The following is a 72,089-nucleotide window of genomic DNA, read 5'->3' as shown; positions in this document are numbered from 1 at the left end:
CCAGTTGACCATTTTTGTCACACTATGAAATGATCAAATGTGAAGATTTATTATTCTTATTACTATAAATATATATATATAAAAAGAGAAATCACTTTTATTTGTGGATATTACAGGGATGAATTGATTTGGTTAATAAAGTCCGTAGTCATGTTTGCACATATCTCGTTTTGATTAGGAAATGGAGTCTCTGTTGATCTTTCTCTGTGTCGCATACTCTGATGGTGCAATATGAAAAAAGATTATGAAAATTATATTGATACTATTTGCTCTATACTGTACTGTAATGAAAAATAACTATGTTAGTATACTTACAGGGTGGGACAAACCCCAGCTATGTATTCAGGTGTAGTTTACCACTGCTAATTTGCCAGGGTGGTAAATGAAGTTAGTTAGAACAGGGAGGGTCAGAGATATAACGGTTTGCACTTCACGACACCCCCCAAAAATGTCCAGACAGAGCCCCTATTCTCAGTGCACTAGGTAGAGTCTTCAAGGCTCTCACTCTCCTCCTCAATAGATTTATTGTCGCTGCATTGCCGTGATGCTCCTCTACAGGGAAAAACTTGAGACAATCCCCCCTTCAAACCAAATCAAAATCTATGGGAAATGTCTATCTAAAGTGTGGATATAACTACACAGTTTTAGTTGTTGTTTACCCTGGCCCATTTTTCTTTGTATTTTAGTCCTGGAGGGAGAGTTTGATAAGAATGCTGTGAGGTCATTAATGGCAGTTTATATTATTTGTTTTAATTGTCTTCATTATGATATTCCTTTTAACAAAATGTCGCTTTTTATTTTTAACATGGTGTTCACCTTGGTGGCACTGAAATAAAGAGAAACTAACCCACAGTTCAAATTTTATTAATAAAAAGGCTGTTCCCCAAATGATCCTTCACAGTTTGACATGAATGACTGGCGATGGGTTGTTTAGAGGCACCGATAGAGGAGGACGCCCGCACAGGTTGTGGGTGGGGTGTGTCACTGGGTGAGTGAGTGAATAAGTGAGTGAGGAACTGAGTCAGTGAGTGAGTGGTGATAGGGGTGGATTGTTGGGTAATTCACCTGAAATGAATTTGAACGACAGTCATTGATTATCACTAATTCCTTTTTATGTAAAAGCACTCATGAGTCTCATAAAACTCAAACTCTCCAAATAAAAATATTGTTGTATCAATGACATTTCATGTTTTTTCAGTACTAAACCCCCTAAGGGCCCGGGGTTGGGTTTCTACTAAGCTAACGTATGTAATTGTTTTAAGATCATCAAGGTTCATTTATACCCCTTTAAGCATCCCCCCAAAATATGTAAAAAAGTATTTGATTATTATTTGATATTTGAAACATTGAATTTGGCCTTACTGCTATTAGCCCATAGAAACGCATTGAATAACATATTCAAACATGGCAAAATAGTCCCCAAAAATAAAAAGGAAGTATGTTCTGAAGTGTCTTTCCTATATCTGAGAGATTTAAGAAAGATCATAAAATTATTTTTAAAAATAATTACACATATTTAACTATTTTTTTTGTCACTGAAGTAATTCCAAACACAGCATACTTCCATATACAGTATACTTCCATATACAGTATACTTCCATGTACAGTATACTTCCATGATTTTTTAAATGGTCCCTGGCTACCTTCAGACAGGTCTTGTGGGGTTTGTGGGCGTTCCTAGAGCAAAACAACCGACTTGTACTTGTTCGTGAGAGTCCCATCGTTCAATGGTGGGCTCATATTAAGGCGTCCGCATGCTTCCCATCTGAAACAGTTTGTGTATATATTATATTATATATTGTTTCGTGATGTTTTTGGTCTTCAGTAAGGGTGTTTTTGGCTGTTCGTTCACAATCTTTTTTTTCCTGAGGCAACCCGAAGTTCAGTAGCTAAAGTTTACGCCCCTTTTGTCAGTGATTGGTCAACAGTAGTGAATCTTCAATTAAGTTTTTGTCATTCAAATCAAATCAAATTGTATTAGTCACATATGCCGCATACAACAGGTGTAGTAGACCTTAAAGTGAAATGCTTACTTACGAGCCCCTAACCAACAATGCAGTTAAAAAAAATACAGATAAGAATAAGAGATAAAAGTAACAAATAGTTAAAAAGCAGCAGTAAAACAACAATAGCGAAACTATATTCAGGAGGGTACCCGTACAGAATCAATGTGTGGGGGCACCAGTTAGTTGAGGTAGTATGTAGATGTAGGTAGAGTTATTAAAGTGACTATGCATAGATGACAACAGAGAGTATCAGTGGTGTAAAGGGAGGGGGGGACAGTGCAAATAGTCTGGGAATCTATTTGACTAGATGTTCAGGAGTCTTATGGCTTGGGGGTAGAAGCTGTTTAGAAGCCTCTTGGACCTAGACTTGGCGCTCTGGTACCACTTTCCGTACGGTAGTAGAGAGAACACTCTATGACTAGTGTGGCTGGAGTCTTTGACAATTTTTAGGTCCTTCTTCTGACACTGCCTGGTATAGAGGTCCTGGATGACAGGAAGCTTGGCCCCAGTGATGTACTGGGCCATTCGCACTACCCTCTGTAGTGCCTTGAGGTCGGAGGCCGAGCAGTTTCCATACCAGGCAGTGATGCAACCAGCGAGGATGCTCTCGATGGCACAGCTGTAGAACCTTTAGAGGATCTGAGGACCCATGCCAAATATCCCTGTCATGAGTGAACAGGGAGTACAGGAGGGGGCTGAGCACACACCCCTGAGGGGCCCCTGTGTTGAGGATCAGCGTGGTGGATGTGTTGCTACCTACCCTTACCACCTGGGGGTGGCCCGTCAGGAAGTCCAGGATACAGTTGCAGAGGGAGGTGCGTAGTCCCAGGATCCTTAGCTTATGGATGAGCTTTCAGGGCACTATGGTGTTGAATGCTGAGCTGTAGTCAATGAATAGCATTCTCACATACGTAGGTGTGCCTTTTTTCCAGGTGGGAAAGGGCAGTGTGGAGTGCAATAGAGATTGCATCATCTGTGGATCTGTTGGGGCGGCATGCAAATTAAAGTGAGTCTAGGGTTTCTGGGATGATGGTGTTAATGTGAACCATGACCAGCCTATCAAAGCACTTCATGGCTACAGACATGAGTGCTATGGGTCGGTAGTCATTTAGACAGGTTACCTTAGTGTTCTTGGGCACAGGGACTATACTGGTCTGCTTAAAACATGTTGGTATTACAGACTCGGACAGGGAGACGTTGAAAATGTCAGTGAAGACCTTGCCAGTTGGTCAGTGAAGACCTTGCCAGTTGGTCAGGGCATGCTCGCAGTACACGTCCTGGTAATCCGTCTGGTTCCTGCGGCCTTGTGAATGTTGACCTGTTCAAAGGTCTTACTCACATCGATCTTAGTCCTGTATTGACGCTTTGCCTATTTGATAGTTCGTCGGAGGGCATAGCGGAATTTCTTATAAGCTTCTGGGTTAGAGTCCCGCTCCTTGAAAGCGGCAGCTCTAGCCTTTAGCTCAGTGTGGATGCTGCCTGTAATCCATGGCTTCTGGTTGGGGTATGTACGTACTGTATGCTCACTGTGGGGACGAAATCATCAATGCACTTATTGATGAAGCCAATGACCTGATGTGGTGTACTCCTCAATGCCATCAGAGCAAAACAGTCCTGTAGCTTATATCTGCTTCATCTGACCACTTTTTTATTGATCTAGTCGCTGGTGCTTCCTGCTTCCCCTGCGCTGATGCCCAGTCTAAGCACGGCGTCTAGTCCAGCTTCAAGGCCAGAGTCTTCTTCTGCGTTGGTGCCCAGTCCAGGCACAACGTCCAGTCCCGCTCCATGGCGTGAGCCTTCCCCTGCACCAATGCCCAGTCCAGGCACGGCGTCCGGTCCAGCTTCATGGCCGGAGCCTTCTCCTGCGCCAGTGCTCAGTCCAGATACAGCGTCCAGTCCTGCTCCATGGCAGGAGCCTTCCCCTGCACTGATGTCCAGTCCAGATCTGGTGTCCAGTCCCGCTCCATGGCAGGAGCCTTCCTTGATACAGAGGTCCAGTCCAGGCAGGCACAGTGTTCAGCCCGGGTCCATGGCTGGATCCACGGGATGAGTGGGTTCTTCATCCCGCACCAGAGCCGCCACCAAATATGGTGGATCTGCAAGCTGAGCGGGTTCTTCGTCCCGCACCAGAGCCGCCACCGACACTAGACACCCCCCTAACCCTCCCTTTTGGTTTCATGTTTTGCGGCCGGAGTCCGCACCTTTGGAGGGGGGGGGGGTACTGTCACGTCCTGACCCTTATTTTCTATAGTAGAGTAGGTCAGGGTGTGACTGGGGGGTTTTCTAGTTAGTATTTTCTATGTGGGGTTCTAGTTGAGTTTTTCTATGTTGGTGTTTGGTATGATTCCCAATTAGAGGCAGCTGGTTATCGTTGTCTCTAATTGGGGATCATATTTAAGTAGCATTTTTTCCACCTGTTTTATGGGATATTGTTTTGAGTTAGTGTATGTTAGTTATGGTTCGTTGTTTGTTTTGTTCTTTCTTTGTTGTTTTGTGCGTTTTCAAATAAATATTATGTGGAAACCATATCGCGCTGCAGTTTGGTCCGTTAATTATTCCAGCGAACGTGACAGTAAATGAAATGTAATTCCCCGTTTATGCACTTTTCTTTCTATGTGTATTCTGACGTGAATTTAAGTAGCGTGATATTCACCCACTACTCGTTTGCAGTGGAGATTAACAAAATGAAGATGTGGCGGAGGTGTTTTTAAAGATATGGCGTATCCTGACCTTGATTTAATTCCCTCATAATTCCACCACGTTTACAAGCGAGGAATCCATTAATAAGGTTGAGTGAACCTGCCAGTTATAAATTCTTTTTTCTAATTGAAATAACAGCATTCTCCATTCACTGTAATTGATCAATTGATAAGAGCCATTGTTAAGAGCTCGTTAAACGAGTATTCTGTTTGGAAAAGGGGATTGTAAATACACATAGCAATTGTTTTAGATAAAAAGGTTCCTTATGATCCATAGAGATGAATGTTAAACCAGTCATATGGAAGCAAACTGAAAATCCTATCACTGTCAATAATACCCACATATATTTAGAACTGTCACTTTACTTTCCTTCAATTTGTTGCTTACAATTTGCATCATTACATTCCATCCGGTTTACCTTTCTTTCCTCTTTCATGTCCGTGTAGTTGTTCCTGAGGGTTGCTAGCATTAGTGGATCATATTAGGCTAACGTTGTGCAGTAATTTGGGACATGTAGTCTATTTGAATCATTATGGAACTCAGACCAGGTAGCAGTTTAAACCTGGAGCCTGGCTCACGGTTCACAACGACTGGACTGTTGTCATACAGTTCCATGAATAGTGAGGATTAAGGGTATATTTATAGGACTATTGTTCAACCCCTATTGTACACTTTTTTTCACCTTGCTGAATTAAATGGGTGTACTTGAATATGGCAACTTTCAGGATGAATCAAACTAATGTAATGATACGTTAATATTTTTAGTGTGTAAAGTTAATCCAAACCTGTTTTTTATGATTCAAACATACTTTCCTAACCCTAAATTTTGCCAAAATAATCTACAAAATCGGAGTATTTTTAAATCTACCAATTGTTGAAACGGAGACAAATATGCATATATTCTGTCACACCCTGATCTGTTTCACTTGTCTTGTGATTGTCTCCACCCCCTCCAGGTGTCGCTTATTATCCCCTGGTGTACACATCCCTGTTTTTCCTGTCTCTCTGTGCCAGTTCGTCTTGTATGTTTTCAAGTCAACCAGCGTTTTTCATGTACTCCTGATTCTATTCTCTTTTGCTAGTCCTCCTGGTTTTTGACCCTTGCCTGTTTTCTGGACACCGTACCCGCCTGCCTGACCATTATGCCTGCCCTGACCTCGAGCCTTCCTGCCACTCTGTACCTCCTGGACCCTGAACTGGTTTTGACCTTTTGCCTGTTCATGACCATTCTCTTGCCTTCCCTTTTTGGATTGTTTAATAAATATCAAGACTCAAACCATCTGCCTCCCGTGTCTGCATCTGGGTCTCACCTTGTGCCCTTGTACTTTCTTTCATTGAACCCTTTTTTCTGAATCCACTCTCTCGATGTATTCTAGTCTGTCGATAAAATTGTAATTAAAGGTACACCGTATTTAAAGGGATGGCTTAAGATAAATATACTGAAAATCCTATTGAATGTTTCATTAATTCATTCATGGGTTTTCAGTACATGTATCTTATGCCATCCCTTTAAATACGTTGAAAATTACTCTGAATTGACAGACCTATTTCCTAAAAATTACAGTAAGGTATGGAACATTCATTGTGTGACAAGAAATAACAAGCAGGTCTTTTACGCTCCAGCAGCTAGAATTTGTCCGTCCACAATTCAACTGTGGGAACATGGCAACTCTCAACACCAGACAACAGAAGGAGCTGGCCGCTGCTGTACAAGAGATTGTTTGTGAGGAGATTATCTCTCCCCTTGATTTAGAATTAAAACCGGTAAATTAATCATTGGCAGTGTTCACTGCTAAAGTGGATACCTATTCTACTAAAGTGGAAAGTCTGGTGAGGATAGCCATTGCGACAGAGCATGACCTGGAAACAGCACAAGCTAAGTCGGAAGGGATAATCAAACTCGTAAAAGAGAAATTAGAATCACTCAAATCATTCCCGTAAATTCAATGTGCGGATCACAGGACTTGAAACACTTGCACAGGAGGTTGGTGGCACCTTATTTGGGGAGAATGGCCCTGTGGTAATGGATGGAACGGAATGAGTGGAATGGTATTAAATACCTCAAACACATGGTTTCTTCAAGAAGGACATCAAATCCAACACAAAAGGGGACAAGACGACAGATGGAACCCCAAGGTTGGCTCATTATTCAGGTGGCTATCCATGCACAATCAGACAATGATGAGGACACCCCTCATGTTTAGGTACAAGGAACAATATTACTGTAATTACTGAGCATTGAACTTGTTATAATTATATTGCCTATAGTCCAGGACATATACACAGTAATAATGACATAATTAATCAAAAAAAATGTTTTTAAATACTCTACTCTAAAAAATCTAGTGTTTGGTGTGAAATTATTTTGTTAAATTTCAGTCTTCTGTGATGTATATAAAGTATGATATTGGGTTACAAACTCACATTTGAATACATTTCAACTCTATATCTGACACGGTACAGGTGTCTTCTTTTTTTAAGCCCCTAACCATGTGTGTGAGGTGTATACTTTTGTTTCAAAGTAGATTACTTTAAGACTAACAGGAAACACTGTGTGTGACCCTGATATAGCCCACTGGAGTAAAATGTTTCCTTGTGTGGCAACAGTGCATTGAAACCGTTTGGGCTATATATGGCAATACAGTGCCTTGCAAAAGTATTCATCCCCTTTGTCGTTTTTCCTATTTTGTTGTATTACAACATGTAATTTAAATGGACTTTTATTTGGATTTCATGTAATGGACATACACAAAATAGTCCAAATTGGTGAAGTGAAATTTAAAAAATAACTTGTTTAAAAAAAAAATAATAATAATAATAAGACCCTGAAAAGTGGTGCGTGCGTATGTATTCACCCCCTTTGCTATGAAGCCCCTAAATAAGATCTGGTGCAACCAATTACATTCAGAAGTCACATTATTAGCTAAATAAAGTCCACCTGCATGCAATCTAAGTGTCACATGATCTCAGTACATATACACCTGTTCTGAAAGGCCCCAGAGTCTGCAACACCACTAAGCAAGGGGCACCACCAAGTAAGCGACACCATGATGACCAAGGTGCTCTCCAAACATGTCAGGAACAAAGTTGTGGAGAAGTAGATCAGGGTTGGGTTCTAAAAAAAATCTGAAACTTTTAACATCCCACGGAGCACCATTAAATCCATTATAAAAAAATTGCAAGAATATGGCACCACAACAAACCTGCCAAGAGACGGCCGCCCACCAAAACTCACGGACCAGGCAAGGTTGGCATTAATCAGAGAGGCAACAAAGAGACCAAAGATAAGCCTGAAGGAGCTGCAAAGCTCCACAGCGGAGATTTGAGTATCTGTCCATAGGACCACTTTAAGCCGTACACTCCACAGAGCTGGGCTTTACGGAAGAGTGGCCAGAAAAAAAGCCATTGCTTGAAGAAAACAATAAGCAAACACGTTTGGTGTTCGCCAAAAGGCACGTGGGAGACTCCCCAAACATATGGAAGAAGTCACTCTGGTCAGATGAGACTCAAATTTAGCTTTCTGGCCATCATGAAAAACTATATGTCTGGCGGAAACCCAACACCTCTCATCACTCCGAGAACAACTTCCCCACAGTGAAGCATGGTGGTGGCATGGTGGTGGCAACATCATCATTTTTCATTAGCAGGGACTGGCAAACTGGTCAAAATTGAAGAAATGATGGATGGCTAAATACAGGGAAATTCTTGAGGGAAACCTGTTTCAGTCTTCAATCTTAACTGCACCACATATCACACTTTCACAAAATGCTTGAAGACATGGCTAAAGGTCAATCAGATTTGTGAACATGGTCCCTAGCTGTGTGTTGCCACTCCATGTTGTCTGTTGTCTGTAGCTTGTGAGGTGTGGAAACTCTTTGTTGCTTTTATGAATTTTGTCTTGCTGCTTTTTGTTTTATGCTGCTCTGTCTGTATGCTACGTCTTGCTTGTCCTATGTTGCTCTGTCTGTATGCTATGTCTTGCTTGTTCTATGTTGCTATTGTCTATATTGTAATTGTTTTTAATAACCTGCCCAGGGACTGCGGTTGAAAATTAGCCGGTTGGCTAAAACCGGCACTTTTACTGAAATGTTGATTAATGTGCACTGTCCCTGTAAAAATAAAAATAAACTCAACTGAACTCAACTCTTCCAGAGATTTGAAACTGGGATGGAGGTTCACCTTCCAGCAGGACAATGACCTTAAGCATACTGCTAAAGTAACACTTGAGTGGTTTAAGGGGAAACATTTAAATGTCTTACAATGCCTAGTCATTTTTCCAACAATTGTTTACAGACAGATTATTTCACGTACAATTCACTGTATCACAATTCCAGTGGGTCAGAAGTTTACATACACTAAGTTGATAGTGGCTTTAAACAGCTTGGAAAATTCCAGAAAATTATGTAATGGCTTTAGAAGCTTCTGATAGGCAAATTGATGTCATTTGAGTCAATTGGAGGTGTACCTGTGAATGTATTACAAGGCCTACCTTCAAACTCAGTGCATCTTTGCTTGACATCATGGGAAAATCAAAAGAAATCAGACAAGACCTCAGAAAAACAATTGTAGTTCACCACAAGTCTAGTTCATCCTTGGGAGCAATCTCCAAACGCCTGAAGGTACCACGTTCATCTGTACAAACAATAATACGCAAGCATAAACACCATGGGACCACGCAGCCATCATACCGCTCAAGAAGGAGACGCATTCTGTCTCCTAGAGAAGAACGTACTTTGGTGCGAAAAGTGTAAATCAATCCCAGAACAACAGCAAAGGATCTTGTGAAGATGCTGGAGGAAGCAGGTACAAAAGTATCTGTATCCACAGTAAAACGAGTCCTATTTCGACATAACCTGAAAGTCCGCTCAGCAAGGAAGAAACCACTGCTCCAAAACCGTCATAAAAAGCCAGACTACGGTTTGCAACTGCACATGGGGACAAAGATCGTACTTTTTGGAAAAATGTCCTCTGGTCTGATGAAACTAAAATAGAACTGTTTGGCCATAATGACAATCGTTATGTTTGGAGGAAAAAGGGGGTGGCTTGCAAGCCGAAGAACACCATCCCAACCGTGAAGCACGGGGGTGGCAGCATCATGTTGTGGGGGTGCTTTGCTGCAGGAGATACTGGTGCACTTCACAAAATAGATGTCATCATGAGAGAGGAACATTAAGTGGATGTATTGAAGCAACATCTTAAGACATCAGTCAGGAAGTTAAAGCTTGGTCGCAAATGGATCTTCCAAATGGACAATGACCCCAAGCATACTTCCAAAGTTGTGCCAAAATGGCTTAAGGACAACAAAGTCAAGGTATTGGAGTGGCCATCACAAAGCTCTGACCTCAGTCCTATAGAACTTTTGTGGGCAGAACTGAAAAAGCATGTGCGAGCAAGGAGGCCTAGAAACCGGACTCAGTTACACCAGCTATGTCAGGAGGAATGGGCCAAAATTCAACCAACTTACTGTGGGAAGCTTGTGGAAGGCTACCCTAAACGTTTGACCCAAGTTAAACAATTTAAAGGCAATGCTAACAAATACTAATTGAGTATATGTAAACTACTTCACAGGGAATGTGAGGGAAAGAAATAAAAGCTGAAATAAATAATTCTCTCTACTATTATTCTGACATTTCACATTCTTAAAATAAAGTGGTGATCCTAACTGACCTAAGACAGGGAATTTTATCCGGACCCATTTTACTTCCGATGCAGAGCCCCACCAGGCCTTCACGACTGGACTACCGACGTTATCTGCCCGAGGGAGTTATCCAACTGGCCCCTCCGTCGCGACGTTACCTGAACGCCCATCACCGGCCCGCTAATCGTTAGCTGTCTTATCGGCTGCTATCTGAATAGGTCTATCGGACAATTTTTCTTGAGTCACTATAACTTGATCTATTTTGCCAATTGGATTGATCCCCTCTACCACAAGGAACCCTACTAATCTACCGACGGAAATGCACAAGGTGGCTAAAAACAGACATCCATCCTATGCTAGCTTGCTACCGATGGCCCGGCTAGCTGTCTGAATCGCCGTGACCCCAACCAACCTCACTACTAACTGGACCCTTATGATCACTCGACTAAGCATGCCTCTCCTTAATGTCAATATGCATTGTCCATTGCTGTTCTGGTTAGTGTTTATTGGCTTATTTCACTGTAGAGCCTCTAGCCCTGCTCATTATACCTTATCCAACCTTTCAGTTCCACCACCCATGACATGACATGACATTTACCAAGTCTCTGTGAGAACCAAAATATCTGGGCTCGTGTCATCCACCCAGATATTAAGAAGGTCCATGTTTGACATCAAACTTTGTATGTTGATATGTAACCGCCCAAGCCCTCTGCATGATTATAAATCACAGGGGTTATTCATATTTATGGTATTTGAAATAATAGCACTGGACAAGTTTACCACAGTGGGCTTCCCAAATGGGCTAACAGTAACAGAGTTAACAGCTGAATTCAACTTTATGATCACAAGATTATAACTGACAATACCCCTGTAAATATGATTATCTGTAGAACTATCATGATAACTTTGATGATAACTCTGTGAAATATTGGAAATGGGCTGTTTTTGAGTCAATGTTTTAGAAGAGCTTCTTTGATGTTGGTCAAGATAACTTTTGCCCCTTTCATTTTTGGATGCAAGTTATCCCAAAAGGGGCCTCTCCCAAAAGCAGTCAAATTTGTCAACATACTCCAAATCCATCGAGGAGCAATAGGATTTAAGCCAGTAGTGTACACTCTTAGAAAAAACGGTTTCAAAAGGGTTCCCTTTTTGGTTCCAGATAGAACCCTTTGGGGTTCCAGCTAGAACATTTTGGGGTTCCATGTAGAACCCTTTCAACAGAGGGTTCTACATGGAACCCCAAAATGTTCTAGCTGGAGCCAAAAAGGGTTCTTCAAAGGCTTCTCCTTTGGGGACAGGTAAAGAACCCTTTTAGGTTCTAGATGGCACCTTTGTTTCTAAGAGTGTAGCCAGGAGATGATTTCCATTCCGTAACATATTGTTGGTAGAGGCCTGGAAACGAGAATCTGCTTGTGGTGTGGTGTTCTCAAAGATTATTAAGAGAATGAGAGGGGGGAATGAGACCTGACAGGATCGATAGCCTTACTCACCTGCTGCAAATAAGTGTGTGCCAATTACAGTCAGAATTTGCCTACATTCAACTCTCATGGGACTGCTTCGCATGAGTGAAACCTAAACAAACACACTCAGTTGCTACTGGAATGCAAAGGCTATGTTTCAGGGCCTAACAATTAAATCCCTTCAAACAAAATCTCTCTGAGGTGCCAGTTGAGGTGTCAGTTGCTGGCAGAACTTGTCATTTTAACCCATTAGGTGGGTTCAATCCCCCAGTGAGCTGTGACTTGAGGAGAGGAGCTCCTTTCTGCTAAATTGGTCTATTGATTGAGAGCCTTCCAGACTGTCACTCTGGATATTCAGCCTGAGCTCCCCAAACAACACCTCGGCCCGAAAATTGCTTCTACAGTCCTATATCACAGACTAATGGGAAGGCGTATTACTCAGCATGACAACTATATTCGCCATCCGCTTCTGAAGTATACAACAAATTAAGCGTGGTGACAGAGATTTACTCGGCCCGCCACACTTGGCTGTTATAAACTGCTGTCATAAATGAAAGGCAGGGCCAGATTGAATTCTTCGCTTTGATCTGAAGGAGAAATATGGAGCTTTCTGTCACCGGGTCAGGTGGGATGTTGATTGCATCTGGGGAAGGACGTAGAGTGCAGCTTGATTTGCTTTAATTGGGATGTGTTAAACGCAATCACACAGTCGGCCAAGGGATTAAGGGAGTGTGTGTGTGTGTGTGTGTGTGTGTGCGTGCAAATGTGTGTTTAGAGAGAGGGGTGGGGGTATGGAGTTGGTTTGGCATCTGGTGTGGCATACGGAACATACCATTTTCTTTATGAGATAGTGGGACATGGGTATATAATGACAGGGAAGTGGGAAGATTGATTGTTTCGAATGGAGATGGAATAAGCATTGTTGCCGTACCATATATCCCTCTGGGGATCAATACTCTCCTGCATTGGTTTTTAACTTCCATTGTACCACCATCCTACTCAAAAGTCAGTGTATTTATCCAATCTACCACCATTCTACTCGGTGTATTGGTCTACTTCGAACCTGGCATCCTGAGTGCTTTGACATCAAACAGTATTTTTGTCTCAGAACTTACTTTGATCATAGAACTTTATATAGGTGATTGAGTGATATGAATACAAACATAGCTTTTGCATCATACATGTAGTGAGTATCCAGAGCTCAATTCATTACCAGAGGGAGAATTCGGGGGTGACCTGAGTGGGACTTGAACCAAAAATCTTGCAGCTTTTTCCAGGAATAGAAACCACCTCACATATCTGCATGATGGTCCCTCGTGCCTCAGTCCCAAACATACATCAAATCGCTGGGCAGTACATCCTAGTCTGACACCAACATTGCTAATATGAAGTTCCATCTGCATGGGCTCAGGGGTGCATTAACCCCTGGACTATTGTCCTGGACTATGACCAGTAATGATGGGATGCAGATCATGCCGCAAGCCATGCCCCAGACAAGGCACACACGCTGGCAAAAAAATGAGGACTGGGAAGTTCAGCAGACCTCCTGAGTCGGGTTCCTGTCCCCCTAAAGGAAGTAACGAGCCAGATGGCAGTTGGAGGCCTACCAAAACTATTTTAGAAAGAACATGAAACTACCCAGGCTTAGAAGACCTGCAGCGCCAGTCCTGAGTCCTGTTCCTGTTGCCAGTGCTGCAGCCTGCCCTGCAACCAACAGAGCTCCAGCCTGTTCCACCTCCGCCTGCAGACTGCCACCCCAATCTGCAGCCAACGGTACCTGAGCTGGCACCCCAACCAACACAACCCATGTCTCTCCTGGTTCACCAGACCTGACCACCGTCCTGGACCCAGTGTCCACTGCGTGGTCTGGCGTCCTTGAGGATCAGTTCAGCACTGCCCTGGGCCCATCTCCAGACCCAGTAGCAACTCTGAGCTGAATACCCAGCCCTGGTCCCACCGGCCGACTCAGTTCCAGTCTTGGGCCCTCCATCCACTGTCACATGCCCAATGGTATCAGCTACAGCCCTAATCCATAACCTTCACCATCCCCCAAGGACACAGCACAGCCAGACCCACGACCAGCACTGGTTCTGAGCACTTGGTCACTTCCTGCAGCCATGGCCTTGCTATTGTTAATATGCTAGCTCAGCATCAGTAGTGTAGCATGCTACTGCTACCTGCTATTTTCTATACAGGAATACTGTGTGCTATAGCAACCACACTAGCCAACACTGTTAGCCTAGCCCTGCTAAAAGTCTCAGTGTGTATACCGTTCATATTTTTTGCTATGCCAGTCAATAGACTAAGGCCTATTAGCAAATAAATATGCTATAGCCAATATAATCTTGCCTATAGCCCTGCTATTTCTTTACTGCCATTACTGCTAGCCTATATTACAATACTGCTATTTGTTTGGGATTGCACTATGTACTACTGTTGTGAAATACTGCTTGCATAGCACTGTTAGCATTGCTATTATATACTCATTAGTGCCGTTATATAGTACATGCTCTATATTCTCTTCTGTCCTACAGAACATCACTAAGCACATAATCACTTTCATTATGTCATGACATTGGCATGGGGGCTAGGTTTATGACAGTCATAAATACCTCTTCCCCCCTTTTTCCTCTCTCTACCCTACTGAGGTTACATTTGCAAAAACCCTTGGTTAACATAGAGATTCTGGGAACATCAGTAGGTGGGGGGAAATGAACTATATTCTGGTAATCCGAACAATTGATCATATGCGGTGGTACTTAATGAATACAATGTCATTCTCATCAATGATAAGATTACATAAACTCTACAGTGGAAAGTCTACACATCAGAGTTATCGGATTCACATGGAATTGTTGTTCAATTTAAATGTTTGAATATAAAATTATTCGTGAGGGGATGAAATGTGATTTTAGCTTCTAAAATGTGAGAATTGGGTTTTCATAAGACAGGGCTCTGCTCAATCAGTGGCCCACCCCTGTGAAGGGACATGGCCTATAAAAACGTTTCAAACACGCCCTCCTCTCCCTTCCTATATAAGCCCTTGACGACAAAATAATCTCCTGTTCCGAGGATGTAGGACGACGGTCCTATGTCAGAATGGTTCAGATAATAACTACAGAAAGAAGCCAACATCAGCGTGAGCTTTGGTTGCGAATGGTATGAACTTTGAACTCTTATTCACCACAGAAGTGATACCTCCTAGCTGTTGAGTTAGCAACAGCAGATGAAAATGAGGGTTAGGAAGGAACAGACAGAGTATCCCGTCCACCACACAACGACATTACGACAACGTATCCAATTGACAACCAGAGGCATTCTTCAAAGGACTCGGTTGGGCAACACGGCCTTCCATCTACCACCAACCTACCGAAGCGCAGCTCAGAGTAAATATTTATTGCATTTTCCTTTTCCAAAGGAAAATTTAGTAATTTAGAATGCATATGATACTGTAGCACAGCTTCGGCCTTTGTTCCTCAGTCTTCCCGCTCCTTCACTCAAACCCAGCCCCTTTTCTTTTGTGTAACAAGCTGTCATATCTGTTCCGCCCGCTAGGGATGTTTTCCTTTATGATGCAATTTGTAATCAAGTTATGATTTAATTATGTGTATGTCTAATTCTGTGTGATTAGTTAGGTATTTAGTAAATAAATGATTAAACCCAATTTTGTATTGCTGATTCAAATTGTTAGCCAGGGTTCGTGCAGATAACCAAGAATTTACAACTTTCAGATGAGACTGAATTAAGATGACGATTGATATTGACTGCTATTGATGTAAAATATTACTAGGTCTTTAAGAGTTTATTCGGAAGAAAACAGCTCTATAAATATTATTTTGTGGTGCCCGACTCTCTAGTTAATTACATTTGCATGATTAGCTCAATCAGGTAATATTAATTACGGATAAATTATTTTATAGAATAGCATGTCATATCACTTAATCTGGCATAGCCAAAGACACAACAGTTATTATCCTCTTCCTGTTTTCTGTCTATGTGGGAATGTTATCTGGTAATAAATGTGTGGACTGTGTACCTGTCTCCTACTGATCATTTATGTCCTCTAACCTGGACTCTGGGACAGTTGTACCTATTATCTAAACCGGCACCTCTTTAAGCTCTTTTTCAATGAGGATACCTGGACCACTTATTGAGATGTGCCTTTTCAAATCAAATCAAATCAAACTTTATGTTTAGACCTTATCGTGAAATGCTTACTTTGAAGCTTCTTTCTTTGGCCGCCTCTCCTTCCAGTTCTCTGCTGCCAATGACTGGAACGAACTACAAAAATCTCTGAAACTGGAAACACTTATCTCCCTCACTAGCTTTAAGCACCAACTGTCAGAGCAGCTCACAGATTACTGCACCTGTACATAGCCCACCTATAATTTAGCCCAAACAACTACCTCTTTCCCAACTGTATTTAATTTTAATTTATTTATTTATTTTGCTCCTTTGCACCCCATTATTTTTTATTTCTACTTTGCACATTCTTCCATTGCAAAACTACCATTCCAGTATTTTACTTGCTATATTGTATTTACTTTGCCATCATGGCCTTTTTTGCCTTTACCTCCCTTCTCACCTCATTTGCTCACATTGTATATAGACTTGTTTATACTGCATTATTGACTGTATGTTTGTTTTTACTCCATATGTAACTCTGTGTCGTTTTATCTGTCGAACTGCTTTGCTTTATCTTGGCCAGGTCGCAATTGTAAATGAGAACTTGTTCTCAACTTGCCTACCTGGTTAAATAAAGGTAAAATAAATAAATAAAAAAGCCCTTAACCAACAGTGCAGTTCAAAAAATAATTAGGAAAATATTTACCAAATAAACTGAAGGAAAAAAATTATAAAAAGTAACACAATAAAACAACAATAATGGGCCTATATACAGGGGGTACCGGTACCAAGTCAATGTGCAGGGGTACAGGTTAGTCAAGGTAATATGTACATGTACAGTGTTTCCTCCTTTAAAAGTTGCGTCATACTGCACCACAACTTGCGGGTTGCTGCAAAATTCTCTGGCATGTTATTTAATTGTCAGCCATTTTTACCATTAATGCAAGTTAGTGATAGTTTGACCATCAGAGGGCATCTTTGAGAAGCATTTGATAGTCTTCCATATTGGCATTACTATAGATTTAAAACCTTTTTTTGTAAGAACATAGTATATGGGATTGATTTTAAGAAATGTAGCTTAATTAATTTGATGTTTCTATTCCAAGGAACATGAAAAACTAAACCCTCAGATTTTCTGTTAGGATGGAACGGAAAATATGGCGCTGTACAAAGTGACGGTCGGGAGTAGGCTACAGCATAAGAGGATTGGAGGATTCGAAATTCATATCTAAGGGGCATAACATTTCCACACCCTAATTGTAGTGTAACCAATACCCAAACGGAGATTCAGTGAAAATGTCACGGCTGGCTGAAGGACTGGACCAAGGTGCAGCATGGTAAGCGTACATTTTCTTTATTTAAAAATGACACCTACAAAACAAAGAACAAAACCAAACCGTGAAGCTTTGGGCTATGTGCCCTGAACAGAGTCAAAATTTACTTCCCACAAAACAGGTGGGGGAAAGGGTACCTAAGTATGGTTCTCAATCAGAGGCAGCTGTCAATCGTTGTCCCTGATTGAGAATCATACTTAGGTAGCCTGGTTTCACTTTTGAGTTGTGGGTGTTTATTTTCCGTGTCAGTGTTTGTGCCACACGGGACTGTTTCGTTTGTGTCGTTGATTCATGTTTATTGTTTTGTATTTCAGTGTTCATTTTGATTAAACATTATGGACACTTACCACGCTGCGCATTGGTCCTCCGATCCTTCTCGCTACTCCTCCTCAGAAGAGGAGGACGAGATCCATTGCAGAAACACCCACCAACCAAGGACCAAGCAGCATGGTAGCGGGCAGCAGCGATCTCCGGACTCCAGGACATGGGAGGAGATATTTGACGGCAAGGGACCCTGGGCACAGGCTGGGGAATATCGCCGCCCCAAGGCAGAGCTGGAGGCAGCGAAAGCTGAGCGGCGTTGATATGAGGAGGCAGCACGGCAGCGCGACAGGCACGAGAGGCAGCCCCCCAACAAAATGTTAGTGGGGGGCACACGAGTAGTGGGGCAGAGTCAGGTTGGAGACCTGAGCCTACTCCTCGTGCTTATCGGAAGAAGCGCAGTACTGGTCAGGCACCGTATTATGCGGTCAAACGTATGTCGCCTGTACGCGCTCATAGCCCAGTGGGCTATAGGCCAGACCCCCGCAAGTGCCATGCGAGAGTAGGCATCCAGCCAGGGCGTGTTGTGCCAGCCCAGGGTGTTTGGTCTCCAGGACGTCGTTTCGGTCCAGGGTATCCTGCGCCGGTGCTGCGTGCTATGTCTCCAAGGTGCTGGGAGGGTGCAGTGCGTTCTATGCCTGCGCTCCGCTCGTGCCGGGCGAATGTGGGTATTGAGCTGAAGGGAGAGGTGCGAGTGGTATGCACCAGAGCTCCAGTGCTTACCCACAGCCCGTTTCAACCTGTGCCTGCACTCTGGAGGGTCCGGGCTAAAGTGGGCATCCAGCCTGGAGGAGTGGTGCCAAGGCTGCGCACCAGAGCTCCAGTGCTCCCCCACAGCCTGGTCCCATCCGGTGCCTCCTCCATGCACCAGGCCTCCTGTAGGTCTCCCCAGCCTGGTGGACCCTGTGGCAGCCCCACGCACCAGGCTGTCTCTCTGTCTCCTCCCTACAGGTGCTCCCGCCTGTCCAGCGCTGCCGGAGCCTCCCGCCTGTCCGGCACTGCCGGAGTCTCCAGACTGTCCGGCGTTGCCGGAGTCGTCCTTCACTCCGGCGCTGCCGGAGTCTCCCGCCTGTCTGGCGCTGCCGGAATCTCCCGTCTGTCTGGCGTTGTCGGAATCTCCCATCCATTCGGGACCCGTGGTCCCCAGTCCGAGGTCGGCTGCGAGGATCGCCGCTCTTAAGAGGCCACAGGGGCGAATAAAGAGGCGGAGAAGGACTATGGTGGAGTGGGCTCCACGTCCCGCGCCAGAGCCGTCACCGCGGACAGACACCCACCCAGACCCTCCCCTATAGGTTTAGGTTTTGCGGCCGGAGGCCGCACCTTTGGGTGGGGGGGGGGGGGGGTACTGTCACGTTCTGACCTGAGTTCTTTTATTATATCTTTGTTTTTGTATGGTCAGGGCATGAGTTGGGTGGGTTGTCTATGTTCGTTTTTCTATCATTTTGGATTTCTGTGTTCAGCCTAGTATGGTTCTCATTCAGAGGCAGCTGTCAATCGTTGTCCCTGATTGAGAATCATACTTAGGTAGCCTGGTTTCACTTTTGAGTTGTGGGTGTTTATTTTCCGTGTCAGTGTTTGTGCCACACGGGACTGTTTTGTTTGTGTCATTGATTCACGTTTATTGTTTTGTATTTCAGTGTTCATTTTGATTAAACTTTATGGACAGTTACCACACTGCGCATTGGTCCTCCGATCCTTCTCGCTACTCCTCCTCAGAAGAGGACGAGATCCATTACATAAAATAAAAATATAATGGATTTATCAAGACCAGTCCCCCATGCTTGTCTCAGAGCAGTGCGAAACAATGGTGAAATAGTTATTGCTTCAAATCCTATTACTTCTAACTTCAATATGATTTTTAAATAAATAAGACCTACACCACTTTTAACAGCACAATACCCAACACTAGTGACTCATTTCGCCTACGTTAGGCCTACAGTATATCTAAAAATATTTTTTTCAATGACGGGACTCTCCGCCAATAATTACATTTCGAGGATTCTATTCTAATCTAAGGGGCATTTTTACGTTAGGATCTGTGAGAATATCTGAGAATACATCATTCTAAATGAATGGACAATAATAATAATCGCTTTGTTTAAAAACAACAATATTTTGAAGATTATGTAGTTTTCATTTAAACGAGAGCAAGCGAAGAAAAGGCCATTCTTGAACTTGGGGTGAGACATTCTCACTAATTTGTAAATAAAGTCAGTTTGTTATTTAGAAATATTTATTTCGGGAGAAACTAAAAGTCGTCTCATGGATCTTCCGGTGGCAACCGGCACGGGTATCGAACCAGCATCTGTAGCATCAGTGTCCTAGACCGCTGCGCCACTCGGGTGATCAATTGCTTTGCACAAGGTATCAAAGTACAGAGAGGTGTTGGTAAAGATACAGTTGAAGTCGGAAGTTTACATACACCTTAGCCAAATACATTTAAACTCAGTTTTTCACAATTCCTGACATGTAATCTTAGTAAAAAATTCCTTGTCTTAGGTCAGATAGGATCACCACTTTATTTTAAGAATGTAAAATGTCACAATAATAGTAGAGAGAAGTATTTATTTGAGCTTTTATTTCTTTCATCACACTCCCAGTGGGTCAGAAGATTACATACACTCAATTAGTATTTGGTAGCATTGCCTTTAAATTGTTTAACTTGGGTCAAACGTTTCGAGTAGCCTTCCACAAGCTTCCCACAATAAGTTGGGTGAATTTTGGCCCATTCCTCCTGACAGAGCTGGTGTAACTGAGTCAGGTTTGCAGGCATCCTTGCTCGCACAAGCTTTTTCAGTTCTGCCCACAAATTTCTATCGGATTGAGGTCAGAGCTTTGTGATGGACACTCCAATACCTTGATTTTGTTGTCCTTAAGCCATTTTGCTTCAACTTTGGAAGTATGCTTGGGTTCATTGTCCATTTGGAAGACCCATATGCGACCAAGCTTCAACTTCCTGACTGATGTCTTGAGATGTTGCTTCAATATATTCACATAATTTTTATGCCTCATGATGCCATCTATTTTGTGAAGTGCACCAGTCCCTCCTGCAGCAAAGCACCCCCAAAACATGATGCTGCCACCCCCGTGCTTCACGGTTGGGATGGTGTTCTTCGGCTTGCAAGCCGCCCCCTTTCCCTCCAAACATAACGATGGCCATTATGGCCAAACAGTTCTATTTTTGTTTCATCAGACCAGAGGACATTAACATCTTTGTACCCATGTGCAGTTGTAAACCGTAGTCTGGCTTTGCAATGAGGTTTTGGAGCAGTGGCTTCTTCCTTGTTGAGGGGATTTCAGGTTATGTTGATATAGGACTCGTTTTACTGTGGATATAGATACTTTTGTACCTGTTTCCTCCAGCATCTTCACAAGGTCCTTTGCTGTTGTTCTAGGATTGCATTTTTCGCACCAAAGTACGTTCATCTCAAGGAGACAGAACACGTCTTCTTCCTGAGCGGTATGACAGCTGCATGGTCCCATGGTGTTTATACTTGCGTACTGTTGTTTGTACAGATGAACGTGGTACCTTCAGGCGTTTGGAAATTGCTCCCAAGGATGAACCAGGCTTTTCTGTCTGAGGTCTTGGCTGATTTCTTTTGATTTTCCCATGATGTCAAGCAAAGAGGCACTGAGTTTGAAGGTGACTCAAATGATGTCAATTAGCCTATCAGAAGCTTCTGAAGCCATGACATCATTTTCTGGAATTTTCTAAGCTGTTTAAAGCCACAGTGAACTTAGTGTATGTAAACTTCTGACCCACTGGAATTGTGATACTGTGAATTATAAGTGAAATAATCTGTCTGTAAACAATTGTTGGAAAAATTACTTGTGCCGTGCACAAAGTAGATGTCCTAACCTCTTTGCCAAAACTATAGTTTGTTAACAAGAAATTGTGGAGTGGTTGAAAAATGAGTTTTAATGACTCCAACCTAAGTGTATGTAAACTTCCAACTTCAACTGTATATTGTCCTGCTAATAGCCCATAATGGGCTATTATAACACTGTACATGGTGTCCAGATCAGGATAACCAAACATTTATTTTTTTAAAGACTATCAGAAAGAATGTAGATCCAAAGCCATGAATGAATCAGTCACTCAGCTTTATGTAGGTGCCGGGATATATGACGTTACCATCAACTTGATTATATATAACGATATTTTGGAGATGATTTCGTTTTCAAAAAAACAAAAGTGAGCGATTGTAATCTTAATAAAGGCAAACACATTTATTTCTGTTTTTAAAGGGAGAGAAACGGTGGGCCAATGTTGCGCTGTCCTATGGGACTACCAATCACGGTTGGATGTGATACATAATAATAATAATACATTTCCCCCTTCTACATGATTAATGTTCCAAATATATATATATATATTTGATCAATTAGGATATTTGAGGATGTTTAACTACAATATTTGTTGGATTATTTTTGTTCTGTATTTTCTGGTGGGTTAAACTGAAAGTGTTTACAATAGGCCATAAGTATACAGCAGATCGCCGATTGTCCTCAATTTGATTATGCTGTAACAACATATTGCAGCACCACGACCAGGATCTCTATTAATTTAAGTGAGAAGATTAGGGCTTTCAGGAGGAACAGAAAATCTACTGGAGACATTTCGAAAATACTTGTAGACTTGGGGATTTTGGCCACGGACAGTGCTATTCGCAAACACAATCATCAAATGCCTGTGCTACGCCGAACGCGAAAACCCAGGAATATGAACAGGCACAGTAGGCGACAATACTATAAAGTAGGCCTAATGATGCTAAAAAAAGAATGCTTAAATAAATCACTGTTGCCTCCTTTTTTAGGTATCGTGGCTCGTGAATTCTTTGAGGAAGAAATCATCAAGAGATATGCTGGACCCTATGTCAGAGAGGTGTTTTTGGGACAAGTTTGTTTCTTTCAAGGTAAGATTATACAGTGGCTTGCGAAAGTATTCACCCCCTTAGCATTTTTCCTATTTTGTTGCCTTACACCTTGGAATTACACAACATGGCTACCATTTTGAAGATGCAAAAAACACAAAACTTGAGCGTGCATAACTATTCAACCCCCCAAAGTCAATACTTTGTAGAGCCACCTTTTGCAGCAACTACAGCTGCAAGTCTCTTGGGGCATGTCTCTATAAGCTTGGCACATCTAGCCTCTGGGTTTTTGGCCCGTTCTTCAAGGCAAAACTGCTCCAGCTCCTTCAAGTTGGATGGGTTCCGCTGGTGTCCGCTGGTGTCTTTAAGTCATACCACAGATTCTCAATTGGATTGAGGTCTGGGCTTTGACTAGGCCATTCCAAGACATTTAAATATTTCCCTTTAAACCACTCAAGTGTTGCTTTAGCAGTATGCTTAGGGTCATTGACTTGCTGGAAGGTGAACCTCCAGTCTCAAATCTAAGGAAGACTGAAACAGGTTTCCCTCAAGAATTTCCCTGTATTTAGTGCCATCCATCATTCCTTCAATTTTGACCAGTTTCCCAGTCCCAAACATCCCCACAGCATGATGCTTCACTGTGGGGATGGTATACTTGGGGTGATGAGAGGTGTTGGGTTTACGCCAGACGTAGCGTTTTCCTCGATGGCCAAAAAGCTCAATATTAATCTCATCTGACCAGAGTACCTTCTTCCATGTTTCCCCAAAGTCTCAACCATGCCTTTTGGCGAACACCAAACATGTTTGCCTATTTTTTTCTGGCCACTCTTCCGTAAAGCCCAGCTCTGTAGAGTGTACGGCTTAAAGTGGTCCTATGGACAGATACTCCAATCTCCGCTGTGGAGCTTTGCAGCTCCTTCAGGGTTATCTTTGGTCTCTTTGTTGTCACTCTGATTAATGCCCTCCTTGTCTGGTTTGTGAGTTTTGGTGGGCGGCCCTCTCTAGGCAGGTTTGTTATGGTGCCATATTCTTTCCATTTTTTAATAATGGATTTAATGTTGCTCCGTGGGATGTTCAAAGTTACAGATATTGTTTTATAACCCAACCCTGATTGGGTTGGACTATTTTGTGTATGTCCAAATACACCAAGGAGTTGGACATACACCAAGGAGGGTGAATACTTGGAAATACACCAAGGAGAATTGGAAATAAATTGGAAATACACCAAGGAGGGTGAATACTTTTGGAAGGCACTCTAGCAAAATGTTGTTATGTTTAGGCCTATTTACATGTATATTTCTAGTATTGTACCTAATGTTGGCTGTTAGGCAAAAAAATACAAATAAATACCTACAACACCTACGGTAGGCCTACTCTCTATCTAAAAATGTTTTTTAAATCTCTACATGTAGGTCTCCTGATTTAAACCTGATCGAACTTGTTTGGCATCAACTGAAAATATTAATCCATAACTCTGCCAAGCCTACTAGAAATGATGAACTGGTCAAGGCCATCAAGATGTTTTGGCTAGAGAAATTGACGATACAACAATGCAACAAATACAGCAAGGTTTTTACCCGTGGCCGTGGAGCTGGGTGGAAGTGCAACTAAAATGTTCTTTAAATAACATCTGCAAATTGAAAGTCTTTTTACTCAATATTTTATTAACAAAAGCATAAAGATGTTGATGAAGAAATACTGTTCTGCTGTTTTGAGTTAGAAGTGTAACACTTTAGATTACTTAAGCATCGAATACATTGCAAGTATGAGGATGTTCACACCTACAATAGTCAGGCTATAAAGAGTCTAATACTGTAGGGCTACACCTGCTACAGTACTACAGTACGATTGTGTTTGAAAATCTGTTTTCAAAATGCCTCCAGCTGTCCATTACTACTGTAAATGAAAACACAGCATATTGTTTACATCCTGTTTGCATTCTTTATTGTAACCCCATTGACACAAATCATTTGTATCTACCTTTCCAATTACTTTTAGAGTTTGAGATTTACAAATGTCATTTTTCGTTAAATCCAGTTCAGATTTAAGCATAACTTTTGACTGACGCCTTTAGTGTGTCACGTTCTGACCTTAGTTCCTTTTTTTATGTCTCTATTTTTGGTTTGATCAGGGCGTGAGTTGGGGTGGGCATTCTATGTTTTGTTCTATGTTTTGTATTTCTGTGTTTGGCCTGGTATGGTTCCCAATCAGAGGCAGCTGTCTATTGTTGTCTCTGATTGAGAACCATACTTAGGTAGCCTGTTCCCACCTGTGTTTGTGGGTAGTTGTTTCCTGTTTTGTCACATGATAGGACTGTTTAGTTTTTTTTCATTGTTTCACCTTTGTGATTTTGTGTTCAGATTAATAAAGTTAACATGGACACGTACCATGCTGAATTTTGGTCCGATCCTTCGTATTCCTCATCGGACGAGAATCGTTACATAGTGAGAGGTCTAACGCTTTAATATTTAAAAATATCTGCCCTCCGAATTCATATCTAAGGGGCATTTTTCATGCCATTATTAGTTACATTGTTTTAGATTGAACGTGAAGACAGGCACTAAGAACAGCGGGAACGTTTCCCTAGTCAGTACCATTATAAATGCAATGCCCCTTAAAGTGTTGCTCTGTGCTACCCAGTGGGGCGGGTCCCCTTCCTCCTCCTCCCATCTCCATGTAGCTCTGCAAGGTAATCCCATTGAGCTTTGTGTTAAAAAATAATTATATTTTGGAGAGGATTTAGTTTTCGAATAATGTAAAGTGAGCGGGAAAAAGGCCATTCTTGAACATGGGATGAGACATTGTTACTAATATGTAAGAGAAGAGAGAAGAGGGAGTGAAATCAAAAGCCTACCATCACCTTATGGGTCTCCTGGTCGCAGCCAGCACGTGTATTAAATCAGCATCTGTAGCAACACAGTTTGCACTGCAATGCAGTGTCTCAGGCTGCTGTGCCTCTCTGGCGCTGTACAATGTGACCAGTTGGGAGCAGGCTACAGTACAACAGTAAGAGCAAAATAATCCTAACATTTCCACACCCTAATTGTAGTCTTAAGTTTCTCTTAGACTAAAAACCTTAGTGTAACAACAGTTTTAGAAGTAATACTGACGAGTAGTAAAAAATAAATAAGTGTCAGTTAGAGACACAGTAGCGCTTGGGACCCAAAAGCATAATCAGTGCTCTTATTCCCCCTTGCTCTGGTCTGGAGCAATGAAGTAGTGACGCAGGGTACTGTACTAAACCACAAATTACATCTAACTTTTAGTTGAGCAAACAGTTGCAGCGGGAGGTGGTTAGTCCCAGGGTCCTTAGCTTCATGATGAGCTTTGTGGTGTTGAACGTTGAGCTGAAGTCAATGAACAGCATTCTCACGAAGGTGTTCCTTTTGTGCAGGTGGGAAAGGGCCGTGTGGAGTGAAATTGAGATCTGTGGATCTGTTGGGGCGGTATGCGAAACAGAGTGGGTCTAGAGTATCCGGGAGGATGCTGTTGATGTGAGCCATGACCAGCCTTTCAAAGTACTTCATGGCTACCAACGTGAGGGCTACGGGGTGGTAATCATTTAGGCAGGTTACATTCATTTCCTTGGGCAAAGGGACTATGGTGGTCTGCTTGAAACATATAAGTATTACAGACTCGGTCAGGGAGTGTCAGTGAAGACACTTGCCAGTTGGTCCGCGCATGCTTTGCATACACGTCCTGGTAGTCTTGCTTACATCGGCTTCCGAGAGCGTAATCACACTGTCGCCCAGAACAGCTGGTGTTCTCACGCATGCTTCAGTGTTTCTTGCCTCGAAGCGAGCATAAAAAGCATTTTCGCTCGTCTGGTAGGGGCGCGTCACTGGACAACTCGCATCTGGGTTTCCCTTTGTAGTCTGTAATAGTTTTCAAGCCCTGCCACACCCGACGAGCGTCAGAGCTGGTGTAGTAGGATTCAATCTTAATCCTGTATTGACGCTTTGCTTGTTTGATGGTTCACCTGAGGACATAGCTGGATTTCTTATAAGTGCTGGATTAGTGTCCCACTCCTTGAAAGTGGCAGCTCTAGCCTTTTGCTCGATGCGGACGTTGCCTGTAAACCAATGGCTTCTGGTTGGGATATGTACGTATGGTCACTGTGGGGACGATGTCATCGGTGCACTTATTGATGAAGCTGATGACTGAGGTGGTATACTCCTCAATGCCATTGGATGAATCCCGGAACATATTCCAGTCTGTGCTAGCAAAACAGTCCTGTAGCATCTGACCACTTCCGTATTGAGCGAGTCACTGGTACTTCATGCTTTAGTTTTTGCTTGTAAGCAGGAATCAGAGGATAGAATTATGGTCAGATTTGCCAAATGGAGGGCGGGGAGAGCTTTATATGCATCTCTGTGTGGAGTAAAGTTGGTCTAGAGCTTTTTCCCTCTGGTTGCACATGTGTCATGATGGTAGAAATGAGGTAAAACAGATTTAAGTTAGCCTGCTTTAAAGTTCCCGGCCACTCGGAGCGTCGCATCTGGATGAGCATTTTCTTGTTTGCTTATGGCCTTATACAGTTGGTTGAGTGAGGTCTTAGTGCCAGCATCGGTTTGGGGTGGTAAATAGACGGCTACAAATAATATAGATGAGAACTCTCTTGGTAGATAGTGTGGTCTACAGCTTATCATAAGGTACTCTACCTCAGTCGAGCGATACCTCAAGACTTCTTTAATATTAGACATTACGCACCAGCTGTTATTGACAAATAGACACACACACCCGTCACTCGTCTTACCAGACGTAGCTTCACTGTCCTGCCGGTGCATGGAAAGTCCCGCCAGCTCTATGTTATCTGTGTTGTCGACTCAGTGAATTTTACAGTTTTTAATGTCCTGTTGGTAGGATAATCTTGATCATAGGTCATCGATTTTATTTTCCTATGATTGAATGTTGGCCAATAGAACGAATGGCAGTGGGGGTTTACTCGCTCGCCTACGAATTCTCAGAAGGAAGCCCGACCTCCACCCCCTTTTTCTCAGTCTTTTCTTCACGCAAATGACAAGGATTTGTGCTGGTTCCCGAGAAAGCAGTATATCCTTCGCGTCGGACTCGTTAAAGGAAAAAGCTTCTTCTAGTTCGAGGTGAGTAATCGCTGTTCTGATGCCCAGAAGTTATTTTCGGTCACAAGAGACTAGCAGCAACATTATGTACAAAATAGGTTACAAAATAAGTTACAAACAACGCAAAAAAACGAACAAAACAGCACAGTTGGTTAGGAGCACGTAAGACGTCAGCCTTCTCCTCCGGTGTGGATTTTGTTACTTTTGTTAAGTAAATCAGATGATAAATGACGTGATAACTGGTTTTCATGGAAAGTTGTTTCTTTTCTTTTTTTTCCAGCCAGAATGGCAACTTCATCCCCTTAGCGTCAGCTCCCACAGAAGTTGTCTTGTCCTAGGATGGAAGTGTTATGTGTATTGCTGCTGATGGCCTCGATGTTACTGACGAAACCACATTTTTTACAGTTCTATAACTATTTTCTCTAATTAGGGAATTGGGTCAATGTGTACACTCTTGTTCCTATTCTATCCATCCATGGATATATGGGAACATATCACAAAGATCGCAAAACCAAATTCCACTATTATTGATAACAGGTTATTGGTGTGAGTTTGGCATGGAGACCATACTGTGTAAGGGATATTGAGGTGTATGGGAAAAGTTTGAGAATCCCATTACGTAGGCATATCCATTGTATGTTTAAAGGCATTTGATCAGCAAGTTTTCAGTGCAGGGAGGGATTAAATGGTCTCAATTGACTACTGCATCATTATTGGCTTTAAAGCCATCTAGTAAATCCTCTAGATCGATCAATGCAGTCAAGTTCAGACTCTGATTTTTTTGCAAGCTCAGAAAGAAATATCAATCTAAGTAATCCTAGAAGCCTTCAGTGTAATGACATTTAGCATCAAAAAGTTAACTGTCCATGCACACACCTTACCTATCAAGCTGACTTCATCTCTCAACACTTTCTGCCCATCCCAAGTCCAATATGATATAGTTTTGTTTTTAAGATACACTACACGACCAAAAATATGCTGACACCTTCTCGTTCAACATCTCATTACAAAATCATTGGCACTTGCTACATAACAACCTTCACTGTTCTGGGAAGGATTTCCACTAGATGTTGGAACATTGCTGCGGGGTATTGCTTTCATTCAGCCACAAGAGGATTAGTGAGGTCGGGCACTGATGTTGGGCAATTAGGCCTGGCTCGCACTCAGTGTTCAAATTCATCCTAAAGGTGTTTGATGGGGTTGAGGTCAGGGCTCTGTGCCGGCCAGTCAAGATATTCCACACTAATCTCAACAAACCATTTCTGTATGGACCTCGCTTTGTGCAAGGGGGCATTATCATGCTGAAACAGGAAAGGGCCTTCCCCAAACTGTTGCCACAAAGTGGGAAGCACAGAATTGTCTAGAATGTCATTGTATGCTGTAGCATTAAGAATTCCCTTTACTGGAACTAAGGGGCCTCTACCGAACCATGAAACCCAGACCATTATTAATCCTCCGCCAAACTTTACAGGCGCAACTATGCTTTCAGCAGTTAGCGTTCTCCTGCCATCCGCCAAACCCAGATTGTCCGTCGGACTGCCAGATGGTGAAGCGTGATTCATCACTCCAGAGTACGAGTTTCCACTGCTCCAGAGTCCAATGGCGGTGAGCTTTCCACCACTCCAACCGACGCATGGCATTGCGCATGGTGATCTTATACTTGTGTACGGCTGCTTGGCCATGGAAACCCATTTCATGAAGCTCCTGATGAACAGTTCTTGTGCTGATGTTTCTTCCAGAGGTAGTTTGGAACTCGGTGTTGCAACCGTGGAGAGGCGATTTTTACAAGCTACACGCATCAGCACTAGGCAGGCCCATTCTAAGAGCTTCATGGCTGAGCCGTTGTTGTTCCTAGACGTTTCAACTTCACAATAACAGCACTTACAGTTGACTGGGGCAGCTTTAGCAGGGCAGAAATTTGACAAAATGACTTGTTGGAATGTTGGCATCCTATGACTGCGCTACGTTGAAAGTCATTGAGCTGTTCAGTAAGGCCATTCTACTGCCAATGTCTGTCTATGAAGATGTCATGGCTGTGTGCTTTATTTTATAAACCTGCCAGCAAAGGGTGTGGTAGAAACAGCTGAACCAGCTAATTGGAAGGGGTGTCCACATACTTCAGAAATTATTCAGACCCCTTCACTTTTTCCTAATTTTGTTACGTTACACCCTTATTCTAAAATGTTTGAAAGGTTTGCAAATGTATTACAAATAAATAACTGAAATACCTTATTGACATAAGTATTCAGACCCTTTGCTATGAGACTCGGAATTGAGCTCAGGTGCATCCTGTTCCAATTGTTCATCCTTGAGATGTTTATTCAACTTCCTTGGAGTCCACCTGTGATAAATTCAATTGATTGGACATGAGTTGGAAAGGCACACACCTGTTAATATTAGGTCCAACAGTTGACAATGCATGTCCGAGCAAAAATCAAACCATGATGTTGAAAGAATTGTCCATAGAGCTCACCAATCAGGCCAATATGGTAGAGCGACCAGAAGGAAGCCACTCCTCAGTAATTAGCACATGACAGCCCGTTTGGAGTTTGCGAAAAGGATCAGGAACGAGGTAAGATGAACGGCGCAAAGTACAGAGAGATCTTTGATGAAAACCTGCTCCAGAGCACTCAGGACCTCAAACTGGGGTGAAGGTTCACCTTCCAACAGGACAACAACCCTAAGCACACAGTGAAGACAATGCAGGAATGGCTTTGGGACAAGTCTCTGAATGTCCTTGAGTGACCCAGCCAGACCCCAGACTTGAAGCCGATCGAACATCTCTGGAGAGACCTGAAAATGGCTGTGCAGCGACGCTCCCCATCCAACCTGACAGAGATTGAGAGGATGTGCAGAGAATGGGAGAAACTCCCCAAATACAGGTGTGCCAATCTTGTAGTGTCATACACTCAAGGCTGAACACTCAAGGCTGTAATCGCTGCCAAATGTGCTTCAACAAAGTACTGAGTAAAGGGTCTGAATACTTACAGAAATGTCATATTTAAGTTTATATTATATTATTTATTTTCTTTGCACTAATTTCTAAAAATCTGTTTTTGTTTTGTTTTGATGGGGTATTGTGTCTGGATTGGAAAAAAATGATTTAATCAATTTTAGAATAAGGCTGTAACGTAACAAAATGCGGAACAAGTGATGGGGTGTGAATACTTTCCAAATGCTCTGTATATAGTGTACTTTAAAAGAAATTTTTATTTATGTAAGGTCCTAAATCATTTAAAACATGCATCTCATCTTATATTATCTTATCTTACCATAAGGACATATTGAAAATCCTTTATTCTACAACCGAGTGATCCCAAAAACTACCAGACACCACATAATCAAACATAAAAATAATTAATAACATGTCAATATGGGACCATAAACGAACACAATAATTAAGAAATAACTTCTGACACAATGTTTACCTCTTTGGGATATTTATTAAGTATATATTATTTGAAGGTGTCTACTGAAGGATGATGGTATTGTACAGTATATTCTACTCATTTGGTTTTGAGCAATGACTTCAAAGGAAACAATGGGGATTTAAATCACAAGATCAATAGAAACACAATCAAAACCAACAGATGTAAAAAATAAAAGTCAAAACCAGAATATATTTTTCTTCTTCTATTGACGTTGATGTTAAAGGGAAGCAAGGAAGAAAGAAAAGATCCACAATTTTCACATGAATAATGGAATAAGCCCTAGATTTAGTTGCCAAGTTGCAGAGAGATATCAGAGACATTGGAAATAAAATTAGACCCATTGATTCAATTCTAAATGCTTCAGTCATAAGGTATGAAAGACAATTGGCACGGCGCTAGCTGGGAGGGATCAAACAAAACAAGCTGTATTGCCTGGAAACACTCCACAGTGAGAGGTAAACACCATTAACAGACCTCCTAGGATAATAAAATCTTTCGATTTATGATGCCATAGCTGAAAAGAATACCAATGCAATCATGACTGGAATCTGACGATCAATCATCACGAATACATGTTCCTCCTGTGGGTGATAAAACCCTAGTTCCAGTTCCTTAATTGCTTTACGAGCTAACCTAGCTAGCTTTTTACTGTTCAAATGTGTATATTATAGCATACATGACATGAGACATGAGAGTAGTACTAAGGGTTTGGACTGCTACAGCAACTGGACAATATAGAGAGTATAACATTATCAATAAAACACCAAAAAAGCCAAATCATAGGAAAGATCAAGATATATCCAGAACTGAATCATAACGTATGGACACAGCAATTAATAAGAAGTTACACATAATCATTTCACAAAGATATCAGTGATCCCTTGATTTTTTAACCCCCCCCCCCCCCCCTCCCGCCGTTGAGTCCATAACAGTGTGGTTTGATTGACATGCAAGACCAAGCCCCCAATTGGTGCAGTCCCAGCTTATAGGAGACAGAGCTGCCTGGTCCTGTCCTGCCCACTCTAGGACTTCACTTCCTGCTTCTTCTTGCTCTGGAACTTCCTGAACTGTGATTGGATCGCCACAGCAGCCTTCTCCGTCTCAGGGGCCTTCATGTCGATGTCCGCAAAGTCCTCCTCAGGAGCATCCTTCTTGGAGTCATCTGTAGGAAGGGAGGAGAGATGGTGAGAGACTACAACAGAAAATCTATTAAAATAAAATTGTATTGTCACATGCTCCGAATACAAGAGGTGTAAACCTTACCGTGAAATGCTTACTTACAAGCCGTTAATCAACAATGCAGTTCAAGAAATAGAGTTAAGAAAATATTTACTAGATAAACTAAGTTTTTTTTTTTATGAACACATGGTTACATAACAATAATGAAGCTATATATAGGGGGTTACCGGTACTGAGTCAAGGTCATTTGTATAGTGACAATGTATAGATAATGAACAGCAGTGTAAAAACAAGGAGGGAGGGTCAATGTAAATAGTCTGGGTAGCCATTTGATTAATTGTTCAGCAGTCTTATCGCTTGGGGTTAGAAGCTGTTAAGGAGCCTTTTGGTACTAGACTTGGTGCTCTGGTACTGCTTGCTGTGCGGTAGCAAAGAGAACAGTCAATGACTTGGGTGACTGGAGTCTTTGACAATTTTTTGGGCCTTCCTCTGACACGCCTAGTATATAGGTCCTGGATGTCAGGAAGCTTGGCAGCAGTGATGTACTGGGCCGTACAAGCTACCCTCTGTAGCGACTTACAGTCAGATGCCGAGCAGTTAACATACCAGGCAGTGTGGAACTGGCCAGGATGCTTTCGATGGTGCAGCTGTAGAACTTTGAGGATATGGGGACCCATGCCAAATCTTGCGGGGCAAAATGTGTTGTTGTGCCCTCTTTACAACTGTCTTGCAGTATTTGGACCATGACAGTTTGTTGGTGATGTGGACATCAAGAATCTTGAAACTCTCGACCCGCTCCACTTCAGCCCCGTCGATGTTAACAGTGGCCTGTTTGGCCCTCCTTTTCCAATAGTCCATGATCAGCTCCTTTGTCTTGCTCACATTGAGGGAGAGGTTGTTGTCCTGGCACCACACTGCCAGGTCTCTAACCTCCTCCCTATAGGCTGACTCATCATTGTCATTGGTCAGGCCTACCACTGTTGTGTCATCAGCAAACTTAATTATGGTGTTGGAGTCGTGCTTGGCCACGCAGCCGTGGGTGAACAGGAAGAACAGGAGGGCATTTTTTATTATTTATTTCACCTTTATTTAACCAGGTAGGCCAGTTGAGAACAAGTTCTCATTTACAACTGCGACCTGGCCAAGATAAAGCAAAGCAGTGCAACACGGACAACAAAACAGAGTTACACATGGAATAAACAAACGTACCATCAATACACAATAGAAAAGTCTATATACAGTGTGTGCAAAGGAAGTGAGATTAGGGAGGTAAAGCAATAAATAGGCCATAGTGGCAAAATAATTACAATTTAGCAATTCAACACTGGAGTGATAGATGTGCAGAAGATGAATGTTCAAGTAGAGCTAATGGGGTGCAAATGGGAAAAAAATATATAACAATGTGGGGATGAGGTAGTTGGGTGGGCTATGTACAGGTGCAATGATCTGTAAGCTGCCCTGACAACTGATGCTTAAAGTAAGTGAAAAAGATATGAGTCTCCAGCTTCAGCGATTTTTGCAATTCGTTCCAGTCATTGGCAGCAGAAAACTGGAATGAAAGGCGGCCAAAGGAGTAATTGGCTTTGGGAGTGACCAGGGAAATATACCTGTTGGAGCGTGTGCCATGGGTGGGTGTTGCTATGGTGACCAGTGAGCTGAGATAAGGCGGGGCCTTACCTAGCAAAGACTTATAGATGACCTTGTGCCAGTGGGTTTGGCGACGAATATGAAGCGAGGGCCAGCCAATGAGAGCATACAGGTGGTAGTGGTGGGTAGTATATGGGGCTTTGGTGACAAAACGAATGGCACTGTGATAGACTGCATCCAATTTGCTGAGTAGAGGCTATTTTGTAAATGACCTTGCCGAAGTCAAGGACCAGTAGGATAGTCAGTTTTACGAAATAGGAAGCAGATTCTAGATTTAGTTTTGGATTGGAGATGCTTAATGTGAGTCTGGAAGGAGCGTTTACAGACTAACAAGACACCTAAGTATTTGTAGATGTCAGTCAGCACCGTCCAAAGCAGTGATGCTAGAAGGTGCGGGCAGTGGTCAGTTGAAAAGCATGCATTTAGTTTTACTTGCATTTAAGAGCAGTTGGAGGCCACGGAAGGAGTGTTGTATGGCCTTTAAGCTTGTTTGGAGGTTTGTTAAAACCTGTTTGGGATAGGGGGCAGCATTTTCACGTTTGGATGAAAAGCGTGCCCACGAGCAGACAAACTTTTTGACTTTGTCTGCTCGTGCGTCATGAATTTGGATTACTGGGCTGAACACGCGAACAACAAGGCGGTATTTGGACATAAAGATGAACTTTATCGAACAAATCAAACATTTATTGTGGAACTGGAATTCCTGGGAGTGCATTCTGATGAAGATCATCAAATGTAATGGAATATTTATAATGTTATTTCTGGCGGATATCTGTTTGGCTTGATTTGTCGTCTGAGCGCCGTACTCAGATTATTGCATGGTTTGCTTTTTCCGTAAAGTAAAAAAAAAATCTGACACAGCGGGTGCATTAGGGAGAAGTATATCTTTAATTCTGTGAATAACAGTTGTATCTTTTATCAATGTTTATTATGAGTATTTCTGTCAATTGATGTGGCTCTCTGCAAAATCACTGGATGTTTTGGAAGCAAAACATTACTGAACGTAACGCGCCAATGTAAGATTTTTGATTTCGGACACGATGGGTAGATTAACAAGAAGTTTTTCATTTGGTGTATTGCACTTGTTAATGTATGAAAGTTACATATTTCTAAAAAATAGATATATATTTTGCGGAATGTTGTCGAGGGGTGCTGCTAGCCATAGGAAGTTAACACAGTGTCCAAAGAAGGGCCAGAATTATACAGAATGGTGTTGTCTGCGTAGAGGTGGATCAGAGAATCACCAGCAGCAAGAGCGACATCATTGATGTATACAGAGAAAAAGTGTCGGCCAGAGAATTGAACCCTGTGGCACCCCCATAGAGACTGCCAGAGGTCCGGACAACAGGCCCTCCGATTTGACACACTGAACTCTGTCTGAAAAGTAGTTGGTGAACCAGGCGAGGCAGTCATTTGACAAACCAAGGCTGTTGAGTCTGCCGATAAGAATGCGGTGATTGTCTGAGTCGAAAGCCTTCGCCAGGTCAATGAATACGGCTGCACAGTATTGTCAATGGCGGTTATGATATCGTTTAGGAATAAGCACCCCTGAGGGGCCCCAGTGTTGAAGATCAGCGTGGCAGATGTGTTGTTGCCTACCCTTACCACCTGTGGACGGCCCATCAGGAAGTCCAGGATCCAGATGCAGAGGGAGGTGTTTAGTCCCAGGGTCCCACATCCGACGAGCGTCAGAGCCAGTGTTGTAGGATTCAATCTTAGTCTAGTATTGACGATTTGCCTGTTTGATGGTTTTTCTGAAGGCATAGTGGGATTTCTTATAAGCTCCTTGAAAGTGGCAGCTCTAGCCTTGAGCTCGGTGTGGATGTTGCCTGTAATCCATGGCTTCTGGTTGGGAAATGTACGTACGGTCACTGTGGGGATGACGTCGTCGATGCACTTGATGAAGCCAGTGACTGAGGTGGTATACTCCTCAATGCCATTGGATGAATCACGGAACATATTCCAGTCTGTGCTAGCAAAACAGCCCTGTAGGGTAGCATCCGCGTCATCTGACCACTTCCGTAATGAGCAAGTCACTGGTACTTCCTGCTTTTGTTTTTGCTTGTAAGCAAGAATCAGAAGAATAGAATAGAAGGTTAGAATTGTCTCATTTAGGGCGAGGGAGAGCTTTGTATGTGTCTCTGTGTGTGGAGTAAAGGTGGTCTAGAGTTTTTTTTTACTCTGACATGCTGGTAGAAATGAGGTAAAAATGAATTTAAGTTTGCCTGCATTAAAGTTCCTAGCCACTAGAGGAGTGCCGCTTCTGGTCTTAGTGCCAGCATTGGTTTGTGGTGGTAAATAGACTGCTATGAATAATATACAGTAGATGAGAACTGTCTTGGTAGATAGTGTGGTCTACAGCTTATCATGAGGTATTCTACCTCAGGCGAGCAATACCTCAAGACTTCTTTAATATTAGACATCGCACACCAGCAGTTATTGACAAATAGACGCACACCCCGTCCCTCGTCTTACCAGACGTAGCTGATCTGTCCAGACAATGCACGGAGAAGTCAGCCAACTCTATATTGTCCATATCGTCGTTCAGCCACGTCTCGTTGAAACACAAGATATTACAGTATTTAATGTCCCGTTGGTAGGGTAGTCTTAATCGTAGATAGTCCAGTTTTTCCCCCAATGATTGCACGTTGGCCAGTAATACGGAGGGTAGTGGTGGTTTACCTAATCCTCAGTGAATTCTTACAAGGCACCCTGACCTCCTCCCCCTTTTGGGCCTTGTCTCGACAAGGCAGTATATCCTTCTTGTTTTACTCATTAAAGAAAAAAAGTTTGTCCAGTTCGAGTTGAGTAATCGCTGTTCTAATGTCCAGAAGCGCTTTTCGGTCAAAAGAGACAGTAGAAGCAACATTATGTACAAAATTAGTTTTCAAACAATGCGAAAAAACAAACACAATAGGACAGTTGGTAAGGAGCCAGTAAAACAGCAGCCTTCCCCTCCGGCACCATTATAGCGTAGAGCATCTGGGGAGTTGACTGAAATGTTTTTATAAATGGAATTAACCTCACCTCTGGCGTGCATTATTAGTCTTCCTAGGAAAGTAACTGAAGACCTGTATCACCAACACTAAGAATCAGCATCACCAACAGTATTCTGCTGCCTCCCTTAGAACAATGTGGATTATCCCAAGATGTCTGCCTGCTTTTTCTTCAGATTGTATCTTTTATTTCAGCAGGGTTTAACCTTGGTCTTTTGTTAACAGCTTTAGAACGTGCCTTACTCTATAGAAATTAGTGATTTGAATTCAATTCAATAGATTATGTTTAAGAAGCAACCTTTTACGAACATATACACAGGGCAGGGGGCATTACAACAACAAAGACTTTAAATCAGGGGATAAACTGTCAAATATGAGGCAAGGCAAGCCATTCTAATCTCTCATACATATACTGTACATGCTGTCAAGTCCTCTATTTATCCAGGAGGATTTAATTGTCTAACTCCCCTTTCATTATTCATGCATTGCCCCTTTTAATTCAGGAGACAAAATACATGTACGGTAATGATGTCATGTCCTGAGATCCTTTTTATTCTCTATTTTGGTTAGGTCGGGGTGTGACTAGGGTGGGTAGTCTAGTTTTTTTATTTCTATGTTGGCCTGGTATGGTTCCCAATCAGAGGTAGCTGTCTATCATTGTCTCTGATTGGGGATCATATTTAGGCAGCCTTTTCCCACAGTTTTTTTGTGGGATCTTGTTTTTGTGTAGTGCCTGTGAACACTGCATTTACTTCACGTTTAGTTTGTTCTGTATTGTTTTTGGTGAGTTTCATTTAATAAAACATGTGGAACGCTACGCATGCTGCGCCTTGGTCCATTTATTCCAACGATCGTGACAAATGAGTATACATCAGAATATACAATTGTTAATTTACTTACAAAGGTAATGATAAACGTTTCTTTAATAAACAGATAATCGTACCCAACATGCCAGCAAAGACGAAGTGGGTTCAGGTCAGTCCCCATGCTAGATACAGAATTGGATTTGTGATGTGACTGTGTGACCTAACAAGCAATAGTGGGTCCAATTTCAGTGATATGGGTTCAATTACCAGGTCTGATTCCAACATCAGAAGGATGCAATAGTTTACAGGTATTTTTTTATTAAAATAATAGTAATGCAAGAAAAATAGTATACAGGTATAGGATCTTAATTTAACCAGTATTGTAGCAGCAAAATAATCTGCAGCAACAGGATTTGAAAATTTAGTCCATAATATTGCTTGATCGGTGGATAAGCTAATAGCTGGCCAAAATTAGGCTACATGACAAGTGCAAAACTGTTACTATAACCGTGTGGTTTTCAGTGAATCTATGCATATCATGAAGCTCATCTGTATTTCCTGCGGCACAGGAAAATACTCAGCAACAAAAGTGTGATCGAATTAAGAGCCCACATCTGTATGTCATTCTCCATTCACATGCATCTACTATGTGTTTTTTATACCGAAAGAGCCATTCCTTTACAAGACATGACATATGCATTTTACATTGAACATAGTTGTGAATGTACCAACATACAAAATGTGAACGCATACAAAATGGACAACATACATTTAGGTTTAGATGGAATTTCTTGATGACCTTCGAAGACAAAAATAATGTAATGGAAATAAATGTATCCCTGTCTGGCTCCTGACCTATTTAGTGTGTTTATATGCTGTTTAAAATGTCATGCCTATTTGAAAAGATGTGCGCTTCTTACATTCACCTTTTCATGTTAATTCAAATACTTTTAATTTGGTTTCAATACTTCAAAAGCAAATGGGAGGTCCAGGCAGTCACAAAAATATATGGGTGCTGGTTAAATTGTGATTTTAATGAATGGAGCGAATTTGGAGAGTCAGTTTTTTCCCCAGTGAGCAGGGAAAATCGCCTACCAAATTACAGATTGTTGAGTTGCAGCGGTCAGTGAAAAGCGGTTAAATATGCCTATCCAATATTTCAACATACAATTGTAGGAAAAGCATAGTTTAGAAAGCAAATGGCTATTGCTGAAAAGAGAAGACAAAAACGACTCTAATCTGTCTCTAGTTATCAAAATTCTCAACTCCCAATTGAGCGAACAGTAGCCTATCTTATAGAGTGGTGAGGAGGAGGAGTCTTCGTGTCTGAAATAGACTTCACCATTCAGTTTATGGATTCAGGTTCACTCAAACATTGTTTAAGCATTGTTTTACTATTGACAGTTACAGCTGATTTCAGGATTGTATATATCGATTCGCTCTCCTTAAATATTTATCTTTGTTTCATGTAGTTATACAATCATGTAACTAAGAAATTCACTGGAAAGAAACCAGAAAATGATTGATTGATTTGTTGAATAGTCATGACTGGTTTGAGCCATCTGTCATGTCGTAACACAACGGTGGCGAAGGATATCATTGCTACTTAACACAGATTCAAGTTCAGTTTTGAGATTCATTGGCTTAGGGTTAGCTGGAAGCTTCTGACTGGTCTTGGAAATGTGACCTCTCCCCGCTTGGCTCGATGGGATATGTAGTGATATTGCCAACACAGCCAGATATGTACACAGTCTTGTACCCTTAACCTTTTTCAAATTGACTATCATATTTGTTTATTAAAGCTGACTTTATTAGTAAAATTAGTAGTTCAAGAATGTCACAAGTTAATTTACACGAGAAAACAGCAACTCTACAGAGCGCCAATGGCTACAATAAATGTCAGCGTTCCTCCTCGCCACCAGTGGAGCGCATCGGCCATATCCCCAGTGAGCGCGCGTCCTTGGATCAGTACCACTGTAAAGTTTTTTGGGGTGACAATAATTTCCTCCTCCAGGCTAGATGGGCTCCCGAGTGGTGCAGTGGTCTAAGGCACTGCATATCAGTGCAACAGTCATCACTGCAGTCTCTGGTTCACATCCGGCTGTGATTGGGAGTCCCATAGGGTGATGCACAATTGGCCCAGGTTTGGCCGGGGTAGGCAGTCATTGTAAATAATAATTTGTTCTTAACTGACTTGCATAGTTAAACAAAAATAATGATGGATGTCATATTGTACAATTTGTGTCTCCCCTTTTCGTAATTCATTTTTACTGATTTGTTTCCCACTGGGCACAGACGTCAAGTCAACGACTATTCCATGTTGGTTCAACGTAATTTCCTTGAAATTACGTTGATTCAACCAGTGTGTGCCCAGTGGGTTGTCAGTGTCAGCAGAGAAGGCTTCTAATTGTATCATATTAAAAAAGCTGTTGCTTATGTCTCCAGTCATATAGCCTAAAATGGATGTCGGCATTTGAAGTCGTCCCTGTTGTGACTTGATAGTGTGTATTATGCATCTATTTCACGCTGCACTGTATGCACCATTACACAAGTAAATGAGTCAATTTATGATGAAGATAAGTAGTGGTTGACATTGTATATGCTGTTCCACACACTTTCAAACCTAATATTGCCGTGAAAATTGATGGCTGGAGTCATTATTGTTTGGTTTTTTTCTTGTTTGTTTTTGCTGTTTTGTTTGACTTGTGTAGAAATGCAGTAAATGAGCTTCAATCCTTGGAATTCACACCCCACTTTGCCATACCCTAGGTTTAGCTGAACTGATGCCACTGGTTGGAGCTGGTGACTGAGATTTATGCTGCTCAGGGACACTGGGACAATGATTGATGAAGGTCTAGTCTCAGAACACCTAGGGGAGATCATTCAGTATAGAGGAGTATAGCTGCAATCCAGACTACATGAAATCCTCACTACCACGTATATAATCCACCAAGTTTGATGTAACTTGCATTGGACTACAATAAAAAATAGTCAATGTAATTCCCTATGGTAAATGTGTTTTCTCAACTTAAATGTAGGCATTGAAATATGACCATAGTGGGACAATTCTAGTTGCTCAGGTTACAAAAACATTTAAACAGTTAAAACAAAGAAAGTAGAACTTGACAAATGCCAAATAAATGTACTCAATCAAAGTCACACATTCAATCGACTACAACTATGGTAACTGGATAGATTATTCAATCATGAAAGACACTTTTGGCACAGCTGATGGATAGTATGTATGGGACTTCACATACAGTTTATACATTTCTTTGGAGTTTTTCAACCCTATACTCCTATCAGAAAGTTATATATAATATATATGACTAAAATAATCACATTTATCTAATCTACATTATTGTAAACTTAAACTTCAGAGGTAATGAGAAAAATGTAAGTTATTTGGTCCAAAATCTATTTGAAGTGACTTTCAATTCAATTTCTCATCTAGTCACATTTGCTTTACCCAGATAGCTGAATTCTACATGTAATGTCATTTCTGGATATCAGAGTATCCTACCAAGTATCCTGCAAGCCTAATTTTGCTGTCTCTAACTCCAGCGATTTGAATGACATTATCATGACAACAATACCATGCCCTAGTTTTGAAAGTAATTATTTCTGTGAATCCCAGGCTTGAATGTGCCCAAGGTAGATCAAAAGACTATTTATTATTTAATCATGGCGTCTTTTCTTTCATTAAAAAACACAAAAGATCTAGTCTGACATTATCTGTCAAGTTCTGAGACATCTCTGCTTCTCAGTTTTTGGACATTAAGTTCTCCATGAGTAGAAGTGGAGACGGTGGACTCTCACTCAATGTGTTCTATGACTCTCACTCTATGTGTTCATATGTACCAACATGGATGGAGTTTTCTGTCATGAATTTCACAAGACAATTTTTGAAAGCAGGACAGTAGTTCTACGTGATGTATGGTTGTACAGTATGTTGTGTATTTTGTAATATTTGGTCTATATAAATCCTTTACCCACCTTGTCCAGAAGGTTTGCTGTTTCCACTCATGGCTCCAGATCCTGGTCTCTGCAAAGAAAGATAAAGAAAGTGATCAATATTCCTCCTTCAATATTTTACATAAAGGGCAACACTTTGAAGTAGACCAGTAGCCAGAAGGTAGCTGGTTCAAAAGTGGGAATTAAACACATACATGCATACATGTGTGAGCTTCAACTACCGTATATGAGAAAGAGTGTGTTCTACAGTAGCAGCTGAGCAGCAGATACTTCTGCTCTGTGGAGGAACACCCTCCCCATCCTGCACATCACTACCTGAATTATTAATCCATGGCTTTCAATGAATTTCAAACACAGTAGCTCAGCTTTGATGTTAGGCAGGCTGCTGAGAAGAGAAAACAACAAAAATGTCCTCAGTTCTCGTATAGAAGCCAGAGGAAGGAAAACTCATTTCGAGGCTTTGCCATCTGTCTCACTGTTAGTGTGGGGAAGAAAATCACAAAGATTCACTGGGGTGTTGAGATAGCTTCCTTGTTGGGTCTCATCTGTCTGTGTTATATTCTGTCACATGGTCTGAGATTGATACTGTGGCTCACCATTGGCTACTACCACCCTATGGTGATGCTACTAACACCCCCCTACTCTCTCAATCTCTTGTCCTTTCCCCCTCACTCCATTTCTACCTCTGTTTTCCTCTCCCCCTCTTTCTCTCCCCACTTTTCTATCTTCCAGTCTCCTCCTGTCTGTAACATGAGCTGCTCAGTTTTGAAAGATATTGCGAATAACTGCAAAAATGTTGCTCAGGCTCTCCACTTTCTGGAGGACCGAGGTTTGAAATCAGTGGAATGACCCGTGGAAGCAGAGTATGATAGCTACAGAGAAAATTCAGACATTTGATTGCAAATGCTAAGGGAGTCAAAAAGAGAACACAGGCAGTTGTATAAAACACCCGTCTCCGGATTACATCTTCAAACTATGGACAACCATGGCATCCATGACAGAGAGGGCAAAGGGTTCATCCATGTATATGGGTAAGAGAGCCTAGCTAAGAGAGTCTAAGTACATTTTCAGATGTTATACATTTCCAATTTAGTCAGAAAGTCGTTATCATTGCAAGTTAAAGCGTACTGTTAGCTAGCTAACGTTACGTCTATGATATGTAGTAATATTATTCATATAATATTGTTGCTAAGGCTCTGCACTTTCTGGAGGACCGAGTTTTGAAATCAGTGGAATGCCCAGTGCATTTGCATTCCTATGTATAGCCTAATGTTAGTTTTAACTACATGTAGATTCATGCAGGGTAGTAACGTTATGAGTTGGGATTATGGTTCATTGTTTAGCTAACTACATGTCTAAACAAAAGACTCCACTATGCAAGTAATCATTTCACTGTACTGTTTACACCTTCTGTATCCTGTGCATGTGACAAATAAACGTTGATTTTATTTAATATAGTGTGTGTTTACCAGAGACGGTAATGTGAAGAACAACACCAAAGTCAAATTAGGATATGACGTTAGGCCAATGAGACACTGTCCAAGTTCTCCAGTAGAATGCCCTGCCTTTATTTAGTCACACGCAGAACCAATTAGCTTGCCAATCACTTGTAAATAAGGTTTTTGTTTATTTTCCGGTAATAATTAATATAAATTAGCTGAAGTTCAGACGTTGTCAGCTATATGATATGGTAATTATTTGAACTGGCTAGCCAACTAACTTAAAGTTAGCTAGCTAGCTAACAAGCTAGCATTTACCCAAAACATTGTTTAGAAAGTTGCTTTGCTAGATTGAAAAATGTATAAATTCGTTTTTAAACGGATCGATTTATTGGTGTTAAAATAGACCAGTTATGCTACTTTGGACCAACAAGCTGCTGATTTTTGTATTTATACTTTTTCATAAAGACAATGACAAGTTTGCTGTCGGACGACAATAGAATGTTCATGATGTCACTGCAACAACTGTCTACAGACATGTTGATAGACGTAGTATAAACCAGCCTTTAGTCTTAATCTTTGGTTGTTTAGTACACTACAGTACTCACTGTTTAGCACATGACCTCACATGTGAATCATTAAAGAGATGGGTGGGGCTATGGCTTAAGAGGATATGAACCATGATGAATGGGTGTAGCCAAAGAAGAGCTCTCCAGTAGGTGAACCAAATCATTCAAGGGCCATTTTCTCAAAAGCGGGGTAGCAAATTTATCAACATTCAAAGCGGAATTACTTTCCCATTGTCTCCTCAACTGTAGTGTATGATACAGTTGAAGGTGGAAGTTTACATACACTTAGGTTGGAGTCATTAAAACTTGTTTTTCAACCACTCCACACATTTCTTGTTAACAAACTATACTTTTGGCAAGTCGGTTAGGACATCTACTTTGTGCATGACACAAGTCATTTTTCCAACAATTGTTAACAACAGACAGATTTCACTTAATCACAATTCCAGTGGGTCAGAAGTTTACATACACCAAGTTGAATGTGCCTCTAAACAGCTTGGAAAATTCCAGAAAATTATGTCATGGCTTTAGAAGCTTCTGATAGGCTAATTGACATTATTTGAGTCAATTGGAGGTGTACCTGTGGATGTATTTCAAGGCCTACCTTCAAACTCAGTGCCTCTTTGCTTGACATCATGGGAAAATCAAAAGAAAATCAGCCAAGACCCAGAAACAAAATTGTAGAGATCCACAAGTCTGGTTCATCCTTGGGAGCAATTTCCAAACTCCTGAAGGTACCAGGTTCATCTGTACAAACAATAGTATGCAAGTATAAACACCATGGGACCACGCAGCTGTCATACCGCTCAAGAAGGAGACGCATTCTGTCTCCTAGAGATGAACATACTTTGGTGCGAAAAGTGCAAATCAATCCCAGAACAACAGCAAAGGACCTTGTGAAGATGCTGGAGGAAACAGGTACAAAAGTATCTATATTAACAATAAAACTAGTCCTATATCGACATAATCTGAAAGGCTGCTCAGCAAGGAAGAAGCCACTACTCCAAAACTGCCATAAAAAAAGCCAGACTACGGTTTGCAACTGCACATGGGGACAAAGGTGATACATTTTGGAGAAATGCCCTCTGGTCTGATGAAACAAAAATAGAACTGTTTGGCCATAATGATCATCGTTATGTTTGGAGGAAAAAGGGGGAGGCTTGCAAGCCGAAGAACACCATCCCAACCGTGAAGCACGGGGGTGGCAGCATCATGTTGTGGGGGTGCTTTTCTGCAGGAGGGACTGGTGCACTTCACAAAATAGATGGCTTCATGAGGAGGGGAAATATGTGGATGTATTGAAGCAACATCTCAACACATCAGTCAGGAAGTTAAAGCTTGGTTGCAAATGGGTCTTCCAAATGGACAATGACCCCAAGCGTACTTCCAAAGTTAAGGCAAAAAGCATAACAAAGTCAAGTTATTGGAGTGGCATTCACAAAGCCCTGTCCTCAATCCTATAAAAAATGTGTGGGTAGAACTGAAAAAGGGTGTGCGAGCAATGAGGCCTTCAAACCTGACTCAGTTACACTAGCTCTGTCAGGAGGAACGGGCCAAAATTCACCCAACTTATTATGGGAAGCTTGTGGAAGGCTACCTGAAATCTTTGACCCAAGTTAAACCATTTAAAGGCAATGCTACCAAATACTAATTAAGTGTATGTAAACTTCTGACCCACTGGGAATGTGATGAAATGAATTAATGCTGAAATAAATCATTATCACTTCAAATATTCTTGACATTTCACATTCATAAAATAAAGTGGTGATCCTAACTGATTTTTACTAGGATTAAATGTCAGGAATTATGAAAAACTGAGTTTAAATGTAGTTGGCTACGGTGTATGTAAACTTCTGACTTCAACTGTATATACTTTTCTAGCTCTGAGTCTGTACTTTTATCCAATGTAAAAAACACAATTTCAAGTTTTGCTACACAAGACCGAATCGAGCCGGTCAGTCACATTTCACAACTGGAGAGGGGAGGATGCTTTTATTGCTTTTTCCACTGTGCTGTTGTGATTTACAGTAGAGCTGCTCAACACGTATAGAGTGGTTACAGAGGTTAATGAAGAAACAGTCATCGCTATCTAATCTGCTCTAATCCTGTTGTTGCTCATTGTCATTGCTGACCCTGTAATAGTTTGTTTGTTTTCTCTTTAATCACATGCAACCAGCGGCCAACAGATGTTATAGGGAGCGGCTGTGATGAAAACAATAAAGGATGGTTTCTCTTACTCTACATCAGTTTGAGGTGAATCCCGGATTCAGGATTGCATCAGCTCTTTGAGCATGCCCCAATCTCTACTCCATCCATCCCTCCCTCCCTCCCATCCTTCCTCCTCCCCCTCTATCTGCCTGGATACGGTTAGAACTTACATAACCAGGCTGGTCATAGTGTTCAGGAGGATTACTCTGACTCTGGGGCACATTTACCCCACATTATTCCTCTTTCTTCTATATGTATTTATCTCCAGTGAGGCTCTTATCTCTCTCTCTTTCAGCTCTATTTTTGTTAAACAGTGCCTAATAAATGTAAAAAATAATAATAATAAATTAAATGTGCATTTAGACGCCATGACTGAATTTCAAATGAAACATTTGTCACGGCCCCTTGATTTTCACATTCTCTTCTTTCACTTCGGCTTAGCTCCTTGATGATTATTGTTCCCTCGCTCATGCCAGCTTTTGTCAAAGTCCTGCCAGCAACATCATCAACAAACCATTCAAATCCTCATTATGTATTCTATGTAGTACATAATTATGGATCACATACTCATTGTGTTGTGGCGGCTTTCCACACATTACCATTTCATTATACCAAACACAGGCACAACGAAGTGTGGGCCGCTGTCAGATGAAGTGATGAGTGTCACTCTGTTGTCCAGAATGAATAGGGTTCCATGTGGAGCGCAGTCCCTATCTGAGCCACTCTACTACTGTAGGGGTAAATACTGGATTCTGTACCAGGAACAACTACAATCCCTTTAATGGGCACACAACAAAATACATCCTCATACACCCTCTGACTTATTTTCCCTGTTTTTTTCCCCCTCGCAGGTCTTGTCCTGGAGGCAGAACTGAGTGTTTTCCCCTTTAATCTCACAAAATGTTAGGCATGATGCAAGATAGCTAGCTAAGTTAACTAGCAAACAGTAAGGATAAACAATAATACAACCATTTACTGTTGTAAATCTCTGAAACTGAAGCTGGTTTTACAATAAAAAATATTTGCCTAAGCATGCCTGATAGACATGGCTGCAGGTCAATATTGTCTGCCTACCTACCTACCTACCATTTGTACAGTCTGGTCACTGTGCAAAGTTTGAATGTCATATTTCATTATTTCAGGCTAGATACTGTGAATGTAATCTCTGTGCCTGTGCATATGCATGCATGTTCATCTAGTCTACCCTAATGCTGATGTTATGCTGGCACAGTTCAACTGTTTTTCAAACTGTACAATAGAGTATCATTGTTTATTGTCTTACAGAAAAAGCCTGGGCTTCTTCCTGGAGTGGATTCTACATACAAAAACAGAATTCCATTGCTTGCGTGTCATTGTAGCAGAACTGTATCCCTCTCGAAGGATTATACGTTATGCTCGATTTCAAGCAGATGACTCATGAGGAGCTGAATGGCAGTTTGATCATGTCAACACTCCCCCCACAGATATACAAATATTCCTTGAATTTACTGTATGTTTCTTTGGAATGGCCATTTCATAATGACCACCTCTCCCATCATCTGTGGATCACCAGTTATTTTAGCAACAGATTGTTACACCAGATAATGTCATTTAACCATATTTAACGTATCCATTACTGGCAGTTACAGGATAGGTACTGTTTGGTGTAACACAGAGAATTTGACCAACCATAGTGATGCCTTCTTCGTCCTCGATTCAGGGAAACAGGAGTCTCGTAAAATGTCTGAGTCCAGTTGCAGGGGGTCCGTTTGAATTTAGAAAAAGCTCCATTATTAAAATAAAACATTTTTTGGTTCATAAAGTTATCCAACAATATGTGTGCTGCCATTGTGTGTATTTGAAGTCTTCTCACTCCGTGATCGAGACAGGTATCTGTCATCATGACATGCAGCACATTGGGTTGGTCACCCACCTGTCTCAATCAATGAGAGAAGACTTGAAATAGACAAGATGTCGGCAAAAATCTTTGGGTAAATCACATTATCTGGTGTAACAATATGTAGCTTCAGTTCTCAGCACTTGTGTGTCTCTACACCAGAGACACACTCAGACACTGAACTACACTGTTCATCCCCAAAAAATGGTATGCTACTTTTACCATATACATTTTTTAATGCTAACTCAAGTTCTCTGGTTTATGATAAAAATGTAATGTTAATATAGTATTGACTATATGCCGTGGCAGAACCAGGGTAAATTCCCCTTTAACATAACAACCTGGTCAGTTGGGCTCTTTTGTGGTTGTTTCTTTGTTGTACCTCTGTGAATTGGCATCATTAGTCCATCAATAAAGGAGGCATGAGAAAAGAGACTGGCAGCCTGAACTTGTAAGCAGGAAAACATTTTGTGACATGTTCCATCAAAGTGGAGAGAAAGCAGGGGATCCTGAATGTTTGGTTCTTCAGGGTTTGGTAAGACAAACTGCCATTTCTTTTTGTGTGAAAATCATGCAAAATAGCAGCTTTTGCATTTTCTAGCCAAGAATCAAATAACCACACAAATTAATTTGTGACTGGCAAGAGTCTCACCACAATACAAGAGGAGACATTGACACAATCCTTACAAACATTTGAGTGCTATTAGCATTTTGTCTCATGGGGGAGGGCTTAAATTAAAATGCATGCACTGGCAGTTTGGTACTGAGGAGAGACCAGCTTCCTGAAACCCTGTCCCTGGTAGACCCAGCATCCACACACACACACCCTCCACTGCGCTCTTCCTCTTCTATCTGCTCTCCTCTCCTCCTCTTTTGTCCCTCTACTCCTCCCCCCTCCCTCCTCTCACCTCCATTGTGTTTAACTGCATTAACCAACATACCTATCATAAAGAATGACCTTGTCTCCACCTCATCTCATCTTCACTGATAGAGATGTTCATGACATGAAAGCCTAGGACACAGAGAGTCATGACTGGAGGACCCCCCATCAGAGTAATGAATGAAAGGTGCTACGGCGAAACACTTAGGAATACAGCACCAAGAGCCAGTCTAACAAAGCTTTTACACTGCGACACCTTTTGCACATTAAAATGAGAGGACAAATAAAGGTTAAAAGAAGGGGTAGAAAAAGATAAATAGTTAGAGCATGTTTTACTGTATCTACTCTACACTTTTCCCTGTCGCATAAGCTTGGTATATGAATACATTCAGTTGTAAGCACACAGCCCTTTTCTTTCCCGATGTGGTCCTAAAAATATTAAATATCAACACTCAGCATCCCTGAAAGGTAGCGGAGCAGAGTAGGGGTGAGGGGGCAGATTAAAAATATTTAATAAACAACCAAAACAACAGATTCTCCTTCTGGGCCACCAAGCAGCACAGCACAGCCATTTCCAGAAATGCCACTCATTAGGAGTAGGAGATAGAAGAAAGAGGAACAACAGCAGCCATGGTCCACTGAGTCCAACGCATAGAGTCTTTCACTGAGACTCAGGCTGTAACATGGCCAGTTAAACTGTGAGTGGGCACAGTAACTGCAGGAAGTGAAAAGATAATGAGTCCATGGCATTCATTCAGTTCAGTCAATTCCCAGCTGACAGGCATCATGGGCACAGCTTGGACTGAGGGGCTGCTTGCCACGTCACACTCCCCCCAGAGAAGACAAGATGTTTGCCTGCTCCCAGCCCCATATGTTGGAGCTGGAGAGGGAGATTATCTAATGGGACGACGGTGATGATGGTGATAGTAGTAATGATGTTTTCAGCACAAAATACTTGTTTTTGTTTTACATGGTTGAGTCATAGGCTATAGTAAGCACACAGCTCTCACAGCATAAAGAGCTGTGGTTCTGGTGTGTCAGTAATCCCCCTGGGCATGCCCAGCCCAGTCTGGTCCTATATCCCCATGTAGAGCTTGGCACACACAACAGCGCACTGCGTTCAACCTGGTGCCATCCAGAGGTCTGCACTCAGCACTCCACAGCCCTTCAGCCTGACTCTTCAGCCTGTATGCCTGCCTGGCATTGCCACCCAAAGTCACGCCAACCTGTGTCCTCTACTCATTGCATTTTAGTTTGAGAGTTTATTTAAAAAATTGCTTTGTTGATTTTTAAACCACTACATGGCCTGGTACCCAAATATATGTCTGATAGGCTTTTAAGGTATGTGCCCAGTCGTTCCCTCAGATCTTCTGGCACTGATCTTTAAGTCGTTCTAAATGTCAGAACCAAAACTTTTGGTGAGGCTGCCTTAAGATCCCGGACTGCATCTTTAGTTAATGTATTCATCTCATCTCTCATGAGTCATATCTCTGCTATAGTCTAAACATAGATCAGATCATCACTTACTCTTCGATGATAAAGACGTACTGTATGTTCAACAATTAATATAATTTATATAAAGCACGCTCTCACATCCCACAGTGATGTGATCAAAGGATGCCGTGGTAGTATTGGGGGGTTGAATTAGCCAAATAAATAAATGATATATCATTGTAGCCGTTTCTAGGGCTATTTTGGGTGTTTCTGTGAGCTTGGTCTCTCCAGAGGGGCTCCACACTGCACTGAGTGTCTATTAACTATTCAACAAGGAGGAGAGGAGGTGACGCTAGGCGAACTAGGCCACAGACGACAATGTCGGCAACTCAGCCCCAACCAACACGTTACAAAGCCTCAGCAACCCCAGTGTGGTGGGAAGTGCAGGGGAAGGGACTCAGGAGCTCAAAGGGATAGGAAAGAGGTGGGAGCAGAAGGGAAGCATGGTGCTGGAAGGGTGGAGCCAGCTGCTGAGACAGTGTCACTGGGTGACTCAGACACTGGACCATAACAGCTGTAGTTCGGTTGTGTAGCCAGACACGTTCACTCAAGCTTAGTGGGTTTTCTGCTGTCTAGTACCCATTGTGATTTGGTACTATACATGGACACTGAAATAGTACCCACCTAAGTATAGTGTGCTCACCTAAGCTTATCTACGATGCATTCGGAAAGTATTCAGACCCCTTGACCTTTTCCGCATTTTGCTACGTTATAGCCTTATTCTAAAATGGATTAAATCATTTTTACCCCTCAAACAATCTACACACAATACCCAAATAAGCAAAAACAGATGTGCATTTATTACAAATAAATAAAAAATATTTACATTTACATGCGTTTTCAGATTCTTTACTGAGTACTTTGTTGAAGCACCATTAGCAGCGATTACAGCCTCGAGTCTTCTTGGGTATGATGCTATAAGCTTGGCACACCTGTATTTGGGGAGTTTCTCCAATTCTTCTCTGCAGATTCTCTCAAGCTTTGTCAGGTTGCATGGGGAGAGTGGCTGCACAGCAATGTTCTCCAGCAATGTTCTATAGGTTCAAGTCTAGGCTCTGGCTTAGGGTCGTTGTCCTGTTGGAATGTAAACCTCCACCCCAGTCTAAGGTCCTGAGCGCTCTGGAGCAGGTTTTCATCAAGGATCTCTCTGTACTTTGCGCCGTTCATCTTTTCCTCGATCCTGACTAGTCTCCCAGTCCCTGTCGTTGAAAAACATCCCCATAGCATGATGCTGCACCACCATGCTTCACTGTAGGGATGGTGCCAGGTTTCCTCCAGATGTGACGTTTGTCATTCAGGCCAAAGAGTTCAATCTTGGTTTCATCAGACCAGAGAATTTTGTTTCCCATGGTCAGACTCCAAGAGGGCTGTCATGTGCCTTTTACTGGCCACTCTACCATAAAGGCCTGATTGGTGGGAGTGCTGCTGAGATGGTTGTCCTTCTGGAAAGTTCTCTCATCTCCACAGAGGAACTCTGGAGCTCTGTCAGTGACCATCAGGTTCTTGGTCACCTCCCTGACCAAGGACCTTCTCCCCTGATTTCTCAGTTTGGCCGAGTCTTGGTGGTTCCAAACTTCTTCCATTTAAGAATGATGAAGGCCACTGTGTTCTTGAGGACCTTCAATGCTGCAGAAATGTTTGGTACCCTTCCCCAAATCTGTGCCTTGACATAATCCTGTCTCAGAGCTCTAAAGACAATTCCTTCACTCATGACTTGGTTTTTGCTCTGACATGCGCTGTCAACTGTGGGACCATATATAGACAGGTGTGTGCCTTTCCAAATCATGTTCAATCAATTTAATTTACCACAGGTGGACTCCAATCAAGTTGTAGAAACATCTCAAGGATGATCAATGGAAAGAGGATGCACCTGTGCTCAATTTCAAGTCTCATAGCAAAGGGTCTGAATACTTATGTAAATAAGGTATCCGTAAAAATAAAAAATACATTTCAAAAATTTCAAAAAACTTGATTTTGAGGCTGTAACATGAGGCTGTAACATGAGGCTGTAACATGAGGCTGTAACATGAGGCTGTAACATGAGGCTGTAACATGAGGCTGTAACATGAGGCTGTAACATGAGGCTGTAACATAACAAAATGTGGAACAAGGGAAGGGGTCTGAAAACTTTCCAACTGCACTGTATGTGTTTACCTACATGTTTTCTATTGGCCCCATTGTGATTTGAATTGTTGCTTGGTAAATGAAAACAAGCTATAAACCGACTGATCAGGGGAAATGTAGATTATTCAAATGAACTATTTTAACCAGTGACCAATGGAACCCTCAAATTCTTCTTGGTCACTCTCAAATTAACCTACGAAGAACTCCTCCCTCACTACATTACCAGGTGTCGAAAGCAATTAGCATACATCAACGTACTAGACGAGACACAAGAAGAAAGTGTCCTTTGAATTAATGCTTTCATGTCACAGCTTTGAGCTGAGATAGACTTTATTGTCACTATCTCAAGCTCCATGGGAGGAAAGGGAGCCAAGGTTGTACGCGGCTCAGCTGCCAACACATTAGATAACTCTGACTTGCAGCACCATATCCACCTGTTTACAGCACGATATCCACCTTTAAAGGTTCAGGCTTGGCAAAGTTGGATGGAGCATTGCTAACGTTCCTTACATGCGCATCCAGAAAGTATCACTAAGCCTACTAGTCTCTGGAATCCTGTCAAGTATCCATCTAACTTGACGAGTAGTGCTACAATACCTGCTCACTCAGCAGACACACAGCAGCCAAGTTTAGAGGATAGAGGAAGTCCATGTTGGAATGGGATGGGGTAAAGGAAAATGTCATCCTTTCAAGGCTCTGGTGTTGGACGGCACAGTTAGGGCGTTCAACTTGGTTTGACTTGTCCATCCAGAAGCTGAACCTGACATAGTCATTATTAAACACAGCCTAGGTCAGTGATGCCCCTGAGAGAAGGAAAGTTAGGGCATGACCTTGGTGGTAGGAGTGACTGTGAAGAAAGACAGTTCTGAGATGGCCTCATCTTCGTGACAGTGTTTTATCGAGTTGTTTTTGCTAGCTAACTTTAGTCATCCGGCATTGCATTTAACTGTTTGTTAGCATCAATGTAGAAGTCAACTGAGGAGATTATTCACTTTAGACATGGCGACGACAGATATGGCAGCTCCTAAGCAACTTTGTAGTATTTCGTTTTTTTTGTGTGTTGTTTCTTACATTATTAGCCCAGACATTTTTTTGTGTTATTACATACAGGCAGAAATAACTTTTGGATATCAGAGCGTCGGTAACTCACCAGCATTACGACCAGGTATACAACTTTCCCGAGTTGGATCCTTTGTTCGTACCCCCCAGGGCAATCAAAACACTGCCGGCGGAGAAGATGTATTCGGAGTGGACTTCTAGTCTGACTCAGGAGGCGTGCACACCATCCACCGCTTCTGAGTATATTACTCGCTAATGTACAGTATCTGTATAATAAAGTAGACAAGCTCAGGGCAAGGATCTCCTTCCAGAGAAACATCTTGGATTGTAACATTCTGTTTCACAGAAACATGGCTCTCTTGGGATATACTGTCCCCGTCCATACAGCCATCTGGGTTCTCAGTACATCGCGCAGACAGGAATAAAGAACTCTCTGGGAAGAATAAAGGTGGGGGTGTCTGTTTCATTATTATCTACTCATGGTGTGATTGTGAACACATACATAAACTGAAGTCCTTTTGTTCACCGGACGTAAAATACCTCAAACGCCAACCGTATTACCTCCCAAGAGAATTCTCTTCGGTTATAGTCACAGCTGTGTATATTCCCCCTCAAGCCGATACCATGATGGCCCTCAAAGAACTACACTGGACAATTTGTTTTTAAGATACTACTGCACTGTGGGAGCTAGGAACACAAGCATTTAGCTACACCCGCAATAACATCTGCTAAATATATGTATGTGACCAATAAAATTAGATTTGATTATGTGAGCAGAGTTTGCCTCTGTTCATTCAGTCTGCACACTGATGGAAGATTCCAATGACAATAACAAGGCTTCAGACTGAGGTAATTGTGCATCATACTTCAAGATACTGTCAAACTATAATGTCAGTTCTTTATATTTGTCTTTCCGTCCATACTTGCTGAAAAGGTCATCTCCTGTATTACTGTCTTTGTATAAAGGTCATTATCATTTTATGCATTTAGTCAGGTACTTCCATTGACATCCAATCTGCCCTGGATGCCCCTCCATGACATGGTAACAGAACCATAATTCCCTCACTGACGTCTGTGGTTTTCTAACTACAGTATTCATTATCAGACAGGCAGGCAGGCAATAAGTAACAGTTTTTCTCCCTGCTGGAATAATCTGAGCAAAACTAATGATACAACACCATGGTTTCCTCATAAAACATTAACACGCATTAGCCAGACCCCAAGGCTCGCAACACATCCAACTACACTGCATCCTTCAGCAGCACATTTCTGCTCGACATCAGGGCCTGTATTCACAAAGCATCTCAGAGTGCTGTTGTAGGATCAGTTTAGCCTTTTAAATGATATTGAATGGACAGGCGGGACCTGATCCTGGATCCACACGCCTACTCTGAGACGCTTAATGAAAACAGGCCCAGAACACATGAAGGATGTTGTCTACACTGTCATTCTATGAGGATGAGTAATCAACATGAACGGTAAATCCATACAGTAAATCCTGTCTCTCAGTCCTAGCTCGAGGACAATATGTAGCCAAATGGTTATTGTACAGTAAGTGAAATCATTCGGCATCACAAGGACTGTGTTATGAAAGCATCACAAAAACAATGGGATATTAGATGTTTAGGCTTTGTTATACCTAAACATCTAGCTTTATGTTGTGGACCAGGTTATAGGAAGTGCACAGCATACAGGCATCAGACAATTTAGCTGGATTATATATTATTTTTGCGTAATCTCTGCTCTTTGTGAGGGATGATTAGGGTCATTCTGAACCAGGGCCATGTATCACCAGTGTAATGTTGCTAAAAATGCAAGCGGACATCATGTCTCAGACACTGTGGAGTATTCTATAAGGACAACATATTGGAGCTGAAGACTGTGACCACATCACATCACTGAGGACCTGAAAGAGTCCCACCACACCGACACTATGGTGAAGAAGGCACAACAGCGCTTCTTCAACCTCAGTCGGCTGAAGAAATTTGGCATAACCCTCAAACTTCGACAGATGCACCATTGAGAGCATTCTGTCAGGCAACTCCATGGCTCTCCAGAGGGTGGTGCAGTCAGCCCAATTTATCACCGGGGGCACGCTGCTTACCCTCCAGGACATTTACAGCACCCGTTGTCAAAGGAAGGCCACCCGAGCCCGGGTTGTTGCCAACTAACAGACAAGGATGGTACAGGTGCATCAGAACCGGGACCGAGAGAGTGAGAAACAGCTTCTATCATCAGGACCCAGTTTTTTTTTTTTAAGTTATCTGGATTTCGCCTATCAGTTAGGAATAAATGCATAGAAATAGAATGAATAGTACAAATCACTCCTGTTCTACTCATTTTATTTCTATGCATTTAATCCTATCCAATAGGCAGAATCAGGATACAGTTGAAGTCGGAGGTTTACATACAGCTTAGCCAAATACATTTAAACTCAGTTTCACAATTCCTGACATTTAATCCCAGTAAAAAATCCCTGTTTTAGGTCAGTTAGGATCACCACTTTATTTTAAGAAGGTGAAATGTCAGAATAATAGGAGAGAGAATGATTTATTTCAGCTTTTATTTATTTCATCACCCTCAGAAGATTACATACACTCAATTAGTACTTGGTAGCATTACCTTTAAATTGTTTAACTTGTGTCAAATGACTCAGATAGCCTTCCACCAGCTTCCCACAATAAGTTGGGTGAATTTTGGCACATTCATCCTGACAGAGCTGGTGTAACAGTCAGGTTTGTTGGTCTCCTTGCTCGCAAACGCGTTTTCAGTTCTGCCCACACATTTTTTTCACACAATATTTATGCTGCAGTAGTTTGTGTCGGGGGGCTAGGGTCAGTCTGTTATATCTGGAGTATTTCTTCTGTCTTATCCGGTGTCCTGTGTGAATTTAAGTATGCTCTCTCTAATTCTCTCTTTCTTTCATTCTCTCTCTCTGAGGACCTGAGCCCTAGGACCATGCCTCAGGACTACCTGGCATGACTTCTTGTTGTCCCCAGTCCACCTGGCCATGCTGCCGCTCCAGGTTCAACTGTTCTGCCTGCGGCTATGGAACCCTGACTGGTTCACCAGACGTGCTACCTGTCCCAGACCTGCTGTTTTCAACTCTCTAGAGACAGCTGGAGTGGTAGAGAAACTCTCAATGATCAGCTATGAAAAGTCAACTGATTTACTCCTGAGGTGCTGACCTGTTGCACCCTCGACAACTACTGTGATTATTATTATTTGACCATGCTGGTCATTTATGAACATTTGAACATCTTGGCCATGTTCTGCTATAATCTCCACCCGGCACAGCCAGAAGAGGACTGGCCACCCCTCATAGACTGGTTCCTCTCTAGGTTTCTTCCTAGGCCTTTCTAGGGAGTTTTTCCTAGCCACTGTGCTTCTACACCTGCATTGCTTGCTGTTTGGGGTTTTAGGATGGGTTTCTGTACAGCACTTTGAGATATCAGCTGATGTAAAAAGGGCTATATAAATACATTTGATTAGATTTTCAATAGGATTGAGGTCAGGGCTTTGTGATGGCCACACCAATACTTTGACTTTGTTGTCCTTAAGCCATTTTGCCACAACTTTGGAAGTATGCTTGGGGTCATTGTCCATTTGGAAGATCCATTTGCGACCAAGCTTTAACTTCCTGACTGATGTCTTGAGAAGTTGCTTAAATATATCCACATAATTGTCCTTCCTCATGATCCCATCAATTTTGTGAAGTTCACCAGTCCCTCCTGCGGCAAAGCACCCCCACAACATGATGCTGCCACCCCCGTGCTTCACGGTTGGGATGTTCTTTGGCTTGCAACCCTCCCCCTTTTTTCTCCGAACATGACAATGGTCATCATGGCCAAACAGTTTTATTTTTGTTTCATCAGACCAGAGGACATTTCTCCAAAAAGTATCATTTTTGTCCCCATGTGTAGTTGCAAACAGTAGTCTGGCTTTTTTATAGCGGTTTAGGAGCAGTGGCTTCTTCCTTGCTGAGCAGCCTTTCAGGTTACGTCGATATAGGACTCGTTTTACTGTTGATATAGATACTTTTGTAACTATTTCCTCCAGCATCTTCACAAGGTCCTTTGCTGTTGTTCTGGGATTGATTTTCAGTTCTCGCACCAAAGTACGTTCATCTCTAGGAGACACACCACGTCTCCTTCTTGAGCGGTATGACGGCTGTGTGGTCCCATGGTGTTTATACTTGCGTACTATTGTTTGTACAGATGAACATGGTACCTTCAGGCATTTAGAAATTGCTCCCAAGGATGAACCAGACTTGTGGAGGTCTATCAGAAGCTTCTGAAGCCATGACATAATTTTCTGGAATTTTTCAAGCTGTTTAAAGCCACAGTCAATTTAGTGTATGTAAACTTCTGACCCACTGGAATTGTGATACAGTGAATTTTAAGTGAAATAATCTGTCTGTAAACAATTGTTGGAAAGATTATTTGTGTCATGCACAAAGTAGATGTCCTAACCGACTTGCCAACACTATAGTTTATTAACAAGAAATTTGTGGAGTGGTTGAAAAACTAGTTTTAATGACTCCAACTTAAGTGTTTGTAAACTTCCACCTTCAACTGTAGATAACTTTTGAAAAACGGGTCCCAAGCCATCAGACTGTTAAACAGCCATCACTAGCCAGCTACCTGCCCGGTACTCTGCCCTGCACCTTGAGAATACAGCCCCATGTATATAAAGACATTGAACACTGGTCACATCATATACTAAAAATCATTATTTAACCTGTCTCTCTCATCTACACTGATTGAAGTGGATTTAACAAGTGAAATACTTATTTTCCACCATAATTTGCAAATAAATTCATTACAAATCCTACAATGTGATTTTCTTGATTTTTTCTCTCTCATTTTGTCTGTCATAGTTGAAGTGTACCTATGATGAAAATTACAGGCCTCTCATCTTTTTAAGTGGGAGAACTTGCACAATTGGTGGCTGACTAAATACTTTTTTGCCCCACTGTATCTACTTCATATCTACTTTGGATTGTGGACTCGTTCTGACATTTCTTGATTTTTTTTCATTTTGTTATTATTATTTGTATATTTGTATATTTGTATATTGCATTTGCTAGACATTCTACTGCACTATTGGAGATACTAACATAATAATTTTGCTGCACCTGCTATAACACCTGCAAATATGTGTATGCAACCAATAAACTTTTATTTGATTTTGAGAAGATTTTAAGCAAATTCAAAAGATTTAAAAATATATATATATATATATATATATATATATATATTTATGCACTGTCAGTTGCCAGTTGGTCACTCAGAAGAGATTACCCCAATTAATATGACATTTCCACTAACAGATTAACTGTGAAAGATTCTTTGTCCAGGTCAGAGACGAGGCAAAACAACTCTAAATAGAAACGCTAAAACAACAAAAAAAAGTTACTTTTGCTAATAATTTCCTCAGACTTCCATTGACTGAGTTCATCTCCAAATCTGTCCAACAGGCACCTCTGAGCTGAATATAATTTACTCTCACTGACTTTAATAGGTAGATACAGAGGGTAAAAAGGACACAGAGACACTGCTCATCCTTCTACCACTATGACCTTTTTACACTAATTGGTAGCAGCCCTCTAGTTCTCCTTGTCCATTTGATGTATACTAGAGTGAAACGCTGGAGTGAAACAGCTCCACTAAGTAGACACCAAAGCCACCGTGAAGTCCCATGATAAGTTAGTGGTGGCAACACCATATTGGACTCTTCGTCTGATGCATTGCTTTTACTTAAACAGAGCATCAATATGTTAAGATTTTTAAAATACTCATTTCAAAAAAAGGATGTAATGGAATGGATTACATTTCTATATCATAGCAATGTAAGAAAATGTGAAAATATCAAGTCACAGCAATACACCACTGTTAGTTGAGCAAAGCATGCATGATTGGTGGTTTTTGAAACATTGAACCATTTCCTTATTCTTCTGCATTTACTGTAAACACATCCATATGAATGGCACACTACCATACTTGTCATCTTAACCTGACATTCCAGCTCATCACCACAACGTTCACACAATGTGGACATGGTTGTGATTTGTTTATTCACACCTTGATGATGTTCTTCTATGTCATATATGTTCCCTGTTTTGAAACGCAGGCATTTCTGTTTCCATCTCTATCCACATGGAAAACAACAAACCACTGGACCGTGCTCTCAATGCTAATCAGACAAGGCTGACTGCACCCTGTTTTAAAGCCTGGAGGCGACACTGACTGTACTGCTGTCTGTCTATATATCTATCTATCTGCCTGCTTCCCTTCCATTCCCATGTCTCTACCTCTACTTTGTCTATATGCCTGCCTGATCACAATCGACAACTAACTCAGACATTGGTAAGGTTAATTTACAGCACGTTAGGGTTAAGCGTCTGTTGGTTGGGCCCCTCAAGGCTCTACAGAACAGGGATATAGCCTTCTGCATCATCTACCCATCATCTTAACCACACTGCACCATCACTGTGGCGGAAGTGTCGTATCACAGCATGTTTCATACTGACATAACATCACGCTTCAGGTACTAAAATGCTTACCCCCCCCCCCCCCCAAGATAAACTTGAAGGCAAGAGAACAAACAGTGTTGTGTTGCAGCCATTGTGAAGAGGACAAATTCAATTGAACCCAAGTGTCTCATCAAGAAGATGGATGTCATGGCTGTTGAATGTGCCTGACCTATCTCAATCTGTAAGTGATAGCAGGAGATAGATACATCGCACTACAGACAGATCCAAATATCCACCCGAGAAGTTACATAATCCTGCCTAGCAACAAAAGTATTGAACAAATCTGCTAAATATCTGCGTGTTTGACGGGAGCATTCTAATCTAGCCTGCCGACAGAGGGACAGTGGCTGTCTCTAAATGTGGAGATATGTGGATTTAGTGCCCTGGTTCTAATGCTGTCACTGCGGCCTGACACAGATGTGTTTACCAATAATACACTGGCATATACTTAAGATATTACTGAGCTTCTTTTCAAGACCACATACTCTGTAACTGTTTTAAAGTCGCCATTAGCCACATAGTGAAATCCCTGAGTGGTTTCCTTCCTCTCCAGCAAATTAGTTAGGAAGGGCGCCTGTATCGTTGTAGTGACTAGCTGCATTGATACACAATCCAAAGTGTAATTAATAACTTCACCATGCTCAAAGGGATATTCAATGTCTGCTTTTTTTTTACGTTTACCTATCTACCAATAGGTGCCCTTCTTTGCGAGGCATTGGAAAACCTCCTTGGTGTTTGTGGTTGAATCTGTGTTTGAAATTCACTGCTTGACTGAGGGACCTTACAGATAATTGTATGTGTGGGGTACAGAGATAAGGTAGTCATTGAAAAATGATGTTAAAAACTATTATTGCGCAAAACATACGCAACTTATTTTGTGAGTTAAGCACATTTTTTGTCCTGAATTTATATTTATTAGGCATGCCATAAGAAAGGGGTTGAATACTTATAAACATTTCAGCTTTTTATTTTTGATTAAGTTGTACAAATTTCAACAACAAAAAATCCACTTTAACATTATAGGTCAGTGAAAAATATGTTTTTTATTCATTTTAAATTCAGGATGTAACAACAAAATGTGGAAAAAGTCCAGGGGTGTGAATACTTTCTGAAGGCACTGTAACTGCATCATGGAGATGGGAAGCTAATTGATGTCCTGTGTGCTGTAAGATACCACTTTGTACCCTAGAGCACACAGGACATTTGTCTTATTTATAAAATTCTGTTTATGCAGTACCGTAGAATCCTATATAAACCATGAACAGAGAAAATCATTGTCAGATGTGTGCGCTGTGACATACAGTGTGATCTCAAACCTCTGTCACCACAAGTACATTTTGGTTGATGTTGGAAAATGTTGCACTAACTATAATACAGGTAACACTTAATTATACAGCCAATCCAAAATAGTGTGTTGTGTTTTATATTCAATGTGTTTTAGTGGGTAGGGTTGGCTGGGCAGGTTTCCCTCAGCCATACACCGAGGTAACCACTGACCAAGCCTCTCTATTGGACCACCTATCCAGGCAGAGTGAGGTGCTAGGAGAGAGAGGGGGCAGCTGTGAAGAAGGGAGGGGGCACTGCTGTAGAGCTAAGAAGACTGGCCCCATCTGTCACTACCACAGCCAGCTCTGTCTGTCTGCGTCTCCGTCTCTCCCGGCCTAACATACAGCAACTGCTGCTGGAATCCATTGACTTTGATGGAAAGGCCAACTGTACTAGCCTATACATCAGGCAAGCAACCAGAAAAGAATGCAGCTCAATTGTTTCCAAAATTGGCCCATTGTTTTGAGGGAAAGAGACAGTGATAAGGTCTCCGATTGGGGGCCTCATTTATTTCTATTCTCACCTGCGCTATGCATGCAGTGACAGAACAGAATGTGTTATTTCAGTGGGTCAGCCTTGAATTATTCAGTGACAGCCAACACTCAGTGCAGTGTTTGCATATAACAAATTCTGGGATGCTGGTGCTGTTTTTCTCTAGCAGTGTAATAAGCACAGAAACCCCTTGCCTTCAGCTAAGACATGATGATTATAAACATGGCTATTATGGCTTAACTGAATTGACTGGTGCATTCAGTTGATTGGCAGACTGTCTCTAGGTCAATATCACCCGTGCTTCAGCTAACACAAACTGTTTATGCTGGAATAAACATTAACTTACAAATATCATGGCTCAACAATCTTGCTTATCAAACGATTCACACACATAGACTACTCCTGTATGTAGGCCTATTCTCTCTCTCACACACACACACACACACACACACACACACGCACACACTTAATTGATACATGAAAACAAGTAGGCCATTGCAGTATGACAACAACCGTTAAATAAAGACTGCATAAAACATGTATGTACCGCCATTAGTCCACTTGTTTCCAATTTCCCGGAGTATTTGTATTTTGTGCACTGGTTTGTTCTCCTGTGCAGTAGCGGATTTAGGTATAGACGACATGGGGAGCCTCCCAGGGCAACATCTTGCCGGGGGCGGCACATGGCGCCCACACACATTTTTTTGGTATGGTGACATTTGCACGATCGATTTTCTATCGCTCATTTACACGTCAATGATATCATGTCACCATGTGGGACTGTGGGTCAATTAACCTTGTCGGAGTGGGCGCCCTGATTCTAGTTTGTGAGGTAGGCAGGCTGCTGCCTGGAAAGTTCTCCCACTCAGAAGTACGAGATCGGGAGAGGGGCGGGGTTAAGTTGACCTCAAGTCTCCCCACTGGAAGTGGGGGAATCTATCAAATAGCGCACCTCTAACTTTGTACAGTACTAATGCAATTAGAAAAATCAGTCAAACTACGAAATGTTACCAAATAAACCCCAATTCATTCATAATACTGTGAATATATAGTTTCACAGACATGTTGTTTCATTTTTTTTCTGGTTTGTGCGAAATCTTTAAGAATAATATAAAACCTGTCTGCACACCACCAAGGTGAATTGGTTTAGTCTTGACTCTTGGTTGACAGTGTTGGGGGACGGGTAATGTATTGATGCTCGAGTGGCAAATCAACACAAATTTGTTTCTATTTGTCTTTGTTACTTCTTTTTGATATTTGAGTCTTATTTTTTATATTTATATAGTTTTAAATGTTATGATAATTTATTTGTGTTCCAAATGTCTGAATAAAAATTACAGTTAGTGCAGAATGGTGCTTTTTGGGGGGGGGCGGGGTTCGCCCAGGGAGTCATACAAGCTAGAACCGCCACTGCTCCTGTGATTACTGCCCGATTTCACAGAAGATTAGAGGCCATTCATAACTGTATCCATTCAACAAAAGTCTTCGGTTATTATGTAACCACGTAAATGAATGTATTCACCTTTAAGTGTAAAGTTAGACAGATGATTTATGGTTTTTCTAGCGTGTTGCAATACGTTAAAGTCATAACGCACCAGAAAACTATGTGGAATTGTGTTTATTTTAGCATAACTTTACCCACTGGGCAAAACCTGGTTGAATCAACGTTGTTTCCACGTAATTGTATCCAAATAAGTCAGTGATCACGTTGAATCAACTTGTAAAACTATTTGGATTTGAAAAAATAAATCAATTTATGGGAATTTCTTATTTTTTTCCACACATCTTTTAACCTAAATCCAATAACACGGTGACTTTTTTGTTGTTGATTTCACGTTAGTTGACAACTCAACCAAATGTTAGTCAAAACTAGATCTTGAAATTAAGTCTGTACTCAGCGGGTAAGGGTTGCACAATAGCCCATGTCTAGGCTACACAAATAGGCGTGCGGGCTACATTTCCAAAGCTATGCTCTTTGTAGGCTACTTCCAGTCCATACCAGCAGCATACATAATTGTACAAACCTTCTCTACAAAAAAAACATATAAGGAAGGACAACAATCACGAATGGAGGGTCAGAAAGGACCGTTTGGGGTTGATTGCCCGGTAGTTGGATAGCCTAATAAATAATGTTGACATGCTGGACGCCAGTGACACTTTCTTATATTGTAGCAAATCGTTTCATATCGTTGCCATCGCCAAAACTACAAACAATTTAATTTATTTCACGCTTTAATGGGCTCCTTTGAAACAATTTGGTTGCGCTCCGCTTGAATGCTGGAATTGGCAGTGTTGCAGCAGCAGACTATCCATGGATGCACTTATTAGCCTACCGTATGATGTGAGCGAAAATTATACTTCAAAAGAAAGGCTTTTAAAAATAAAGTACACCTACCTCACTCATGATTTATAAGTGTTGTAGTTACGATGATTCCAGTACTTGATGTACACTTGTCACTCGTAAGCAGTCCTCCCGTCCACGATGCCTTGGTCCGTTATAGAGGGGAGGTTTTATAGTATGTGGAGTAACCCTTTCCTTTCCTCACGTTTCCATTGAACCAATAGGAATGTCTTCGGCATATCTCAAGTCACCACTCAAGAGCTCAAATATCCATTACAGTCGTACACATAGGCAGGCAGCCTTATCAAGTTATTGCCACAGCTCATTGTTATATTAAACCAACCAATAGCTCTTCTTTTGCCACAGCACAGTTTAGACGACACATCAACGTGTGTTTTATGTAATGCAAAGCAGCTCCCCACTGGGCACAAACTGGTTGAATCAACGTTGTTTCAAAGCCATTTGGAATCTACGTGGAAAACAGCCTCAAATGGATTTGAAAAAAGTTATCAATGTAAACTGTTGTTTTGAGTGTGAAATTTCAACCACATGATTTTCACCATGGTAACCACATTTCAACATAAACAAACCTATCAGAAAAAAATGTAGGCTGGGCAGGACCTTCTACAGGATAATTGGTGTATCTACAGGTACCATTTGGACGCCCATCCATGGTTTTAACGAAGCCCAGTTTAGCTATGATATTTGTCACTGACCATAACCAATGTAATATTGTGAGAATGATTGTTGAGTGATCTCCACTTCTAAATTAAATAGATTCACTGTTGCTATTGAAGTCATTCCAAAGGGTAGGTTTACCAGAGCAAATGAAATGTGACCATCCTTTATCACTCATATAATGATGATGATATAGCATATGCAAGGTCATGATCAGCAATTGTTTCAATTTAAACCATAATTAAATATACAATACCTAGGGTTTCAAGCTCTGGTTGATTTCAAATTGAATTATGTGATATTGAATTGTGTTTATTGTCAACACAACCAATTATCAACATTTGAAGGAGATATCTTCTGCATTAATAGTTCCATCAGTACCACTGACTTAGTCTGGCTTTAATTCCAGCTTGTCTACAATTTAATAATTGATATGTGGGATTCACACCTCCATCTCAACCAAAAAAAAATGTTTAAAGAATAGGACTAAATCAAATCAAACTTTATTTAAAGTGCATTTAAAGTTTGATTTGATTTAGTCCTACTCTTTAACGTATTTGTTCACAATTGCTATAATAATCTGTGCAGAATCACGAACTACATTGATCACTTGCACCATGTACTTTTAATGTAAACTGAACTGTAATACAGGTCATCTGGTTCTGATATTAGATGAAGTGCAGTGATAAATCATTAATTTATTGTAGTACCGCCCCCTGCTGTTCATTCATGGGAGAACACTTCTGACAACAATCCTAAAAAAACTGCATGTAAAGTAATCCATTCAATCAAGACCTTCCCTTCACCTACTAGCCCACACCAAATTCATGGCTGACAGGGATGAGTGGATACTTGTCTATTCTTAATGTAGTACTAAACCACAACATCTGTGTGACTCAGTTGGTAGTGCATGGTGCGTGCAACACCAGGGTTGTGGGTTTGATACCCATGGGGGACCAGTATTTTTTATTTTATTTTTTATTTTTATTTCACCTTTATTTAACCAGGTAGGCTAGTTGAGAACAAGTTCTCATTTGCAACTGCGACCTGGCCAAGATAAAGCATAGCAGTGTGAGCATACAACAAAGAGTTACACATGGAGTAAACAATTAACAAGTCAATAACACAGTAGAAAACGAAGGGGGGGTCTATATACAATGTGTGCAAAAGGCATGAGGAGGTAGGCAAATAATTACAATTTTGCAGATTAACACTGGAGTGATAAAAGATCAGATGGTCATGTACAGGTAGAGATATTGGTGTGCAGAAGAGCAGAAAAGTAAATAAATAGAAACAGTACGGGGATGAGGTAGGTGAAAAGGGTGGGCTATTTACCAATAGACTATGTACAGCTGCAGCGATCGGTTAGCTGCTCAGATAGCTGATGTTTGAAGTTGGTGAGGGAGATAAAAGTCTCCAACTTCAGCGATTTTTGCAATTCGTTCCAGTCACAGGCAGCAGAGTACTGGAACGAAAGGCGGCCAAATGAGGTGTTGGCTTTAGGGATGATCAGTGAGATACACCTGCTGGAGCGCGTGCTACGGATGGGTGTTGCCATCGTGACCAGTGAGCTGAGATAAGGCGGAGCTTTACCTAGCATAGACTTGTAGATGACCTGGAGCCAGTGGGTCTGGCGACGAATATGTAGCGAGGGCCAGCCGACTAGAGCATACAAGTCGCAGTGGTGGGTAGTATAAGGTGCTTTAGTGACAAAACGGATGGCACTGTGATAGACTGCATCCAGTTTGCTGAGTAGAGTGTTGGAAGCCATTTTGTAGATGACATCGCCGAAGTCGAGGATCGGTAGGATAGTCAGTTTTACTAGGGTAAGCTTGGCGGCTTGAGTGAAGGAGGCTTTGTTGCGGAATAGAAAGCCGACTCTTGATTTGATTTTCGATTGGAGATGTTTGATATGAGTCTGGAAGGAGAGTTTGCGGTCTAGCCAGACACCTAGGTACTTATAGACGTCCACATATTCTAGGTCGGAACCATCCAGGGTGGTGATGCTAGTCGGGCATGCAGGTGCAGGCAGCGACCGGTTGAAAAGCATGCATTTGGTCTTACTAGCGTTTAAGAGCAGTTGGAGGCCACGGAAGGAGTGTTGTATGGCATTGAAGCTTGTTTGGAGGTTAGATAGCACAGTGTCCAGAGACGGGCCGAAAGTATATAGAATGGTGTCGTCTGCGTAGAGGTGGATCAGGGTATGAACATTTATGGGGTATGAACATTTATGCACTCATTACTTTACTGTAAGTCACTCTGGTTTAAGCAAGTCTGCTAAATGACTAGCATGCAGTGGTGGAAAAAGAACTAAACTGTCATACTTGAGTATAAGTAAAGATACCTTCAGAGAAAAGTGAAATTAATATAAAACTTGAGTAAAAGTGTTTGGTTTTAAATATACTTAAGTATTAAAAGTCAATGGAATTACTAAAATGTATTTAAGTATCAAAAGTAAAAGTACAAGTATAAACCAGTCCAAATTCCTTATATTAAGCAAACCAGACAGAACAATTTTCTTGTTTATTTTTTATTGCTGGATAGCCAGGGGCACACTCCAACACTCAGAATTAATTTACATATGAAGCATTTGTGTTTAGTGAGTCCACCAGATCAGAGGCAGTATGGATGACCAGGGATGTTCTCTGTTTAGTGAGTCCACCAGATCAGAGGCAGTATGGATGACCAGGGATGTTCTCTGTTTAGTGAGTCCAGCAGATCAGAGGCAGTGGGGATGACCAGGGATGTTCTCTTGATAGGTGTGTGAATTGGACCATTTTCCTGTCAAAACATAAAGAGTACTGTATGGAGTAAAAAGTACCTTATTTTCTTTAGGAATGTACTGAAGTAAAAGTTTTTAAAAACTACTTAAGTAGTACTTTAATAAAGAATTGTTACTTAAGTACTTTACACCATTGCTAAAATGTCAAATTTGTATTCCCATTTGAACTTTGCTATACTTTTAAATGGTCGAAAGCGTAGTCATAGACATTTGGGTGACAACGAAACAAAAATTGGACATTGTTTTTACATTGGAAAATGGTTGTGCTTTTAAAAGGTTGAAAGCAAAGTGATTACCCTTTGGAAATTCCAGGAACTTTTGGCTGTCTTTTTGAGTAGGTTGGAATCTCATTTATCAACATCCCAACCAAATATTACCCAATTATCCACGTTGAAATGACGTGGTGTGCCCAGTGGGATAATGTCATCCAATGTTAATTGGCACTGCAAAATGAATAGACAATGTACAGTATACAGTGAATTCGGAAAGAATTCAGACCCCTTGATTTTTTGCACATTTTGTTACGTTACAGCCTTATTCTGAAATGGATTAAATAGTGTTATTCCCTCATCAATCTACACACAATACCCCGTAATGACAAAGGAAAACAGGTTTTAAGGCATTTTTACACAAAAAAAAAACAATACCAGAAAAATAACATTTACATAAGTATTCAGACCCTTTCCTCAGTACTTTGTTGAAGCACCTTTGGCAGAGATCACAGCCTTGAGTCTTCTTGGGAATGACGTTACAAGCTTGGCACACATGTATTTGGAGAGTTCCTCCCATTCTTTCCTGCAGATCCTCTCAAGCTCTGTCAGGTTGGATGGGGAGCGTCGCTGCACAGCTATTTTCAGGTCTCTCCAGAGAAGTCAGATCTAGTTCAAGTCCGGGCTCTGGCTGGCCCACTCAAGGACATTCAGAGATTTGTCCCAAATCCACTCCTGCTTTGTCTTGGCTGTGTGCTTAGGGCCATTGTCCTGTTGGAAGGTGAACCGTCGCCCCAGTCTGAGGTCCTGAGTGCTCTGGAGCAGGTTTTCATCAACGATCTCTCTGTACTTTGCTCCATTCTTCTTTCCCTCGATCCTGACTAGTCTCCCAGACACTGCCACTGAAAAACTCCACCCAGCATGATGTAGGGATTGTGCCAGGTTGCCTCCAGACGTGACGCTTGGCATTCAGGCCAAAGAGTTCAATCTTTGTTTCATCAGATCAGAGAATCTTGTTTCTCATGGTCTGAGAGTCCTTTGGGTGCCTTTTGGCAAACTCCAAGTGGGCTGTCATGTACCTTTTACTGAGGAGTGGCTTCCGTCTGGCGACTCTACCTTAAAGGGTTGATTGGTGGACCATTGAAGAGAGGGTTGTCCTTCTGAAAGGTTCTCTCATCTTCACAGAGGAACTCTGGAGCTCTGTCAGAGTGACCATTGGGTTGTTGGTCACCTCCCTGACCAAGGCCCTTCTCCCCCGATTGCTCAAGTTTGGCCGGGCGGTCAGCTCTAGGAAGAGCCTTGGTGATTCCAAACTTCTTCCATTTAAAAATGATGGAGGCCACTGTGTTCTCGGGGACCTTCAAGGCTGCAGAAATGTTTGGTACCCTTGCCTAGATCTGTGCCTCGTCTTGGAGCTCCACGGACAATTCCTTTGACCTTATGTCTTGGATTTTGCTCTGACATGCACTCAGCTGTGGGAGCTTTAATAGACAGGTGTGTATGTTTCCAAATCATGTCCAATCATTTGAATTTACCACAGGTGGACTACAAACAAGTTGTAGAAACATCTCAAGGACGATCAATGGAAACAGGATGTACCTGAGCTCAATTTCGAGTCTCATAGCAAAGGGTCTGAATATTTATGTAAATAAGGTATTTCTGTTTTTCTTTTTTAATACATTTGCAAAAATTTCTAAAACCTGTTTTCACTTTTTAATTATGGGGTATTGTGTGTAGATTGATGATTTAATTATGGGGTATTGTGTGTAGATTGATGATTTAATTATGGGGTATTGTGTGTAGATTGATGATCCATTTTAGATTAAGGCTGTAACATAACAAAATGATGAAAAAGTCAAGGGGTCTGAATTCTTTCCAAATGCACTGTTGCATCACAGATAAACACATGTAGCCCTAATATGTGTGAAGACAGCTTAGCTCCGACCAACAAGTCAGCCTCACCAGTGAAGAGAAGGACGCAGGTTGTGGAGGTCTCTGCAAGACGGGATGGTTAGTTAAATCATCATACTGACACGTCTTTATGTTTCACACTGTCAATATTGCATCATTGATTGTATGCATCCCAAATGTGCATTTTCACCGGTTGGTTGTATCTTTGTCTTTCCCAAGCGTTAATCTGGAAACAAGTTTTGATTCAGAGAGTAGGGCTCTCTCTCTCTCTCTCTCTTTCTCTCTCTCTCTCTCAATTCAATTCAATTCAATTCAATTCAAGGAATTTATTGGCATGGGAAACATGTGTTAACATTGCCAAAGCAAGTGAGGTAGATAATATATAAAGTGAATCTCTCTCTCTCTCTCTCTCTCAATTCAATTCAATTCAATTCAACTCAATTCAACCCAATTCAAGGGGCTTCATTGGCATGGGAAACATGTGTTAACATTGCCAAAGAAAGTGAGGTAGATAATATACAAAAGTGAAAAAAAAAGAAAAATAAATTAACAGTAAACATTATACATACAGAAGTATAATGTTATATTATATATCATATTATATATATATATATAATATCACATTTGTAATGTCTTTATTGTTTATATATATATATATACAGTGTTGTAACAATATACAAATGGTTAAAGTACACAAGAAAAAATAAATAAGCATAAATATGGGTTGAATTTACAATGGTGTTTGTTCTTCACTGGTTGCCCTTTTCTTGTGGCAACAGGTCACAAATCTTGCTGCTGTGATGACACACTGTGGAATTTCACCCAGGAGATATGGGAGTTTATCAAAATTGGATTTGTTTTCGAATTCTTTGTGGATCTGTGTAATCTGAGGGAAATATGTCTCTCTAATATGGTCATACATTGGGCAGGAGGTTAGGAAGTGCAGCTCAGTCTCCACCTCATTTTGTGGCCAGTGTGCACATAGCCTGTCTTCTCTTGAGAGCCATGACTGTCTACGGCGGCCTTTCTCAATAGCAAGGCTATGTCCACTAAGTCTGTACATAGTCAAAGCTTTCCTTAAGTTTGGGTCAGTCACAGTAGTCAGGTATTCTGCCGCTGTGTACTCTCTGTTTAGGGCCAAATAGTATTCTAGTTTGCTCTTTAACTGCTCTTTTCTGGATTTTGATAACTAGTGGGTATCGGCCTAATTCTGCTCTGCATGCATTATTTGGTGTTCTACGTTGTACACAGAGGATATTTTTGCAGAATTCTGCATGCAGAGTCTCAATTTGGTGTTTGTCCCATTTTGTGAAGTCTTGGTTGGTGAGCGGACCCCAGACCTCACAACCACAAAGGGCAATGGGCTCTATGACTGATTCAAGTATTTTCAGCCAGATCCTAATTGGTACTGTATGTTGAAATTTATGTTCCTTTTGATGGCATAGAATGCAAGTCTTTCCTTGTCTCTCAGATCGTTCACAGCTTTGTGGAAGTTACCTGTGGCACTGATGTTTAGGCCAAGGTATGTATCGTTTTTTGTGTGCTCTAGGGCAACAGTGTCTAGATGGAATTTCTATTTGTGGTCCTGGCGACTGGACCTTTTTTGGAACACCATTATTTTGGTCTTACTGAGATTTACTGTCAGGGCCCAGGTCTGACAGAATCTGTGTTGAAGATCTAGGTGCTGCTGTAGGCCCTCCTTGGTTGGTGACAGAAGCACCAGATCATCAGCAAACAGTAAACATTTGACTTCGGATTCTAGTAGGGTGAGGCCGGGTGCTGCAGACTTTTCTAGTGCCCTCGCCAATTCGTTGATATATATGTTGAAGAGGGTGGGGCTTAAGCTGCATCCCTGTCTCACCCCACGACCCTGTGTGAAGAAATGTGTGTGTTTTTTGCCAATTTTAACCGCACACTTGTTGTTTCTGTACATGGATTTTATAATGTCGTATGTTTTACCCCCAACACCACTTTCCATCAATTTGTATAGGAGACCCTCATGCCAAATTGAGTCAAAGGATTTTTTGAAATCAACAAAGCATGAGAAGACTTTGCCTTTGTTTTGGTTTGTTTGGTTGTCAATTAGGGTGTGCAGGGTGAATACATGGTCTGTTGTACGGTAAATTGGTAAAAAGGCAATTTGACATTTGCTCATGGCATTGTTTTCATTGAGGAAATGTACGAGTCTGCTGTTAATGATAATGCAGAGGATTTCCCCAAGGTTACTGTTGACGCATATTCCACGGTAGTTATTGGGGTCAAATTTTGTCTCCACTTTTGTGGATTGGGGTGATCAGTCCTTGGTTCCAAATATTGGGGAAGATGCCAGAGCTAAGGATGATGTTAAAGTATAGCCAATTGGAATTTGGTGTCTGTATATTTGATCATTTCATTAAGGATACCATCAACACCCCAGGCCTTTTTGGGTTGGAGAGTTTTATTTTGTCCTGTAACTCATTCAAGGTAATTGGAGAATCCAGTGGGTTCTGGTAGTCTTTAATATTTGATTCTAAGATTTGTATTTGATCATGTATATGTTTTTGCTCTTTATTCTTTGTTATAGAGCCAAAAAGATTGGAGAAGTGGTTTACCC

At 41.6% G+C, this 72,089-nt stretch overlaps 2 protein-coding genes across 3 annotated transcripts in view; one reads left to right on the top strand and one right to left on the bottom strand.

Moving 5' to 3' along the window:
• dscama (Down syndrome cell adhesion molecule a) overlaps positions 1-1,222 on the top strand; it is a 222,492-nt gene extending 221,270 nt beyond the window's left edge. For both annotated transcript variants that reach the window (XM_031808380.1, XM_031808379.1), the window contains one exon: positions 1-1,222. This exon is cut by the window's left edge and continues 1,032 nt beyond it. The gene's annotated coding sequence lies outside the window, so the exon portion shown is untranslated.
• A 29,740-nt stretch (positions 1,223-30,962) lies between these two features.
• Positions 30,963-64,096, bottom strand: LOC109873084 (calmodulin regulator protein PCP4-like). Its single transcript, XM_020464603.2, has 3 exons — positions 63,971-64,096; positions 41,595-41,643; positions 30,963-32,132 (listed from the first exon to the last, which is right to left on the bottom strand). The coding sequence occupies exons 1-3, from the start codon at positions 63,977-63,979 to the stop codon at positions 31,993-31,995; spliced, it is 198 nt and encodes a 65-aa protein (XP_020320192.1). The 5' UTR covers positions 63,980-64,096; the 3' UTR covers positions 30,963-31,992.
• Between the last annotated feature and the right edge of the window lie 7,993 nt (positions 64,097-72,089).

Source organism: Oncorhynchus kisutch, linkage group LG28, assembly GCF_002021735.2.
Source record: "Oncorhynchus kisutch isolate 150728-3 linkage group LG28, Okis_V2, whole genome shotgun sequence".
In the NCBI taxonomy this organism is placed as follows: domain Eukaryota; kingdom Metazoa; phylum Chordata; class Actinopteri; order Salmoniformes; family Salmonidae; genus Oncorhynchus; species Oncorhynchus kisutch.
This window is presented reverse-complemented; position numbering and strand designations above follow the sequence as displayed.

What these genes read in the sequence shown, in the direction of transcription:
- LOC109873084 (XM_020464603.2), bottom strand. An exon ending in CAGCAAACCTTCTGGACAAG is followed by an intron (nt 32,133 to 41,594) that starts GTGGGTAAAGGA and finishes CCCTTCCTACAG; the next exon opens with ATGACTCCAAGAAGGATGCT.